The sequence below is a fragment of the Balearica regulorum genome, chromosome Z (genome assembly GCF_011004875.1).
Source record: "Balearica regulorum gibbericeps isolate bBalReg1 chromosome Z, bBalReg1.pri, whole genome shotgun sequence".
Classification (NCBI taxonomy): Eukaryota; Metazoa; Chordata; class Aves; order Gruiformes; family Gruidae; genus Balearica; species Balearica regulorum.
In genome coordinates, this window is record NC_046220.1 from 34157849 (window position 1) to 34229243 (window position 71395).

General features: G+C 43.1%; 3 protein-coding genes across 4 annotated transcripts; 1 reads left to right on the top strand and 2 right to left on the bottom strand.

Annotated features, from left to right (window-relative positions):
* Positions 1-12364: 12364 nt before the first annotated feature.
* On the top strand, positions 12365-59014 carry IDUA (alpha-L-iduronidase). Of its 2 annotated transcripts, none has more exons than XM_075739950.1 (14): positions 12365-12522; positions 16823-16963; positions 45078-45160; positions 45768-45875; positions 46519-46614; positions 47176-47378; positions 47823-48002; positions 49583-49799; positions 50391-50606; positions 51201-51322; positions 52639-52764; positions 53368-53444; positions 54014-54114; positions 56246-59014. In XM_075739950.1, exons 1-14 carry the CDS (start codon positions 12401-12403, stop codon positions 56344-56346), a joined length of 1893 nt encoding a protein of 630 aa, XP_075596065.1. In that variant the 5' UTR covers positions 12365-12400; the 3' UTR covers positions 56347-59014. The 2 variants fall into 2 exon arrangements, with proteins under 2 accessions (XP_075596065.1, XP_075596066.1); XM_075739951.1 differs by having other exon boundaries at positions 16841-16963.
* On the bottom strand, positions 20070-32519 carry SLC26A1 (solute carrier family 26 member 1). Its single transcript, XM_010300063.2, is given in 4 exon segments — positions 20070-24801; positions 26169-26819; positions 32380-32405; positions 32408-32519. Coding segments are annotated over 4 exon segments (2259 nt in total). The 5' UTR covers positions 32469-32519; the 3' UTR covers positions 20070-23280.
* A 4932-nt stretch (positions 59015-63946) lies between the features above and the next one.
* On the bottom strand, positions 63947-69172 carry LOC104640930 (purpurin). Its single transcript, XM_010309454.2, has 4 exons — positions 68941-69172; positions 67346-67482; positions 65736-65848; positions 63947-64831 (listed from the first exon to the last, which is right to left on the bottom strand). Exons 1-4 carry the CDS (start codon positions 69055-69057, stop codon positions 64605-64607), a joined length of 594 nt encoding a protein of 197 aa, XP_010307756.2. The 5' UTR covers positions 69058-69172; the 3' UTR covers positions 63947-64604.
* Positions 69173-71395: the final 2223 nt, after the last annotated feature.

A 71395-nucleotide genomic window follows, 5' to 3' on the forward strand; every position in this document is an offset into this window, starting at 1 on the left:
CCTTGGCCACGTCTATGACCAGTTGAAATTTTTCAAGTATCCTTTGTTTTTCAAAGTGATTTCTCTTGAAAAGAAAATAATTAATTTTAGGAGGGGAAAAAAATTTAAAATTTAAAGCCAGTCAGATGAACACCTCTAGATTTTACTGCCTTGGTAGCCTGCACCCACAGAATACTTTGTTATTTGTCACATAAAAAGCTACTAAAGAGATTACCAAATTCTATTTTGTTTCTGTAATTTCTAGAATTTGTTTCATCCTTACCCCTTTAACCCTAAAATTCCAATGACTCTGAAGAAATTCTTATCAGTATGGCTGAAGTCTGCAAAATACAAGCCAAAGAAGAGGATATGGCTTGGAAAGTGGAGATTCCAGTGCTGCTGCTTTGCACCCCCTTTCCCCCCCCAAAAAAAGCATCCTTTTTCACTCACTTGGTCAGATAGAAACTGTGAGGAGTAAAATGGAAATCTGGGAGCAGTAAAATATGCCCCATGAAGAAAAATGAAGCCATCATGTAGAAAAATGGTAATACAGGATGTCATTAGTCCAAGGAGACCCATTTGCAGACAGCAGCCTCTGACTGACAGCAATTGAGAGCTGACTCCCCTGACAAGGGGAATATGTATCTGTGTGTTTGTGTGTGTGCATGCATATAAATTTTTACTAATCATATTGATAGGTTGGGAAGGCTGTAAGAGTGCAAGGCATACTTGAAACTGATGCACTGTGCTAATCTAAACCCTTTGATGATCCTGTTCTGTCCAGATTAGGCTGCTTCACAGCATGTAATGGTACCGAAGCATACGCCCATAAAATCCCAAATGACAGCAACACTCATGTCTGTTGAGCTGCTAAAGCTACTTTGGACTTTGGAGGAAAGCACTTGTGCTCCAGTTCAAGGGGTTTACCAGTTCATTTTCAGAAAGTGGTAAAACTGAGAAGTCTAACTGGCCAAAGAATTCACAAGGTCTATTTAGGAAACATCTGCAAACCCCTGAAGTTGGATGACCTTGTGTTCTGTTTAAATATATTGTTTGAACTTCAAAAACTGCCAGTTTTAACATGTATTAAGAGTTTTGTTCCTTGAAAATGAGTACTCAGTTAACTTTCCATTCCACCACTGTGCAAATGGAAAAATCTTGCCTGAGAAGTGTTCCCATGAATTATCTACCCAGAAGTATAACCTTCTGCTTGGACTGAAACCTGTGGGCAAGCACAGCAACAATCTTTCAAGCAACGCAACAAATCCATCTTGCTTTAGGCTGGGTATCACTACGCACACATGGTTTTCAGGACTTGTTTCATTCTGTATCAGGCTAAGCATGAATACAAGTCTGAGGTGCAAATCCCAAGCTTTTATTTTCACATGAGTGCACTCTGTGTTTTAGCAGGCTCCTCCTGCCATTACAAAAAGCCTCTAGAGAGCACTGTATAAAATGGTGGAGCAGCTGGCAAGAGGCTGTTGCCCTGGGACTGGTCAGCCCTGGAGGGGTAGGGGCACAGACTTGTTCCCCTTTTCAATGCAATGCACCTGCAGATCTGCCCAGTGCTGGGGTTGTTGACATCTCTTCCCTTCTCTCTTGCTGTTGTCCTACCAGATGATGCCCAAATGCTTGGAGAGTGCCAAAAGGCTTTTACCAGCCTTCCATAGTGCACTGTCAAACCCACACTAAGACAGCACAGGTGTTTGTCATTCCCCACTCAGCTTCAGAGAAGTGACAGTTAGTGATACTACTTAGTCGGGAGAACTGTGTCAACCCATGATACAAAAAGTATTGCAAATCCTGCATTGCTGAGGAGATGTCTCTGAAGTACAGCTCCTCTTCTAATGCACTAGCATTAAGCTGTTGCTAAACAATGTGTCCTGGTTTCGACTGGGATAGACTTAAATTTTCTTACTAGCACCTGGTATAGTGCTATGGTTTGGATTTAGGATGAGAATAATGTTGGTAACACACTGATGTTTTTAGTTGTTGCCAAGAAGTCAAGGACTTTTCAGCTTCTCATACTGCCCTGCCAATGAGAAAGTGGGGGGCGCCCAAGAAGTTGGGAGGGAACACAGCCAGGACAGCTGGCTCAAACTGGCCAAAGGGATATTCCATACCATATGACATCATGGTCCGTATATAACTGAGGAAGTTGGCCGGGAGGCATGCGGCTCAGGAACTAGCTGAGCATCAGGTCTGGGTGGTGAGCAATTGTGCTGTGCATCACTTGTTTTGTATATTCTTCATCACCATCATCATCATCATCTTCCTTTTCTGTCCTATAAAACCGTCTTTATCTCAACCCACGAGTTTTACCTTTTTCTTTTTGATTCTCTCCCCCGTCCCACTGGTGAGGAATAGTAAGCAAACAGCTGTGTGGTTGTTTTAGCTGCCTGCTGGGTTAAACCATGACACAAAGTAAAACAAATTAATAAATCATTAGACAAAGTATTTCCAGTGGCTGTTCTGAACTTTATTTCTTCAGTTCCTAAGTATCACTTAGTGGCCTGTTACTTTGCTCTGTTTTGCAGTTCATGACTAAAATAGAAAGGCTGCAAAGCTGCAGGGAAGATACTGATGGACAGCTCTGCAAATTGTTCCAACTGAACCATAAAACTGTCAAACAAATAATACATGTTAGTTGTGATGGCCCTATGCCTCCCAGAAATAAAGTGAATCCCTAATGGAAGACTTTGGTAAGGAATTAAACATTAATTAGGGCTTATACAAGATGGATATAAAATGGATTAGAGACAAACTATAGGTTTGTTGTAGCAATCGTAGAATGAAAGCCAGAGCATTTATTTTTGAATTTTGGTTTCTGCACTGATTATGAGCAATACGGACCTACAGCTTAGATTATATGGCAGAGGAAAACATTATTCCTTGTTTTGAAAAGCATAGTGGCCTAATGCCCCTAGTTTTCTTTACCTGCTTCACAAGCACAGTGCTGTGAGAGTACCTATGTATGTTCTCAATTATTGACATGGTTCCTAATTGGAAGAGCTTCTAATGGGTTGCTTCATGAGCTCATGTGATGGCCACAGGAGGTCTAATATGGAATTTAGGTTATACTTGGTGTAAAAGTGGCAAATTGCTTTGTAATGGAGATATAATTTTAATTGAATACAGCTGGGTTGACTTATTTAGACAAAATGAGCCAATGGAGGCTTTCCAAAGGACTCAAAGAGCAGCCATTCTGATTTTTCCAGAGGACTTGTGATTTGTTATTATTTTTATCTCTGCCTCTCCACAGCCCACACAAAATGTCAGTTACAGTCCATGTCCAGTGCAACAAACAAGTGAGAATGTGTAAATCCTGTGCCTTTCCATTTTTGGGGTAGGCTTCCAAATCTATATTAATTAATATGTTGACTGGCATCTAAACTGAACTTGAAGTTCAAACCATATGCCATCATTGATAATAATGCAACCAGCATCACAGATTTCCAAAACTTGCAGTCAGACTGAATACAGACAATTTTAGTTCTAATTGACAAAAAAAAAAAAAAAGTGTCTGTTGGATTTTGTTTGCCAAGCATTATGACAAGTGGTAAGTTAACTGACCCATTAAGAACTGATAAATAAATAATAAATATTCCCTCCTGCATCAGCTGCAAAACAGAAGCTGACAAAGATCTTGTGGCAACTGGGAGCACCTGGAAACTGTAACCGTAATTCAAGAATTTGCTCTTGCCCAGCTACAAGTAACTGGACTCAATCTCCACTTGTTTAGTACCATGAAGTGCAATTCAATGCTGTGAAAGGTCCACTGGTTAACTTTCTTTGAATGGCAGCATGCAGTACTACCACTGTTGGACCATAGAATTTGAACGTTTCCCTTCTGATCTTTAGCAATTCTCACTCATGCAGAAGAAAGGTGCTGAAAGAGGATAAAACAGATTCACAACCCCTTCCTGTTCAGACCCAGTATACATAAGGAATCAGAGAGTTTCAGTGTGGTTTCCTCCTACAATGAGACCCAAAACTTCTGATGGGCACTTCTGAGTCCATGCAGCATCACCTTCTGCTGCACTGCTATCAAAATTACCCTGTTCCCCAGCACAAGGTCTCCAAAGAAAGCTAACTCAGCGGGGTTCACACCACTCAGGGTGGTCCTTACACAGTCACAAATCCTTTCTCTTCTATCCTGGCTGGCACATTTTCCTCCCCATATTCAGAAGCAAGCTCCTGACAGTTGTGCTCTCATGAAGCCACATGGCCCTCTATCTGCTTTTGGACATTCACATTTTTGCCCATCCAAAGGCATAGGTGATGGTGACAAAGAGTTGGTTTTTTTTGTTACTCTGCAACAACATTACAAAGGCTGTGTGCATAACTACAGAGTAAGCTTTGCTGAGCAGAGAAGAAAAATGAAGTAAAAAGAATGGGCCAGAGCCCTGCTTTCAGCTGCAGCTTTGTGTCACCCAGCAAAGGCAGTTTCAAAAAAGACCACGTTGCCCAGAAGGCCTCCCTGGAAATTTTCACGTCTGACCTGTGAGGGAACCATCTGCACTTGTTCACAAGCTGCCTAAGATGTGCTAGACCATCACAAACTTGAGGGAAAACCTTGTAGCTGCTCAAGGACAGCATGAGCAATAAACAGGAGCTGACACTAAATGTGCTCTTCTAAGGAAGCCCTGTAAATAGAGATTGCATAAAAATTGCATAAATAAAATCTTTTACCTTTGCATGAGACTTTGAGAAGTTCGCTAAACAAATCTTCCAATGTTCCTGCTCTTTTTGTATGCTCTTGGCAGAGCAAGGTGTGGAAATCAACTCCCCACCCCCAGTCCACCCTGTGCGCTGATGCCAGTTCTAGGACCAATGATAGTACCATAGACTGGCTGAGGTTTGAGGGATAAATCTGGTCTTTCCTCCACACTCAGCCTCCCTTCCTCAAAGCAAGAGGTGGAACATGCTCTGACAATAGGTAAATACATGCAAACCCTCATTCCACCAGAGGACCTAAAGCAGTTGAAAGAGAACTGACTGATTTGGGGTGCCACACAAATAAATGGTAATTTTTGCCCTGAGGAGCTGATGCAGCCAAAGAGGAAAGTGAGGAGATAAGGTGGCTTGTGAGAAGAATGCAAGGTAGGAAGGATGTGTATCATTCTCAGCCAGCCAACATAGTGCTCTGTCTCCTATACATGACCACAGTTGCAATAGATGTAGAGAAGGTAACTGCTATCTAACATCAACGCCATTCTTTCTGGTACCTGTGCACCACTCTCCCTACATTATAAACCAAATTTTGCTATGGACAAAAGGGAACAGAGATTATATTCAGAGCTCAGAATTTATTGTTAGTCTAATTAAGGTCTTCACAGTCTAACTAAAATACAGGAGATCACTATTGTTAGTTCAGTTATAGTAATACCAACATCCTGAATATAAGACTAAGACTGATATACATAAAATTCCTAGTATTTATCCCTTTTCTCTGCCCTTGTACTTAGCCCACCATTGTCCTACTGAGCCCTAAGACTCAAGGAGGACATAAGCTCTCCCTCAGCAGAAAGTGGATATCACACGGAGTCCTTGGTATGCCAATTTCTTCACCAAAGGTAGGTGAGTGGTGATCATAGGGTAGCTACTTGAGCCCTGCTTGGGGTTATTTTTGTATGTTTTCTTAATAAAATCTGCTTTGTTTTCATTAATTTCCAGCTAAACTTTGACACTTGGACACAGGGTAGCTCTTTGCTCAGGGACAGTGAAGTAAACCCACAACTTTACAACCAGCAGTAAAATCTTTTGGATTTATTTCCCTCACAAGTTAAGTGCAGAGGGAGCACTCATAAGCATCAAGCCCAGCACCACAATACTCCTGAGGAAGAAGTACATAACCCAGGACAGGAGGAACATTTCACCTTCACAGTAGTCCTCTCCAACAAAACATAAGAGTTGCCACTGTTTGCAACACAATCTTCCTCAACTTCATTTAACATAAGGAACTAAGTAATGACTGTCTGTATTGACAGACGTTTATTCAGGGCCTGAGTGCACTAACAGGCCTCCATGGCCCTGACCAGCCTCCCCTGAGGCCCCCACCTACAGCCTCTGCCCATGGGCCAGCAGTGCCATTTCACTCAGCTTGGGGCCTTCAGCCTCCGCCCCAGCTATCTTGTACAAGTGCTGTCTCAGCACTGCCTACATCTGGCCATGGACCTTGTTGATCTGGACTCTGATCTGTAGACTGACTTCCCAGCTTGACCTCAGAGCTGTCCTGTCACCATGAATTTGCCTGGTCCAGATTTGACAGTCTGGACTCCGGGTTGACCACATCTGCCTCTTCAGTGCCTGCCTGGCTCCTCAATTCAGGGGCTGTGGATGGGGCTGGTGAGGCCCCTGCCAGCCCTGTTAGCCCCTTCAGCTCCCTGCGCCTCAGGGAGCAGCTGGCCTTTGCTATGCCCTGACACATTTTACCCTCGATGGTACTTACGAAGCTAAGCTGAAAAAATTTAGGTAACGGTCGCTTGACCACCAATCAATCATTACCACTGCTAAAACAAGCTCAGGCCAAGACAACACACTGTTGGGTTAATGTAAAGCCCTTGGCCTAATACTTGTAGTGACAGAATTGTATGTACCACGTTACATCTGAAGACAAAAATAGATGTAAACTGCTGAATTGCAGCAAAGAAACCCCCTTGCACCATGTTGAATCAAGGTGGATTAGGAGGTGACATCTGGATGACAAGGTCCACATCCCTGGAAAAATGAGAAAGCATTTATTGAGCAACCCTAGGCTATATACACTTGGGTGAAAGCCAGGGTAGCATGTCAGGTATCACCAGTGCAACGAGATGTCAAATCCTGTCCTTCAACGTATCCAGCTTTGGGATATTTAGAGATGTGCACATGGATGATATTTAGAATTGCAAGCATAATACTTGTTAAATTTGCTGTATTCTGCAGAGGTGATAACAAGACCTTTTGATCACATCATAGGTAAACTAAGTAATGAGAAGGAACGCACTTGTGAAGGGCTGAGAAGTATTCTCTTCATTCTGAGTCTGGCCGTTTGCATCTACCCAGACGATGCTGTATACCAGCAATTGATCTCCTCAGAGTGCAGAGGACCTGCACCTTAGTGCTGACGTCTAGAAAGTCCACTGCAAAAGGCATAAAACACTTCCAAATTGTGTCAGAATTTCATTTCTAGACCAAAAGTAGGAGTCAGGAAAAAAATGATGGTGCGGCACCAGGAAAGAAGCAGACACTGAAAAATCTGTGGGATTTTTCAGTGTCTGCTGGGAGGAAACGGCACATTCCACCCTACAGAGGGGTATAAAGCACCCTGTTCTCTCCTACCCAACAGATCAACCCTTGCTAATCCCAAAGTGGTGACCACGCAACTCTAGGATGATATGTCTCAGGCACTTTCAGGCTTTTAAGCACCTCTCAGGAGAGCGTCAGTGTACCTGCACCACATCCCACTTCTAGCTGGGGCTGATCACTGCCACTTTGGAGAAAAGCAAGTGCCACCAAAGGCAATCACCACCAGGATATGTCTGTCTGCAACCAGGTACTGCAGGTTTTGAAGCAGCGTAAGACTGTCCCATTGAGAGGAAAGGCAACAGATAGCTGCAGGCCACATCCAGTTCAGGTACTCATCCCAAGGGCTGGTATCAATCAATGAAGAAGAGGAAGGAAATCCCAGGGCTCAGAAAGCCCACCAGGTCCTGGAGGAAAGCTGTAACATTATCTTAAGCTGAGCTTTAAAAACAAGCCCTCCATAAGAAAAGCAGCACTAAGATCCATGCTGTGTTGCTGATAAGACTCCTGATGTGAAATATATGTCTGATCAACAGATACCTTTGTTACAGGCAATTACGAGCACAGCTGCAAGTTGGTGGTGGAGATGGGTGTATACAGCTTGCTGGACTTCTGCAGGGAACAGAATCACTTCAGACTTAGCTTTTTACAGAGGCTGCCCTTGCTATGGAAGCTATGGAGATGCACGAGTCAGAGCACAATTTCATCCTGTGCCTTGTCCAGCCTAACAGCAGGCAGCTGACTCAAGGCTGGTGTCCTTCTCTCCCACCTCTATCCCCACGCTTCCTCTGTTGCAGACTACCAAGTGCCACGTCTCTGCAGCTTGCCAGTCCTCAAGAAAACAAACTGACCCAACAAAGGAGTTGCTTCCCACCCAGTCAGCCAGCTGAATTATCTTCTCTTCAGCTGCCTTGCTGTCAGACTTGACACACGGGAAACAGCAGGAGCAGGCAAGCAGCGGCAGGGAAGAAGAGCAGGACCAGCCTTTTTGGCAGGAGCCCTAGACTGGATTAGATGTGACATGACATTCAAGACTGTTCAGCTGAGTCCATCTGCCCACAGACCAGCTGCTACCATGTAGGCATGTGAAGTTATCCAAAAAGCAAAGGTTGTCTTAGATCTGGAATGCCTCACCATTATTAGTTTTTAGTTATTACTAAAAATACCCAAATATCTGTCTGTCATTTCCTCTCAGGGCCAAGAGCAGAACTCATGCTCTGGATGATTTTCCAGGTTTTAGGTTCCATATGTTATAGCAAAATTCTTGTTCCTGCCATGTGGCATGATTAGATGGCTATGTTGCCAAGGATGCTCTTTGAGGCCATGGTTACAATTCAATTAAGCGCTGAAGGAGCTGGAAGCATCTGAACACAAAAGGTCCCCCCAAAAATTTGCTGTACACTGGTTTTCTTTGTATTGTGCAGGCACCTCCTGACAGAGAAAGAAAGTGCAGCAGGAAGAGCTTCCTGCTCCCTGATACACCTGAAGTAGCCTGCTATGCCTCCGTTCCCTAAACATCTGCAGGGATGCTGCAGAAAGAGCAGCTGGGGCCAAATGATTTGCGCAGCCTTTCTGTGAGGAGTGACTCAACTCAAGAGTAACAGGTTTTACATCTCTCATCTGCCCTGCTTGACACACTGGAGCATTTTACACTGGCCAGGGAGCTGTCGCTCAGGGTGGGAAGGGTCAGCCTCAGCATACTGGAAAAGGCCATTGCACAGTGCTGCTACCTCCCTTCCATTCTCCCACCATTTCCTCTGCCGTGTGCCTCCTCAGGAATGCCTCAGGACAGGAGGAGGCTGCTGTAAAATCCCTAGTGTCCTTTGGCTGGGAGTGTCAGCGGTGGGAAACCTCCCCGATAAAACGCTCCATGGAAAAACTCCTTCTGGGCACTTCCGAGCCCTTGCATGAGCAGAAAGTCAAAGGCAAGAGGGGAGCTTCCCCTTGGCTAGGGTCTTTATCAGGGCTCTGCCTGACAGTATCTAGAACAATGCTGATAGCAAGCTGGACATAGGTGTTCAGCTCTGAATCAAACTTTTACACCTGGGAAACTGCTTGCTGGAGGTCATCTGTGGTAATCCTGGCATTTGCCCTGCCCCTTGAAGAGGCATGGGACAGTTGCAGAGCACGAAACTGGGTTTCACTGGTGTAGCCTGGCATTTGGCCTGCAAATGCTTCCAGGAACACATTGGTCCAGTTGGCTATCTTGGTTGGGGAAAAGCAAACCATTCGGCCCTGCCTGCTCTCCCCAGATGTTTTGGGAACAGAGGCATATCAGGCTCCTTCGCAGGGAGCAGGTAACTCTTTCTGAAGCATTTTCTTTCTCTGGCAGGAGGCACCAGGGCAGCTGTGGTGAGCAGGAAAGTCCCTCTGCTGGGAATTGCTGTTCTTCAGGAGAAGTACCTTGAAAAATCTTGTTAGCTGCTTTCTCAAACACAGGAAGAGAAACCTGGGGGTGATGCCTCCGGTTCTCCATCTCTCCTCTGACAGGTGTTTTGTCTTATCTTCTGTCTCCCAACTTTTGGTCTGATGTGGTTGATGTGCTAGATGTAGCACTTCCCTATGCTCTGGGGAAAGTTGTAGACAACACAGGAGAGTCTTTTTAGCCTCTACCCCAATCTCTGAGAAGGACCTTCTTCAAAATGCTTGGAGATCATAGTCTTGTCAGACTCCTGGGGAAGAGTCTTTCCCTGAAGCTCTGACAGACACTTCTTTAAAATGCCAACAGAACGCTGTCTGTATCCATGGCTCTACTATGTTTCAAGACTTTCTATAACACGCCCAATATCGTGTCTGAGAAGGGCCAAGGTTTCTTGGCCAAATGGACATAGAATTGGTTTGACACCTTGCCTTCCAGATGTGACTTTGCAATCAGCCAAGCTGAAATGCAACAGCTCTATTTTGGCAGTCTCTGAGGGAAAGTCAGGGTGATCTCCAGGCTCAAGCCTTCCTGATGCCAATGGGAACAGTCTATGGTAGGAAACCATGGGGTTCATGGGGTTTCTCCCCTGTAAATATATTTTTGCTGAAATTTGCTGGTAGGTCTTTGGTTGGAGGCTGAGCTTTTGGCTTCTCTGCAAGGGATAACTTCCACACCCACTGCCGCTAGGTGCTAAAGGTGCTGGTATCTGTGCCTGCACTGCAATGAACCCTCCACACTTAAGGGCAGCGAGGTGCAGGGTTGCTGTTAATAAGCAATGAACTACAGCATGACATCTGGTAGTCAGATGTTCATCTCCTCCCACCTGTCCCTCTGGAGGGGAAGCCAACAAAAGAGGCAGTGTCAGTGAGGTCCTTCCCCCCGTGCACCATCTCCTTTCCAGCTGGCAAAATGTTTGCAGCCCTCACCGAAGCCTAGGCAGCAGCGCTCACCCCAAAGGCAGCTGTTGCCCCAGCTCAGGGTGCAGCTAGCAGCAAAGGGCTGGACTTCCTTGCCTGGCCCCCAGGTTGTCAGATCCCACTTGAGTTTGCACTTCTACTGCCTAACACCCTCCTCAGGTCTTCTCAGAAAACAGAGTCTGAAGGAGACAATTATCCCCCTACAGAAGCTCTGGCTGCCAAATTGGCATTTCCTGTAAGGATAAAGGCGATCTCTTAAATATCCTGCATAGAAACCTCACTAGAGCTCAGCTTGGGCCTTGCTGCTCTTCCAAGGCATTGGAGTACTGCAGCTGAGCCACAGCATGAGCAGACCTGGGGAATTTAGGGAAATCCCCCTTGCCAGAGTCAAGTCACAATGTCTCACCTGAGTGTCTGGGATGTAATGCCTGATTTTGGCTGTGAACCTAGGAAGCTCACATGAAGTTCCACAGGGACTGAGGGCCTCAAGAGGCAGATGAAGCTGCAAACAGACAGAGTACCAGCAATCAGAACCAAGCCACTTTGCAGTTTCTTAGAGATGGGTCCCAGTTTGTTACTCCTTTGAGACAGGGAACCTCCTGGCTTAAGCAGGATTACACATGGTATAAACTTACTCATGCAGAGTCTACTCCTAGTTGCAATATTCTTGAGCTGAGGAGTAAATGTCTGTCCAACTTCCCCTCAGCTAGCTCTAGCACAACTGCTTCAGGGAGAGCTCTGGTGAAGGAGGCTGAAATACCAGACCTTTTGGGGTGGCAAATTTTGGTTGCTCCACTAGGACTGATAACCTTGATTTCCATGGACACAGTTGTCACTTTGTTCTCTTGTTGGAGATCATCTGCAGCCCAGCTCTTTGCCTTGGCAGCTCTCCGCAGGTTCCCTGGAGCAGGCACCATGACAGGGGCCCATGATGTCCCCAACTAAATCCAAAGCCTCTATTAGAAATCAGACTGGAGTACCCCATCCACCTAATTCATCAGAACTAATGAACACAAAATGAGATGCTACTGTGGTATTTGGGGATGTACAGGGGAAACCCAATTCCCCACATTTTTCTCCTAGCTGGCAAAGCTTGACAAGATTCCCAAAGGCAGTACAATACGTAGAAGAGAGGGATCCCAAGGAAAAGGGTCCCATCCCCATGGAAAACCCAGTCTCCAGATACATCATAAAAAATAAGCATTCAGAAAGTCAATCTATAGACTCTTTATTATGAAGTGCATTTAAAGCTCTTTGCCATTCTGAGATCATTAAATAGGTTTAGACCGAAAAAAAGGACATAGTTTCAATTCTGCTAATATGTTCCTCCAGGGAAGGCTGTTTTCATCACCTGCACTACTACATAATACTCCTCTTTTTTACAGATTTCTCAACACACAGCACAAGGATGCAACAATAGCACAAGAGAATACTTCCCTCATGTGGTAAGATACGCAACAGCAATAACTGCATGCCGTGCAGCAACTTCAGCGAAGTAACTCCTGGTCACTACCTACGTCAGAACAACAACAAAAAAGTACAAGACGCCTGGCCTTCAGACGGACACGTTACTACCGGAATTATCCAAAGCGAATTAAACACGCTCAGCACAAGGCCTGCCACAGCCGCTGAGGGCGGGAGCCGCCACCCCCGTCGCCTCGTGGGCGGGCGCCTGGCGTCGCGTTCGTGATGCGTCGGTAGCGGGCGCCGGCTCGGCTCGGCTCGGCTCGGCTCGGCTCGGCTCGGCTCGGCTCGGCTCGGCTCGGCTCGGCTCGGCTCGGCTCCTCGTAGCGCCATGGGGCTGCTGCTCTGGCTGGTGGTGCAGCTGGGCGCGGGCTCCGCGGCGTACGTGGTGAACGTGGATGTCCGGCGAGCCGAGCGGCCCCTGGAGCACTTTTGGAGGAGCACTGGCTTCTGGTAAGCGCGCACAGCCCTGCGGCCGGCAGTAGGCCACGCACCACTGGCGAGAAGCGGCCGGGGTGAGAGCCGGCTGCCTCTAGCCCGCTCAAGCAAAGGATCCCCAGGGTGTGAGGACGTGGCCTTTCTGAAGCAACCCAGGTTTTTTCGGGCCTGCTGCTGTGGGATCGGAGGGCCCAGCACCTTGCTGACCTTTGCTGCTTAGCCTGTTGTGTGTTACCTGCCTGGCCAGTTAATGCAAACAAAGCAGATCGCAAGATAGGGCCAGTCAACATCCCCTCTCTGGCTTGCTCCCTTGCCTCCAGGGCCCTTGAACACGTGAAGTCCTTCCTCTTCCCCAGAACAGCACATATGTTGATACTCAGAGCTCATTCCCTTTCCTTTTCATTGTCACAGCCCCTAAACAGGTCCAGGCAAAGCTTCCCTGGCTGTTCATTCCAGGGTTTTGTTCTTCTTTCAAGGCACTGCCAACATGCACCATGTTCTTGATGTGGCCAGTGAGTCTGGCTGATCTGAGTCAGGGGGATGGGTGGGAGCATGCATAAATCCCAGCTCCACCACTTCATATCCTGTTAGTGCTTTGCTTCTCGGAGAAAGCCCAGTCTTGCTGAGCTGACTGGGGTTGAACAGCCTTCAAGTTTTGGGAGATGTGTGACGGCTTCTAGCAGGCTCAAAAGCAAGAGGCAGTATGTTCCTCAGCCATGTTCGTATCTTACTCTAAACTGATTATTACCTCCTTCATTTAAGCATACAGTGGATTAAATAATGGTTGTAGGAAAAAGTGTTGCAACACTCAGTCAGTCTCACCTCCGTGCCTCGCAAGATTATGGAGCAGGCCCTCCTGGAGACTATGCTCAGGCACATGGAAAATAAGGAGGTGATTGGTAATGGCCAGCATGGCTTCACTAAGGGCAAATCATGCCTGACAAATTTGATGGCCACCTACAATTGGTTACAGCATTGGTGGACAAAGGAAGAGTAACTGATGTCATCTACTTAGACTACCATTTGACACTGTCCCGCACAACATCCATGTCTCTAAATTGAAGAGACATGGATTCGATGGATGGACCACTTGGTGGGTAAGGAATTGGCTGGATGGTCGCACTCAAAGAGTTGTGGTCAACGGCTCAATGTCCAAGTGGAGAATGGTGACGAGTGGCGTTCCTCAGGGGTCGGTACTGGGACCAGCACTGTTCAATATCTTTGTCGGCGACATGGACAGTGGGATCGAGTGCACCCTCAGCAAGTTTGCCGATGACATCAGGCTGCGTGGTGTAGTCAACATGCTGGAGGGAAGGGATGCCATCCAGAGGGACCTTGACAGGGTGGAAAGATGGGCCTGTGCGAACCACATGAAGTTCAACAAGGCCAAGCGCAAGGTCCTGCACATGGGTCGGCGCAATCCCAAGCACGACTATAGGCTGGGCGAGGAATGGATTGAAAGCAGCCCTGAGGAGAAGGACATGGGGGTGTTGATTGATGAGAAGCTCAACATGAGCCGGCGGTGTGCGCTTGCAGCCCAGAAAGCCAACCGTGTCCTGGGCTGCATCAAAAGAGGTGTGACCAGCAGGTCGAGGGAGGTGATCCTGCCCCTCTAGTCCACTCTTGTGAGACCCCACCTGGAGTACTGTGTTCAGCTCTGGCAGCCCCAGTGCAGGAGAGACATGGAGCTGTTGGAGCAAGTCCAGAGGAGGGCCACGAAGCTGATCAGAGGGCTGGAGCACCTCTCCTGTGAGGACAGGCTGAGAGATAGTTGGGATTGTTCAGCCTGGAGAAAAGGCGGCTCCACGAAGACCTACCTAATTGTGGCTTTCCAGTACCTGAAGGGGGCCTACAGGAGAGATGGTGAGGGACTGTTTGTCAGGGAGTGTAGTGACAGGACAAGGGGTAATGGGTTTAAGCTGAAGGAGGGTCGATTTAGATTAGATGTTAGGAAGAAATTCTTTACTGTGAGGCTGGTGAGGCCCTGGAACAGGTTGCCCAGAGAGGTTGTGGATCCCCCCCTCCCTGGAAGTGTTTAAGACCAGGTTGGATGGGGCTTCGGGCAACGTGGTCTAGTGGAGGGTGTCCCTGCCCATGGCAGGGGGTTGGAACTAGATGATCTTTGAGATGCCTTCCAACCCAAACCATTCTATGATTCTATGATTCTATGAACAGGGATGGAATCAGCAGCATGTGCTTTGGATGAAAAGGAATTTGTGCACTTTTTTTTATATAATGCATAAAAGTAGTCTAAGACAAAACTTTAAAAATTTTCCATGTTGGTGGGAAAACAGAACAGGACGTAAAGTACATTCTGATGAAGAGAAATGTTTGGGCTTTCTGGATTTTCTTTTTCATTTATAGTTTTAATTTTTGCTTGCAATGTTAGGAAACACTAATAAAAAACTGCCTTAAAACCAGTGTGTTTTGCCCATTTAAATTGCAGCCCAAGAAACCCCATGATTTTAACTGTGTGAAGGAAACTTTGGAAAGCTGCAAACATGAAAAGCACTTTCCACTCAGAACAGGAAGGGGCAGATACTGATATTACCACTAACAAAACCTGCTGTTTTCCCAGCTTTCTTTTGTATCTTGTCATGGTTTCTTCTATGTTTCTCTCTAGAAAAATGTAAATTTCAGAGTGTTTATTCAGTGTGCACTAAGCAAAAATATGTGAATGCTTGCTTTATGCTTTGACTTCCATCTTTGCCACTGCTTGAATGGAAGCAGTACACTGGTGCAAGTTTGAATCTCAGAGCAGTAGTAAAGCACTCCTTCAAAAAGCAACAGTTAACATTGTCCTCATCCACTGGAACAATTAAAAAGACTCAAGTGGCTGGTACATTTTTAGTAAAAGTGGGATTGGTAACTTCTCAGTCTCACTTGTATGACTTGAAGCAATTTCAGGGAGATGATTTTTAAGTGGCTTTATGCTGATAAAGTTGCCAGAGGGGCTCACATGTGCAGGTTGATTTGTATGAAGCACTACAGGGATGTAATCTGTGTTGAGACTTGCAGTTTCAGATAAGGATGCAGGAGATGAGGTAATAAATAGGCAGTGTCTTAGCTAGGACAAAAGTTGCAACAGGTTCTTGTCCAGGTGGGGTCAGGTTTTCCCATCTTTGGGCACAGATGGTTCTACAGTAGCAGGTTCATTCAGTGAGGTCCTTTGAGGCGGGATGAACTTGTGGAGGAAAACAGAGGAGGAGGGAATGACAATATGACTCTTCCCAGCATAGTTACAGTCAGCCCAGAGCTGATTTGCCCATCAGAGGAGACAGATCACAGTAGGCAAAGCATAAACTGTATTACTTCTTCACTTACTCAGTTAATATACAGTCTGTAGTTAGAGCACAAGTCATCTCTCTTTGCAATGTGAAGACACGTGGGAGTATTTTACCAAACCTTGGGAACAGTGTTGTTTTATCTTTCTTGAAATGCAAATGCTTTAGCATTCAGAATTTGCACATTACCAGGAGGCTTAATGAGGATCTCTAAGGATGCCCAAACCCAGTGAACTGGGCAGCGTTCTAAGTTTCTGACTTGTGGAGGGTGGGGGTGACATCTCCCTCCATCTAGCAGCATCTGTGGAAACAGAGGCAGCAGAAATCTGCCCCACTGTTATGTTAATTTCAGTGGAATAAGTAGACATCAAAATCATGTTAACATGATCAGTGCTGTACAGCCGTGAGCAGGTTAAACTGCTTGCGGCATCAAACATAGAAACCTTGAGCCACAATACTCCTGTACTTCCTTATGCTTAGGGGTGAGTAGAACATGGCCAAAGAATGTGGAGGCTCTGAGGGTCTAATTCTGCTTCTAACAACCATAGCTTCCACAGCAGAGCAAGAGTTGATGTCATTGCATGAACTTCAGCAGAAGGATCAAGCCCATATTTGTCTTACTGCAGACCTGAGCAAGTCTGGCTTCCACTCCAAAGCCTAAAAGACTCTGAGCTCCATTTATCATCAATTACTCAGAGACAAGATGACTGCCATTGTATGGCTTCTTCAAGACACTGCTGCCTGAGGTTGCTACCTGTGCAGCAATGACTGCTTGTAATACTTTCCTTCGAGCGTGCCAGTGAGATGCACCCGAGTTGTGTTCTGCTTTTCCAAACTAAATGTGTAGCCAGTTAGCCCCAGGTAACTTGCAACTCCATTTTGCTTAAATTTCATGTTAGGCAGTGCTCCTCATGCCATGGAGGGTCTTGCGGGTGGTGTAGAGATTTAGCATAGGGATCTTTGGATACCCAGTGGAGCTGCTAGTTAATGTTGCAATGTGTTGTTTCTTTTCTGTCCCTGCTTTCCTGAAGCCCTCCTTTACCTCACAGCCGTGCTGACCTGTTTGACCTGAGCAAAGACCAAGAGATGAACCTTGCCTACATCTCTTCTGTTCCGCATGGCGGCATTGAACAAGTCCGAATTCACTGGTTACTGGAATTAGTTGCTCTCAGGTAAGCAAACACCTCAGGTCAAAATCCAGAAAAAATGTGACACATTAAAGTATCTGACAGGTCCTCACTTTGATATTTGTCTTAGTATAATTGTAAGCTGGGCTTTGCTTCCTTGGAAGTCAGCTAAGTGCCAGGGGAGGGGAATCAATTTGGGGGTGTATGAGATTAAGAAAGAGAGAGCTTGTATGGAGAAAGATGAGGCTAACATGCATGCATTACATCCTTACAACAGATTAAGGAGCAGTTTAAGGTTTGCTTTCATCTGAAGAGTCTTGTGGGTGTGCTGGTCAAGTTGTACCAGGACCATGTCAGTTCATATGCTACAGTCATTCCATGTGTCCTCTGCTGCTATGTCCATGCCTCAGCATCTTAATTTCCAGTTGTACCATGACCTCCAGAGAGGTGTCGGGCCAGCAGAAATGGATTTCCTGGACCATTGCATGTACAAGGTTCTAGTGCAGCTTTTTTTCACTGGGTGCATCCTTTCTAAAATACTGCTTGGCACAACTTTGAAAAGAGAGCTCTAGAGGCATCTCCAATGTTTTCTTAAGCAAGGAAGAGTTCTGTTTTGCAGTCAGGGCATCTACACCCAGTGTTATGGAGAGACCTCTCAGCTGGATTCCTGGCAATGGTCATTTGGACTGTTTTCAAGACTCATACTGGGCGTTATCACTGCTGTTCCTTCAAGTCCAGCAGGGTTTGGTCTTAGTGCAGTAACAGTAGCAACTACCCAATACTGAGATGAACTGGTGACGCCAGAGTTCAGTTCCTGGCCACATCCTGGCTGTGCACGCATGCTGAGAGCTCCCCCTGGCTGGTTTTAATAGTCAGGGCAGTGTTACGCTCCCTTTCTAGGTAGATGGATCTTTGGCGAAAGCTAGGAATGGGATGGAATTCCTTGCATTTCAGGTGGCAATACTGTCCCAAACAAGACTTCTCACCCATCCTGTTACGTGTTTTGCTAACCATTACCCATTCTAAGAGCAGTGCTGAGGGACTAGAAATGTGGCTTACTTTTCTGTCATTTAGTTTAGGAGACATGATACCGCACAAAACGTTCCATGAAGATTATAACAAGCCCAACTAACTGAGAGGTTCAAATGAAAGCTGCCACTATTCTATCACTACTTCTGTCTTCCTTCCACTTGAGTCCATCAGTGCACTATATCAAGTGACAGGCAGTGACAACTAAAACAGGGTGACTTTAGTTAATACCAGTTAATACCTTCTTCCAAAAAGATTCATATACATAATAACATTTCTAGTTCTAGGGAAATACATGTCAGACTTTAGGAGGACAACATTGGAATTCCTTGCCTTTCAGGTCCCATTTAACTCAGCTTAAACATACTCATACCAATATGTCCAGTAGAAAGAGCCAAATACAGATACCTAGAACAGGAGTGGTTGGTCTGTGAGGAAAGACAAACAATAAAAACCTCGTCAAAAGTTGTAATAGCTCTGCCTGGCTTAAGCTGGTGCTGAGCTGACCATATTTACAGTCCACATCATTACTGCATCTGCTATCCCAGACACAGGAAGATGTGAATTTACCAGTTGTAAGTCTGGAGAAGCAACAAGAGGAAGGAAGGCTCAGACTCTGGTACTGGAATTTAAGGAGTAATGGGTTTCAGAGTGTTTCAGAGTGTACATTAGGAACAGGAGAGGTTTTCTTCCTAGAGTGTGCTTGTGTATGTAGGTTTGTTTGGGAAGGTGTTTGGAGGTCCTGCACACAGATGAGTATTGCATCTGTACCCCAGAGGTACCTCTGCATGTTAGTCCATCTGTGAATATAGCAGGTAACACAGCTCCTACCCCCCATCTTTCCCTGTGGAAGTTTCCAAGTAAATACCCTTTCTTGTGCTGTGTCTCCCTTTCCTACTGGGCTATGGGTTTTATACTTACTCTTGCAGTGACCCAGCTTCAGCAGGGGCAAGGACAACTGTCACTGCTCACCACTGCTGGAATCATTGTCTTAGATCTCAGAGGTTTCTGCTGAGAGATGGCTTGGGTCTTTCAGGTTTCTGTAACCAATTGACTTACAGAAAAACCAGTGAGTACCTTTGAAAAGAAAGCCACATCTACACTCCGAAGCCAAAACTCCTCCTGGCAGCCTGTCTCAGCTGTGGTATGTCTTTGATTGGGCTTTCCAAATGACTGAGGGAAACGAATGCGTCTGTTATGGATTCTGCTCAGCCTTTGTAGGGAGTGAGGCACTGAGTCCTTCAAAGTGGGACTTCCTTGACACAATCAAAATTCTAGGAGCATGGAAATAGCAGTCAAGCAGGAAGCCCCAGACCTCAAGGGTAGGGTTCTAACGCACCAGCCTCAATATTTAGCCCAGCTTTGACATGTAAGAATTAGAAACTTCACTACTGTTTAGAACCAAGCTAAAACTGCTCATTTTGCAAAAATGTACATTTGTCAAAGACAAGAAGACACTTAAGTTGTGGAAAGACAACCAGTGAACTGGGCAGCAGCAATGGTTTGGAAGGGGAGAGAGCATGGAGCCTGCAGACAAACATTGGGATTCAAAGAAGGAACAGGGGCAAGAATGCAAATCTGAAAAGGAGGAGTTCAGTCCTGATGCTAAATTCTGTGCATGTGTAGTTCTCTTCCTGAACCAGTGATTTCCAGAAGGATGTAAAGAGGTTTTGAGTGAGAACCCTGTAACAAGAAAACGGTGTTATGTCATGGGGTCGGTGAGTAGAGAAGACTTCTTGGAAGGTGATGGTAGGTACTTGACTGAAGAAGAGCACTTACAGAAAACAGAGGACTAGGGGGGACCACCACTGTGGAAGGCTAACATACAGGCGTTGCTTTTCTTCACAGTTCTTCACATCTGTAAAAAGGTGTCATAAATCTTCCTCCCAAGAAGCAGATGTGCTTACACAGAAGACTGCCGCCTTTCCCTTCTCACTTCTATAATGTTCTTTCTCATTATGTCTTCTAATCCTCCAATGCTGAGTGCATCCCTGTATTTTAACCCTTTCCTAGGACAGCAAACCCACCTCTTACCTTTTTCTTTATTGAAATTATTGTTATTTTACTACCCGTGAAAGGATACCACAAGGTAAACTGTTTTCAAAGAACTGCTAGTTTTTATTTTCCAACCAAAAGCACACATTTGTCTCTAGGTCATATGATACAGGAATATTCATGGTTACGGGGGAACCCAAGGCATCTTTCATGGACTGGACAGCTCCCAGGTTGTTAGTTAGCAGTGCCAGTAAATACAGCCATTTTGACACTTAAACCACACATTCTGGTCACGCTGCACTAGTCAGCAGGAGAGTTTGAGGTGACGACTCCCAACTCTTTGCCCAGCTTCATGGGAGCCACACAGTCCACAAGTTAAGAACCCTTTTCTATTCTTATGTAGCAGTACTAAAGTTTGTTGGATACGTGATTTATACAAGGCACCACAGTGAACAAAAATATAGTCAATCTACACAATGGATATAACATTTCCTAAAAGGCATATAATTATTTTATTTCAACATTAGTATTAACCTAGTTGGAATTACAAGCCCATCCCCAGCTCCTCTCCAAGTCATGGTACCTAATTCCTGGTAGAATAGGAGAGAAGAGAATCAGCAGTTTTTAGCGTTTTCAGTCATCATAACATTAATCTTGGTATAATGCAGTATAGCAAACATAAATGTGCCAGAAAAAGGCTTGCTTTTTTAGCTACCTTTTACATACTCCTTAGAAAAAATTTAAAGTCTGCCAGCATCCCTACATCATAGCACTGTAAGCTGTTTCCCTGCTGTGTTTGACGTTGTTCAACACAACAACTTGATTGTGAGCCAGCTCTGCCAATGAAACTGAAACAGATAACTGTTCTTACGGTTTCTTCTGGTCAATAGTTTCTTCCTAGTATAAGTCTTAAAGCTTAACACCCCTCATGCATAGCCAAGTTTCTTTGCTTAGGTATCCTTTGGTGCCATTCTTAAAAATAATATGATGAAAAAAAGACTTCTGATTCTGAGTTGGTCTAGAGTTAAGGGTATTTTTGCATTTTTTCCTTTGTGTTCTAGGCTGGTAGCTTGACTCATGAAAATAAAAGTTGTCTAGATTGCTAGGCTCTGTGTTCTTTTGTACCGAAACAATATTATTTGACTTCCAATGACAGCTTGCTTTGGCACAACAGCCTAAGAGTGCCTGTATTGATATTGTCTGGCAGTAACTCATGTAAACCCACTTCCTCGTGCTAGGCCCTGGCAGGACCTTAACAGTGGTATTCTCTGATCAAAGAATGATTACAAACAAAAGCAGAAACAAAGCAATACTTTGTCCTTGGGCTCTGCTCATTTGCTTTTATGACATGAATAAGCTAGTCATACCAAGTCAGCAATTTAAAGAATAATGTAATTAAATTGGTTTATGGCAGGAAAATGCTGCCAATGGTCAGTCCTTTAATCTCTTGAGAGATGTTTCTGTCAGGTTTTACTGCTCTGGCAGTACTAACGTGTGCAGCTGATACGCTTTTCTATAATGAGTCCATGAAAATGTCAGCATTGAATCACTTATCTAGTATTGTGCTATTCTCAATCCTTTTTTATTTTGTCTTTTGGGAATGTATTGCTTTTCCTTTAACAAAATATTTGTTCTTGAGAGCCAGACAGGCTCTGGGGCACCTGAAGAACCTCGAGTGTTCTTTTATTCAGTGACCTGAAAAGTTGAAATAAGCAAGTCACACATGTGTTGACCTGATTTTTAATTTTTTTTTAATGGCACAGCAGAGAAATGGCTGCTGCACACATGGAACTTGTATCTAGAGTCTGCTAATTGTAAGAGGTGCAGCTGTGACAGAATTTCCTTCCATGCATGGTGCCATGTGTGAACCAGCCATGATTAAAGAGAGAAAGATAGGGCAGCTGTCTTACCTTTAGTGCAGGTATTTATAAGCTTGAATATGAGGGAGGATATTCTGCCAATGCCACGGGCCAGAACACTGAGTACTATCTGTGTTACAATCAAAATCTAGATCTATGCTTAAAGAGAGAACATGCATATTTAACAACACAACTGATTCTAGGGGTATCATTTGACACAGCAGTTAATGCTAATTATTATAGAAAGTAACCCAGCCCTGGAAAACATGGTTTAGTGGACCTCAAGTAAAAGAATAACATGATAGGAGAAAAAAAACCCTATGTACAAACAGGGGTGGAATTTTTCCAGCACGTGGGGATACACAACTTTGCTCCCTTTACTTGGCCCAGGTATGCTGCTGTAAAGTTTCATTAGCACTGCATCAGAGAAGACTAGCCGGGCAGTTCTGACTGACCCATCAGTCCCTTTCTAGGCAGATCACAGATTTATCTTCCCACTGTACCCTCTTTTCTCCTGTTTTTCTTTGTACCCAGGCAGGCAGTTGTACATGCTGTGCTGTATCACAGTTCTGAGGTTTTATGTTTGATGGTCCTGAATTGGAGTTGCATCTGCCCACCAGAGGCAACTTATTTTTACAGGATAGTACAACTACCTGGGTAACTGTGTGACTACCAGTTAAAGCCATTAATTTTTCTTTATCCTGTTTATCCTCTTACTAGTTACAAAATTGTGCATTAGAATCATATTTCTTCCAACATCTTTAATGGTATCACAGGCTTCAGTAACTAATTACCACAGATTTAAGCCAGTAATACATGTGACTCCAGCAGTAATTTTTGGAAATTTTGAGAGGAACCTGAGATGGATCTCAGTTTCTTCTCCCGTGGCAGGTTGTGTCATTAAGCCTATGTAATCAAGATGGAGAGGTATGCTATTTTCCACAATATTTTATCCCTTTTATTTGTATGCAAATAGCAGGAGTTGTTTAGGAGCACACCTAGAATGATGGAAGGGTCAGGGCCTTGCAAGCCAGAATTTAAACCTTTGTGTCCGAGATGCTAGACTGGTTGCATTTTCATGGAGACAGCTTAGCCCTCTTAGCACAAACCAGCTGTTTAACCACTGGGAGAGTGAGCTGACACTGGGCAGACCTTCCAGCACGAGTCTCATGATGTATTTGTTGGGTCACACATGATCATGGCACAAGGGGAAGTCAATCCCAAACCGCACTATTGCACATCACCTGCATTTTAAAGTGAAGGTGCGGGTAGTAATCCAACCTGTTCCATCCTGGTCCTGGACTGTGTCCTCAGTGGCTATTCTATGTGGCATCTGACAAAGAGCAGAGCTCTTCAGGGGAGAATGGCTTGTAGGCCCATTGCTGTACACAGCTAACAGTGTGTCTGATAATTTAATTATTGCAAACTGCCCCTCCCCATTTGTCACTTTTGTAGTGAATTGTCAAGGAAGACAGAGGATTAAACTGAGCAATCTGCTGAAAGCTTTTGGTCTTTTGCAAACTGCACAGCATTATGTATACTGTAGAACAACATTTCCTGCATATTTCCAAAATCTTTCCCGAAGTAACCTCCTCTTTTCAGAGAGTCTATCACTGAGGGATTGCAGCAAGCCAGGAGAACAGAAATGTTTAAGTCCCTGTAGTCTTTCAGGATTTCCTTTAGAGTGTTAACTCCAGTGGTGTCCAAAAATGAGATGGAAGAGCAATCTACAACAAGGGTTTGGAAATCAATTTGCTTAGGAACTAATTGCAGAGTGTTTTCTCCAGTGCCCAGTCCATTAGCAGTTGTGTGATTCCCTTTTTTCAGATGCTGCTTTTCCTTCTTCTCATATTTTTTCCTTCGAGCAGCTTCTAGATTAGGATCTAAGTTAGTCAATCTGTACAGAGACTTTAGGAAGTAGTTTCTATTTGCATAGTAAAGTGGGGCCTCAAAACGGAATATTTTGACCTTTGGAACAGAAGAGAGATTTTCATATTCTAAGTCATCCTCATAAAAGCTGGTGTCTTGGATCTGACCGAGCAGGGCTGTGCGTGGCCTCTGTGTCCGAACAATGATGCATAACATGGAGAAAACAATACCAACCAACAGCCCTATTTCTGTGCTGATCAAGGCAGAGGCAGACATGGTAATAACCCAAACAAGTGTGTCCACCTTATTTACATGGTACCGTGCTGGCACATCTCGAAACTTCCTCAGGGCTCCCCGGAGGCTGACAATGATGATACAAGCCAGGACACACTTCTGCAAGGAGTAAAAGAGAGGTGCCAGGAAGAGCAGCACCAGCAAAACCACCATTGCACTAATTACTCCAGAGACCTGAGTCTGGCAACCTGTAGATGTTTTGACGAGTGTTTTTGCCAGAGCTGCACTGGTAGCAAAAGAGTGGAAGAAAGAAGGAATGATGTTGCAGAACCCCACAGCAAACATTTCCTGATTGGCTCGGATGGTGTAAGCATATTTCTTTGCACACATTTCAGAAAGGGATACAGTGAAGACAAAGCTGACTATGGCAAGAGGCAAAGCATCTACAGCTACTCGGAGCATTAAGTTGAAATGTGGTACCTTGGGGGGAATAAATCCTGTTGGAATAGCTCCAGAAACACTGGATGCATACACTTCATTTAACTTACCATAGTGGGACACCAGTGTTGCCACTACAATAACTACCAGCTCCGTGGGAAGAGGAAATTTCAGCTTATGCTTATACCGATCTCCCAGTTCCTTAGCAGTGACCAGCACCACGATACAGATGGCACTTGTGATGACATCACAAAGGTTAGCATGAGTAATGTTCCGGAAAATGTTAATCCAGGTAATAACCAGCATCCCATGCCCTTGGCTACGTGGGATTTTTATTCCAATCAGATACTTCACTTGAGCTGTTAAAATGGTTAGGGAAGCACCAGTTGCAAAGCCATCTAGTACAGACTCAGATAGGTACATAGATACGAAACCCAGACGAAAGATTCCCATTAGAACCTGAGGAGACACACAAAAAAAGAAAGAAAAAAATAATGAGCCTTAAATGGTGCTGCAAATAATTAAGTACAGATGGGAGAGAACTAGCTAGAGGCAGATAGCATTTGGCTGTTTGAATCTAAAATAGAAATTATCGTTTGATTTTTCCAGTCTGCTTTTAAAGCATGATTCCTTTTACTGTTGTGGGATACTACAAACCCAAGAGATGAATGAGGAGTTTGAGACAGGGTCAATCAAACATTAGTCTGAAGTGACTCCACTGCAGTGGCTTGTCTGAATTTTATTTCCCATGCAAAAGAACAGTGGATCCAAAAATGCTTCTGTTATACCAAAGCCAATTTTCTTTTTTCCTGGCTTAAAGTGAATAAAGTTAAAACTTACAGCCATTGCTTTGTAAATAGAACTTGAATGACAACAGCTGAGATCCCTATTTTATTGGCACTATTATATTAAACAGCTTTTCATTTTAGCCCTGTGAACAGAAGGGAGACTGAAGCACAGATAGCCTATGTGGCATGCCTGTCAGAAGTGGCAGAAGAGCTCACAAACTTTCCCAGATCCCAGGATGCTGTCCTTAACCAGTTGCTTCTCCTTCCTTTAATGGCTTTGGAAAATATAGCTTCACAAGGGCACTCTGTTGTTCATAAATATGACCTGAAATTTCTTAGTAATAGCTAGCTCTTTCCTAATGCATATATATATATACACACACACACACACACACAATTAATAGGTAAGTATGGTCATCATGCTTCCTTCTGTGTTCTCTTGATATCCTGGTGACGTGCAGCACATTGGTAAGTCTCAGAGTCCAGCACAGCTGTTGTCTGAAAATGAGGTTAGTCAATCTATTTCCCCTCTTGTCCTTTCTGCTTCTGAATTATCTTTGGACAGCAGTTTGGTGGAACATAGTACCCACTAGCAAAACACTGAGCAGCACATTCTAAACCTGTGTAGAAGTAGGTGAGTGGGTCTGCACCTTTATTAAAGTATCTAGGGAAACAGACTTATTTATTCATTGTTCAACTACACAGCTACCTGGGAATTTCCCTCATGGTAAGATCTATATTGCATTCATGGTCCCATGAAAGCAGCAAGGCCAAGAGGCAGTAGACTATCAAAACAATGTTAACAATCTTGCAGAAGACTCTTGTTTTACCTGTGCTTGCTAGTAGCTAAGAAAACTACCTACCTCATCCTTTCTCTGAGTTGCCTACAGTTAGGCTTCCTGGAGAAGGAAGGTCCAAGGTCATTTAATTGAACTGATGCTGTATCCCTCATTGGAAGAGAGTCAAACCAAAGCTTAGGTCATGCAAAGAAGCTTTAGGAACTTCATGCCTTGCCTCTGGATGTCAGTAACCACTTACCTGATACACTCCAGCCACAAATGTCAAGGCTGTAGCAATGCCAATAGCGTAGCATTCTTTCCCACACTCAGCATTCATCCCCGCAATTGTAAGGTTGAAGGCAGTTGTGTTGGACTGACTGTCATTCTGCAGAGAGCTGTCACCCAAGCCTGGTGGGGCATCATCATTCAAGTCAAACCCAGCCAAGAGAAGTTCTCGGTCCACAACTTGTCCTACCATTAAGCTTATCAAGCTGAAAATGCCAACTGAGACGTGACGGGATGTGCCCATTAAGAAATAGATTATGTTGGCAAAGAATGATGTGTAAAGACTGTAAATGGGCTTCAGACCTGCCAGCAGTGAGTATGCGATTGCTTGGGGCACCAAAATGATCCCAATCACTAACCCAGACATAACATCCCCCCAAATGTACTCTTTGCACTGGTACTTGGGAAGCCATCGTAAAACAGGAAGGAAGTCCATGACAAAGTTCTTCAGCTTCTTTGGGGTGCAGGAGCACCTCTTCCTCAGCTTAGCTAGCATGACTTCTTTCCTATTAATTTTGACATGAGTCTTTCTTTCCATGAGAAAGGAGGAAGAGGTGCTGTTTTCCATCCTGGTAGCCTCAAGTGGTCTTTCCATTGTCCCAGTGTTTACTTCATGTATGTGTTCCTGCAATGTGAAGAAAACGGCTGTTAGGTTGCAATTTATGAAGTTTTTTTAACACAGATGCTTAACACTAAAAGTGCATCAGCTAATTGTCTTTCCTCTGCCAGTATGTAGAGACAGAAGCCATACACATTGGTTTCCTAAAACTTGAAGTATGCTCACTGGCACAGTGTTCTGTTTGTGTATTTTAATGATTTTAACAGTTAATACTAAGTTTATGCTGTAGTGACAGAAGTCATCATTCTCTGTGTAAATTTCATGTTTGGTTTTTTTGTTAAGAAGAGTATTTTGCTTTGCTAATGTTTGGTTACACCCAGTTAAAGTGTAGAATTTCAAGCTGAGAAGAAACAAAGGGTTTATGAGTCCAACTTGAAGTATAATTGATAAGCAAAAGAATAGATTACCAACAGCCTCTATGCTTTTGATTCGTAGCACTCCAAATAGGGAGTGGCTTATTATAAAGTCTTCTGTCAATCCTGCTTAGAAATTTTTTTTCAAGATTTTAACAAATATCTTTTGCCAGCAAATTGAAAACAATAAGAAGATATGTATCTGTAACTAGTGCAGAAGTCTTTAACAAGTTCCCAGGTATTATTTTAAATGATACAGTGTGATTTCTAAGGCCATGCAAAGTTTAACCACAATTTGAAACAGGATGTTTAACTGTTACAGGTACATAATTTGGTAAAAGGCAGAAAAGAGATTCTTGTTAGAGATGTGTGGACTGATTGTCCAATTTGAAAATGACCTGCATAGTAGTTTAAATACATTTTAAAAAATCAGTAGATTTCTATCCATCCCAATTACCTTAAATAGTTTTATAGCTCCCATTGTACAAGTTTCTTCATGTTTGTGAGTAAGGTTTATTTCCATCATAAGGGAAAACTAATTGCAATTTAATGTAGTTATTTAGAAATATTGATGGCTATTTTTTATCAGTGATGCCGAATTTACTTTAGACTGTAATATACTGCGTGCTTATGCTAGGCAAGATCTGCTTGGAGAGGAAATAGGTTGGATCTAGTCTTTGTTAGAACGCAAATGTGAGAGAAAAGATAAAAGAAGTTACTTAAAAGCACATGATTAAAGTTTACCAAATACAGAATGCTAGCAACTGTAATAAGGACACTCATTTTTAAGATGCAAAAAAAACCCCACTTCCTGTCTTACCCAGATTACTTTGGAGAATGAGAAGCTTGTGCATAAGGACAGCAAGTCCTGTTTGAATGCTACCCACTTCTTACAGCCAAGTGAATTCAGACAGCCAAGAAATAAATACAGTGCCCTTGTTCTACATACTTAAAAGCTAGTGGGCAGTTCAATATCCAATGAGTGCTTCTGATAGGCTACATAAGAAATACTGCATCAAGCTCTGTACACTAGGCTCATATATTTAATTGCACAGTTGCTGTCTGCCTCTCTCTAAACTCACACAATTTACTTGCAAGTAAATTTATATTTATTAAAAAAACATTAAAACTCACACATATGCATTGCTTATGCAGCTTCTTGAAGGATGATAATAGTTTATAAGATTATTGGACTGTAATTTATCTAGAAATTTGTTAAGAGATCTTCTGTATGAATGATAATTTAGTAATATATCTTGGCTGTACTGCCCCACTGGATAATCAGAATAGTAGCTTTTTGTAAAAGCCAACAACAACAAAAAAAGCTAGTATGATAAAGCATATATCTTTTCAGCAATTTTGATGCATTTTCAACAAAGGTCAAAAGAACCTTCATGGTTGAATAAATAAATTCAAGCTAAAACACAGCCAAATGCTGACAGGTGGTAATTTTCTTCAGTTCTTTTTTCTTCTGAAAATAAGGGTTTCCTTCCTGTAAATAACCATTTGTCCTGCTAGATATATTTTCAAAATCCATGTCAAATGAACATGCTAGCTGTAAAACATTCAGCTCTAAATCAAGATGTTACTGGTTTTCAGAAACTGTTAATGTTTAGAATTTAATTGTTGTTTTTAGAACATAGTAAAGCCATAGCCAATAGTGGAAGGGATGTTGTTACCAGCAAGACATTTTTTGACTGTGTAACCCTCAGGTTCTGAGACTGTGATGCTTGTAGCTCAGTAATAACTTAGTAGCTTCACTTGGAGAAAATGAAATTCCACCATGGCTGTGTGCTAATCCATGTACACTTGTGCAGCCTAGCAGAGAGCTGGGAGCTTCCAATGCTCTTGCCATCTCCGAAAGACATGAGGGTGGAGAGCAGATCTGTCTACTACTGTGCACATGAGTAGACTCCAGCCTTCTGATTCTGTCACTGAGATACAACACTGCGCTTCCACAGTGGTAATATTTGAACAATATTCAGGAGCCCTAGGGGTGTCAGTAACTAGATTACTGGTTCACCAAACAGACGCATTTTCAGCTCAACCCATGCGAAGTGGTTTATAAGAAAAGGGACAACCCCTATTTCAGGCTCCCTCTCACCCCTCAGAGCTTCACAGAACATAAAATTTGAATTTTATTCAAGTGAAGGCTTCCCATCACTTGCTGAAAGAGCTGTTCTTAGCAAGGATGCACAGATGAAGCAGCATATAGCATATAACATGTCTATCCATTGCATTTGACTTTGGTATCGGAACATTGTCAACTGTTTAATACAAGTGAAAGTTGCATGCACATTCGTGTACGTATGTATCATCCATATCATTACAACGAAAAGTAGTCTTAGTTATTTTTAATTCTGTTTTGATGTTTGGAATCTTCACAGTTAAGTTTTTTCAAGTTGCCCTTGACTGTATGAGCAAAAGCAAAAAGCTTTCTTTTTTTTTTTTTTTTCTTGCTTCAGCAGTGACCTGAACCACTCATTCTTTCAGGTTAAATGCAGTGACTCAGTTCATGTTGTGAAAAAGAGAAACAAAGCGAAGAACCATTCAAGCCAAACAAACTGCCGACTTTCCAATTGGCCTTAGTCCCACCTTTCTTCCTGTCTTTTCACCATGCCACTGACCCGACAAAATCTCTGCAGGAGAAGAAACATTCATCACAATATATTCAGTGGGATTTCTCTTTGAAGATTCCTTGGCAAGCAGTTTCTGCTGGTACACATATAACCATTCTGGCTGGATGAGTTGCTCTTTGTGAAACAGCACAACCCAAGAAAACTTTATTCTAATGCATCCTTTTGTCTCCTCATCCTGATTGTCTACCAGAAGATCTGAAGCTCTATCTCTAGAAAGCCCAAGAGGGAGTAGGCAGGGTGAGCCTGCCCCTCTATGCTAAGGAGATCTCTTAAATGCTGTATTTGGGACAGAAGTGAGACAGTGTATCACAACTCTATACTAGAATCACTCACTCTTGCTGAAAGATTGCAAGTTAAGTTAGGATAGAGCCCTTTATATAGTTTGAGCCAAGTGATGCAGTTTTCTCTTTGTTCAAACTATGAAAAATCAACTAAAAACTAATGTGAGTAGAGCAAGTTTTTTATTTATCATCTGAACTTTGCTTGTATTTTTGTTGCATAAATCACAGAAAAACATGAGACATCAGTTTAGCTAAGCATTTGATTTAAAACACTTGTAGGTGTTGAGTTAAACTGTTCATGTTACTCATCTTTCATATCAGCAACCTCTTCTGCCTGTAAGAAACCTTTCTCAGTCTCTAATGGCTATGACTACATTACTGTTCTGGTTTTGAGCATTAACACAGTTTTGAAAAAAATCTCTGGTTAGCCTCATTTATGGTGCATACAGAGGCGTGTTATGCTTGCAAACTAGATTTTTTTCAGAGGAAAGTACCCAGAAGCTCTGCCCCAGTGCACTTTGACACTTTATGGTGGCATAAAAACTCAAGACAGTTAATTGGTTCTTTGAAGAGATTTGAGAAGATGTGGTGAGGACATTTAGTCTGTGGGACCTGACTAGTCTGTAATACAATCCCCTGAAATGCATATAATACAATGCAATGCGATGCGATGCAATGCAATACAATACAATACAGTACAATACTATATAGTACAGCTTCAGCACCTGCTGCTTTGATTTATTAGTCTGCTTTTGTTGTGCAGAATTACTTAGAAATGTTGACATAACCTATGACTTTTAGAAAGGATCAAGTGACAGAACAAGTGAAATGAATGTTTCTCTCTGTGTTGCATAAGCTATTGTATTTTCAACTTTAGAGCACCAGGACCTAGACGTACTTGGAAGCAGACTTAAGGAAGGTGCCGTCAACCAAAACCATTTATTTAAACACTGACCGAGCAAGCTTTCAGGCTCTAGGCAAAGAACATTGCAGTGTTTTTTGGAAAATCATGTGAAACTTGATGGGCTCAGTTAGTTTTTTACTGTATATGGGCAAAATACTGTGGCTTCAAAGCATTTTCTTGTTGAGTTTCAACATTATGCTAATCCAAAAGTGAAGAGGGAGAAATATTACAGTGTGTTGGTCTCTGTGAATCAGAAAAGGCAGAACATTAGTCTAAGTCCTCTGCACATAAACACTGCTGTACTATTCTGAGAGTCAAGCAATCTTACAGATTTGTATATTTCTAATTAAAATCTCCAATTCACAACTTCCACTTCCAGCTATAAATTGATCTAGTATTTCCAAGGCAAATTAGGCTCCTTTTCAAATGCCTGCATTCATGAGCAGCTGTGATTCAATTAATATTTTCCCAAGGATTCTCAGTCCAGTATCTCAGTGGGTAAGATGACAGCCACTGACATGTAACAATCACAGAGGTGATGAGCAGGCTACAGTAGAACTCACAGAGTGAGCCAGCAGCTGTTGTTACGGCTGTCCCATCAGATCATCCTTAGGAATGATCAGATCTTGAAAATAAATGATCAAGTTGTTTCACGAGTTCTCCAGGGACTGGTTTTGTTCAGTGGTTCCAGAATGTGCTGGTCAAAATTTTGGCACACTAGGGCATGACCACTAAAAAGACATTTTCTATGGGGTCAGAGAACATTCCTAAAAATCAGACCTCTTCCTTTTGGAAAAGTAGGTGTCCAAAGTGAAAGTCTGTTTTTTAAAAAAATCTTTCAAGACAGCTTTCCAAGACCTTAGTCATCAGTCACAAAGCTAAACACTAAGCTCTGTTTTCTGCCCTGTGGTTTTGCTGGACTTTGTTTAGTCACATTAAGCTGTTGTAAAGAAAAACAAACTGATACCCAATTCTCATGTTTTTTTCCCAGTATCTTGGGTTTACTACACACAATAAGGACAATATTTTGGAAACCATCTTTCATATTTAATCACTAAGAAAGTACTCAGTTTTAATAATAATTTGATAAGCTTCATAAGCTTTTCTTAAGTACAAATAAAACCAAGCCAAATGGCTGGTCTTGCACTCTTAGACCAGGGTTTGCAGGAAAGATTACTTCCATACCAATTGCAGATGACTACATGCTTTACAAACCTTTGCCCCAGTATCTACAAGCAATATTTATGAAGAACAGAATAATGACAAAAATTAAAAAGCAACACCAGTGTGCAAACTAACTGAAAACAGGCAGTTTTGCACCTTTGAAAACAGGCCAAGAACAAATAAAACCTGAGTTCAGAGGTGTGAGAGGGGAGGCAAATCTCTTACCTGGATAGCTTTTTGACAGGAATGTTCAGGTCTGTTTTTGCACGTTGGAATGAATGAAAGTCTTCAGTCAGGCATTGCTCTATTTGCATAAAGGATAATTATTAGCTAAATATTCCTCAAGGGAAGAATGGGTAGTTATGGAATCTTAAGCTTGCTGCTTCATAGTGTGTTGTCACTTGTACCACTCTGAAAACTTGGATATATATGCAGCAGTCGCTGAGGATTTGAGTTTAAATAATGTGTGAGATTATTAATTAACTAAAGCTGATCCAAAAATTATGCTGAACTCAGGCTAGCACATCTCTGACCTTTGAAGCTGCTTGTCATCTGAGATTTGATCTGGTTTATGCATCCTCATATAGCATTAGCTTTTGATTTTGCATATTGAAGGTATAAGAACTGCAGCCTTGCCTGAGATTTGTGCATGTTGCACGCTGGCATAAGTACTGTTCTGCTCAACACATAGGATGGGACTGCTGGAGGTCAGAGTTCCATTCCTACATGTCAGCGCATTCAGATCACAAGATCTTTGTTGCTTCTGTGTAAAATGAAGACTGTAAAATGTAGGCAGATCAGCAGGACAAAGACTGACTTTCTGTTCATTCTTTGCGAGGTGTTTAATGAGCAAGTCTCCCCTCTGTTACTTTAGCTCTTTGGACAGGTGCAGACCTATCCAACTGACAAATAATCATCCATTCCCTCCTCCCAACAAAGGTGATTGATAATGTTTAATGGTTACTAAGCAGTGTCGATTAACAAATTGGGCACAGGGACAGGACTCAACAGGAACTGCATTCAGATGGCCTACAAGCTAAGAGATGAGAAGTGTATGATTCTCAGCCAAGGAAGAACACAAACATGCATGCAATAAGAGTCTGAGATGGGAGGTATGAGGCCTGAAAAACGCTCTGTTTCTGGATAGACAGAGATGGTTGGTTCCTCCTTCCCTGCCAGCAGGACTGCTTGCAGGGAGGTGCAGTGCACAAGCATGTCTACAGAAGGACAGGTTCCAACTTTGTCTTTTATCCCAGTGCAAAAAGTTGTTTGCTGCTCTTTAAAATGAAAAGAAAACATGAAAATTATGGAAATGAAAATTCAAAACACCAACAAGAGAGTGGAACAGGAATTGAAACACATCTCACCTCTGTGATGCTAAACTAGTCATGGATTCTTAAAAGTACTGGCTGTTACCAAGAACTCAGTGACAATAGTTGTGACATTCTAATCTCAAAAACTAAAGAAGGTAATGTCCATCTTGCCCCTTCCCTGTAGACGGTCTTGTCAAGCATTCTTGTCCCTTTGCCATTCCCAGGGTAGCTCTGAGACTAAAAAGGAAGCAGTAGTGCATTTAATCTGCGTAATTAATTTTGCACACTGGTGGCAGTAAAATAGTGTGTCTCTTTGGTCTTGTGCACCACAGAATTGAAAATGGCTTTATTGCTTCTGTTAATTTCTTTTCAGGCCTGCAGTATTTCTTTCCTGAAGATAAAGTGACTTAAATTCAGTCTCTCAGATTTGTCCTTTCATCCATTTTACTACCTAATTCTTAGAACCAACAGTCATATTCTCCAATGACCTCTTAAAATGTGCATGCCATTTACTTCAGGACCCAAGTAAGCTTGCCTACTCTGTTCTTCTTTACAGCATGTTTCCAATATGTGGAAACTCTGCAACTTCTAGTATTTGCAGTCCTGAAATTTGCAGAATAATTGGGGTTTGCCCCACTTCACCTTTTTTTTTTTGAAAGAGACTTCTCTGCATTTCTCTCCAACAGCACTTTTCCAAATATCAGGCACCTAAGAGTACTACAGGATATTCACGTTATCACTTGACCCCTACCATATAGAATCTATTGTAAATTTGTTTTTCCTCAAGCTAGCCTAAAAATAACACCTTCTGAAATTTTAAAAGAAAGGCATTTCAAATTATGATTTTTAAGTATGTGAACACTATTTAGGCACAGAACCATTCAAGTAAGGCTAAACTTCTCTGGACAGGATAGTTCCATGTGATGGAAAAAGTGACAAAATTAAGCAGTCTTTTATTCTCTTCCTAGGAGTTGTGAAAATAATCTAGTTTTGAAGAAACTACATTTTATGATGAACAAGCTTTACTTAACATACAGAAGTACTGACAGCAGAAGCTTCATCAGAGCTTTAATTATGGAGATGCTAGTTCACACTCCATAGCATGAAGCCATTCATCAAGGCTTCAGTTGAACAATAATTTCTGAGTGGGCAGCTCCTGGCATCCTGGATGAATTCCACTGACACTAACAAAGCAGGACTAAGTTCTACAAGAACTGTCTTTCCATGTAAAATGCTCAATTGTGTATTTAAGAAACAATAGTAATTGGCCAAAGTAACCAAAAGACATACTGCAATTAAACACCTATCTTTAAGTGTAGAAACTACATTTTAAAAAAAGACAACCATTGACGAGTAATTCAGTTTACAGTTGATTTTCCTTTGTGTGACTTACTATTTATGAACAAATGCCCAATATTAACTGGATTAAGAACTCTGAAAGGTTAAAAGCAAAATCTACCTGAGGGTTGTTATGAAATAAAACTTGTACAGAGAGAATATATTTGGCTTTGTTGACTCATTTACTTGAGGACTTCAGAAGATTTCAGAAAAACTCATGGCATTACTACGTACAATTCATTTCTGGTGACCCAGTTATATACTTAAAAATAATGCTAAATTAGACATACAGGAAAGATTAAAAGTTTTTTTACTGGGCTACAATCAATAACATCAAGTCTTCAAAAGTACATAGGGCAAATGTAATAGCCTTGTTCTGCCTTCTGTGCAAGTGTTTGAAGTTAATAAATTCAGTGAATTATAAAAACACTTAAACCTAATGTCTGTGTTACTTAGAACACCCACAAGCCTCTTTTAGTCTATAATTTACCTTTATACCATAGCGACCAGGTGATGTGCCGAAAAAGCACACATTTCATTGCTATTTAATAGGAAAGATAGGGGCAGTACTAATAAGCATCCACTCCATTAAAAGCCCCTAAGTGCTACACCTAACATGCCTTCTCTAGTTGTGGCAAGTGTCCAGTGCAGCTGAAAATGGTGTGTCTATGGGAAGGGAGAGACATTATGTTATTAATTAGGTTTTTTATTAAAAAAATAATCTTTTGTAGTCCCTGCTGCAGGAGAAACTCTGAGATCTGCAAAGTTCAGCGCACATCTATATATTTGAAACTAAGACCTTTACTATGCATCCTTCCTTCTGTTTCCCACTACAAACATAGAACGAATTGATTAGCACTTACCAAAGGCAGAAAGTAGCTGCAGTAGTTCCACAACAGATTTCTTATCAGTACACAGTAGCACAGTTCCGCAGGAGCGCAGCTTTCTACAAGAGTAGATTAGAAATTCTGTTGTGATATAGTTTGGGTCTGTCCAATGATATTACTCCATTGGTGTTTAGAGTGAGATAACATAAATAAATAGTAGCCCTTGGAAAAATCTTTGTCCTGTAGAGTGTAATCACAGGTAGAAGATAAGCTTAAAATCATTACATTATAGGGGCTCGTAATCTCTGCCTTCTTACTCATCCCTGCTATTCTGTTTTAATAGAGCCAGCTGCACTATGTGGAGATCAAATAGAAGTGCTGTCCTGACTTAGCTTTAGCAGTTTCAGGGTGTTTGTGTACTTACTTCAATTAGACAAAAAAAATACTGTGATGTGTTAAATGGGATTAGGATAGGCAATGTGTGGAACAGTCCTTACACACAGTGTTGAGCTGTCCATGGTCATTCATGAAGTTGCGTCCTTTGAAAAAGGATTTTTCTTAAAATACATCATGGAGGCGGCTTGGCTAATAAAACGTCTATGAAGACTTTATATATCTTCAGCTGCAATTGAGTGTAACATGTCTGAGCTTGTCCGCCTCGTAAACAAAACTGCCTGTTTTTTTCAGGAACAGCCTGAACAGCCAGAACTGTGGAACCAAAGCCTGCTTATTGATTGGTTTAGGATGAATGTTACTACTGATATCTGTAAATCTTAGAGGCGAATTTACTGTAGCAGGGATAGTCTTCTGGGAATGCTGAAGCTTCTTCACCCATTCCTTGCATTCATGTCTTAATCTTAACTGGATATTCAAACCCCATTTCTGTGTGCAAAAAACCCAGAGAATTTCTTAACTGCATTGTGAGGTAAATTTTGATGTTTCATAAGCACAGAATATAATGCACTTTATGGTGAAAAGAGAGGTATTTTTCATATTAGTGGAAGTTGTTTTGGGATGGAGGAAAAAAGAAGAAAAAGAGTTATACATGAACATGAAGACCATGGAGTGGAAGAGCTGTCACTGTCATATTTAATAACACATCACTAGCCTAAATTGTAATGCCAAAAGCAGGTTCAGAATAGAATTATCAGCTCTCAGTTTGAAGAGACATGTAAGTTTGCATCTCATTGAAAACTGTCTATAAATGCAATTGGTTAGTTTTACCTCCTTTATTGTAAGAGGTTTTGCTATATTATATATTCAGGAACCAAGAGCAGACATTGGGATGCCATTTAAAGAGCTGCTTTTTCCAGATTGGGTTATAGTGCTCATTTGTCAGTTTTGAAGTATTCAGAAACCACTCATCACAAAAATTCTGCAAGATTAAGAGCAATACATTGGATGACATACTCATTGTGCCTTTTCACCGTCTAAGTTATTAAACATCAAAATATTAGGAAATTAACATGGTATCATTTAGTGACAACCTCTTCTATTTTTTGTTTTGCAAATAAGTGATATATTCATGTTAGACATACAGTTGCCTGTGGGCGGGCAAGGATTGATATAGGAAGACACACCTGAAAGTACATCTGCCACGCAAATACATCCAGTAGCAGCTGTGCTTCGTTGGACGCCATGTGCTATCTGTACTTTAGACATTAGAGAAGTACATCAGCTGAGAAGTCTAGCTGCAAATGTTCACACCTTCAGTATTTAGCTCCATGTTTTTCTTTTCTTAGACTGTTTGTTAGTTGTGCCATTACGTACTCCTCAATACAGATCTCACCAAGTGGAAACAAGTTTTGAGAACCTAAAGATGGAAGAAGTTAAACACCTGATAAAAGTAGCACAATGTTCATTAATGCAAAATTTCAGGTCCAGTTAAAGCATCTGAGTGGAACCTACGAGTAACCTGAGTGCCAGCAAGTTGTACAGAGCAGACCAAATAGAACACTGTTGAATTTTGTTCTTGTTGCGTATTTGGCAGCAGGGAGGGCAATCATTCCAACTCCTTGTTGTGATATTACACAACAGTAAATAAGCTATGTCCTGTGCTATAGTTGGATTCACATACTTTTGGACTATATTTCCACATACAGCTAACAGACGAAAGTATAGAAGGAGCATAAACAGAAAATAAAGATGTGAAAATGAAGGAGTGGCAATAACAGTATGGTGAAATGAAACCAGTAAATCAAATACATACCATGGAGACTCATTACTGAAGGTACAGTATTAGACTGGGTGCTTGAATTAGAATGCTGGATGCATACAGAGAACAGTTCTGCTGCTTGGAAAGAAAAGTTTAGTAACAGCTTTCCCAGGCAGTGCCAAAAGGAGTTATGTGCTTGAAGCAAGCTAGTTTTAGCCCTTGGTCATCATTCCTCTTCCTTGTGCATCTAAAAAGTCACCCTTTAATCTTCATTAAGGATATAATCTCCCTACCCCTTCTTTCCAAAACTTTTGCTTATAGACGACATTATTTGGAGTTCCAGCATCAAGGGCAGTATAAACCCACAGTGAACAGTTTACTTGTAACCATATGTTATGCAGGAGGATATTACCTCCATACATCAAACTCAGAAAGAAAGATACCATCTCGCAGCCCAGCTCACAGATTGTGACTGAGCCTTTAAATTTGTAGTGAAGAATCAGTGAAAAAGCTTTTCCTGCTACTGGATTTGCCCTATCATTATTTGATTACCTCCCTTTGAAAATGAATGTAGACACAACAGATCTCAACAGGGGATCACAACAAGATCTCACAACAGTCTAAATTATCCATGCCTAATTGATCTGATTGGATATGTTCGCATGTCTGGAGAGGCCAGATACTAAAATACCTCATGCCTTATGCCTTTGCCTAAATTGCTGTGCTTTCATAGCCTGTTTCCCCTTTTACATCTTGAATTTGTTTTAAAAAGGGGAAAGTGGGGGGAGGAAGAGACACAACAGTCTAACAATATTTTCCTAGCAAGCTAACTCACCTCTGCACAGGAAGCTGTTGATGCTTTGTCTGCCTCTCTCTCTTCCCCCCACACACAGCACGCTCATTGCTGAAAGAAGGACTGAGACTGTGCTCACAAAAGCAGGCTGAGTAAGAAATGGAAAATCATAGGCCGTGATTAGCATCAGCTTGAAAGCATTCATTGTTTGCTTGCATTTCTGTGCATGTGAGTTTTAGCCAGATCACAACAAAGATTTTGTGAGTTGCTTTGCAAGGTATAGATCAAATAACGCTGATTTCAAAGAGGAAAGAAGCTAATGAAGATGTCGTATAAATCGCAGTCAATTCTATTTTTATGTATTTAAAAAAATAAAAAGATTCAGCTGAATCCACATCCTCCTGGCTGGCTTGTAGAAGAGGCAGTGATTTCCAATAAATAACAGATGTTGTATTTTGCATCTTTGAAGCCAATTTGTTCCTAAACCACAAAGATTCATACTCGTCCTTCTTTTTGTGCATGTATCATGCTGGTTGGCTGTGTGGATGGATTAACTGTGACAAGCTGTGACATCAGCAAGGGCTGGATGCTGCTTGGCTGTGTGGTTTTGTAATGCATCCTCCCAGTACTGCTGGGCTGGCTCATTCACGATATAGGGTGAGTGAATTCTGTATAGTATGGGCCCAGCATGGACTGAAGTCTTCCGCATTGTGCCTCTGTGCAGATGTTGTGCCATAATTCTAAAGCAAGCAGATTTTCAGTCCCTGCTTACAAAAATGGTACAGCTGAGAAGCAAATGCAGAGAAGTATTAAAGCTAATAAATAAACCTGGAAGTGATAAAATATGCCAGTTCTTCAGCATGGGCACAATAGTCTTCGGTCTTGCAACTTTAGAAAAGGCTCTGTTGAGGTTTTTGGTCTGCAAAGCATGTGTGAAAAGCACAGGCTGTGTTTTGCCTGGGGACTGCCGATGAGGAAAAATCAGTGTTAATGGACCTGCAAAAGGTCAAGTGATTGTGGTTATTTTGAGATATGGTGATTTCACAAAAGGGAGTCAATTTACTGTACCTGTAATGATCATAGCAAACAAGAGTGAGTGGAGCAAGAGCATGGTAGAAGCAGCTCTGATATGAATGAGTACGGTATTCCCAGTTTCCACTGAATTCAGAAGGGGGAAATGTTTATTAATAACACAGGAGCCTGCTGATTTCATAGGTACTCATTAATGATCTTGTGCTTAAACCTGAAGTACCAATCTAGTAGGGGTTTTTTCGTTGACATTGAGGAAACCTGGAGCAATAATTGCTGAGAAGGCAGCCTCTGGAAAGATGAATAGTAATGAGGGCTATTCTGCCCTTCATATACTCTCAGGTATCATTTCCATAGTGCTCACAGTCCCTTAGGACCTACTTTTAAGATCTGGAGGTTTTTAAAGTACTGAGCAGAACAAGAAGCTTATGTAGACAATTGGTGGGTTTGGAGCAAACAAGGTCTTTGTAACAGCCTGAACTTTAAACTGGCTTCACTTCATTCCTCATAGTTGCAAATGTAAGTAAAAACCAAGAAGGCAGGATCCTTTTGTGTTGTTAGAGGGACTTGGAGGGCAACAAGTCGCCCTGCTGGAAAAGCTGAAAGATCAACTTGCTGACATTTCCCATACAGAGCATTTGACCTTCATCTTCATGCTGTGCTCACAGTTTACATGCTTCACTGTCACGCCAATAGCCTGTTCTCCTGGCAGTTACTTCTGAAGACAGTTCTTTCTGCAGGACCTGGTAGCAGCAAGATTTTGAACTGGCATAGTTTATCGGTGTTTGTTCCTTCATCTTTCCAGTGAACATCTTGGCTTTGGATACTGAGCTCCTCTCCAGGTTAGACAGGCATTTGTATCTGTTCTGGAGTTTTATGATCTCTAAAATGGCATCATGGACTCTAGAAAGCAATTCTTTGGGACACTGTATCTAAGCATGCTCCTGATAGAAGTCACCTACTGTGACAACTGTTTACTCTTGATTTACTCTTGAAAGGGAGAATTTAATTATCATGCATATTTACACTTATCAGAACAACAGTGACTGTGTGCTATGTTAGCTTCTGATGTGCATGGTAACTGTGTCCACCAGAAATGCAAAGGGAGGCCACACCAACTGAGTGAGGACGTCAGGATGAGAAAGGCACTAGTCTAGTATATGGATATTTCCTGATCATATAAATCCTAGGCCAGACAAAGCTCTCTTCAATAGAATAACTCTGTTGGTGGTTACCCTACATGTTACCTTTGAGTTCCTAAACAGGCTGTGACCTACTGACAGGGGTCAGCCACAAGACTTCCTATCCCGGGAAAGTTTGTTTAGTACATTACAATAAAGTTTGATAAAGTTAGCTTGACGTGTTATCAGAGATTCAATACTTGACTGAAGATTACCCGGAATGGAAACACTCCCTGCCTGTGTTTTTCTTGCTGTCTTCTCTGTAGATAAGATATTTAGTCCAATGTCTGTGTGTGTAGTTGCTTTCCAGGGTGTGCAACTAAATCCCGGGACAGGATGAACCCAGGGCAGAAGAGAAGCAGCAGATGCTGGGCACAGGAGGCTGTGCACTAAGGAGCAGTATCCATAGCCGTGCCAACTGCAGCAGATCTGTATTATGATGATGCAGGGTGTTGACCACCAAAGCTAGCTTGCCCCTGCCCTCCCAAGAGATTTAAGCTCATGGATGGGAGTAGGCTGAGAGTGGCATGGATAAGAAAAGAAGCACAACATGAGTATCCTACAACAGTTTGGCAAGCTATCCAGTAGCTGCCTATGCATCTGAAAAGAATTTCCCTCCATAGTGGAAAAACCTTACTCCAGAAAAAGAGAGGCAGTGGAAAGCTGTTAACATGGGCCTGTAACCTTTGACTACAAGGATGGCCCACAAAGCAAGCCTTTCCAAGGAAGAGGGCAACAAGATTTGTCCACAGCCAGTGGACTCCCGTACTCATCACTACTCTTCATGTTCACAGCACAGTTGTTGCTCTTAAGAGGCAGAACATATACATGGGTCATGTATATGAGGCCATGACAGAGACTAGAAAGACACCTCACCAGCAGGCAGCAGCCTCTGGAGTAGAGCAGCCTCAAGCCTGGAGCTGATAAGGCCATTTGTGCCAGGACGCCAGTAAATGTGCTTTAGTGCAGTTGCTTGTTATGACTGAGGATGAGGAAGGCCTTATCTGGCAAGTCTCCCAGAAAAAGCCCAGTTGAGGAACATTTGAAAGCCAGGCACAGACAGGAGAGTGATCACTGCTCCACATCAGAAATACCCAACAGCAAATAATGAACAATCCCACTCTGGAAAGTACTCAGATGAAATGGCAAGGACATAGCCTTCTGCGTGTTCATAGATGAAGACAGTGGTGTCTAGAAACCATGACTTAAGGGCAGAGAGATCAGAAGAGGAGCAGGCGAAAAAGAAGACTGTAAAAGTTTGTGAGCTTGCTACCAAGGGCCAAATCATAGGTGCGCACCAGCAGGTCCTAGGTCAGATGTACAAAGCGGTTTTGAACAACTTTGACAAGTGAATTGATCCTGCGTCAGGGATTTACCTTGTCACATGCCTGTGACAGTTTTGATCTGGTCTTCAGTGTCGCAAAATTATATTTATAGCACTCCTGGTTTGGTTGAGCCAAACTTCCTCATGCACAATGTTTGTAAATAATACTGGCTTGTGAGGTTCCTGTTGTGCCTCATGTGTGGTAGTCAGCATGGTTTCTGGACACCACATGACAAGCGGTCATGCAACAGTGATGCTGTATAGGTTCTAAAAAAAAGCATCAATTTCAAATCTCAAAAGTAGTATGGGTAAGGATGAGATCAAGATCTGAGAAAGCAGCAATCCTGCCTGTCAAGTAATCATTTCATTAATAGGACCATACTGCCTAATCCATTTGGAAGCAAGAAAAGATTCTCATAAAGTGACAGATCAGCCAAAGGATGTAACAAGTGCCTCTACACCTCCACACATAACAGAGGATTTTATGTACCGTCATTTCAGTATAGGCTAACAATGGCATTCTGCTTTAAATGTTTTACTTAAGTGATACAGGAGGAAAAATGTGGATGTACTGGGATCTGAAGTATACATGGATCAGATAAAAGGCCTTATTTACCCATATGTTTTCATATAGGTCTGTGTAGACCTTAGACTGGAGTTGGGAAGACACTCATTCCTTTACTATTATCTAAATGGCATTATTAAGTTTTTACAAGACAGTAGAGTTAATCATTTTATGCTCACTGACTGTAAGTGTGCATGTAAGCAAATATTTCAATAGAACACAGGGTACAACTGGAAATAGTTAATGGATCTGAGGGAGCAGAGCTACCTTTTGCAATAAAATATTTGTCTTTGAACTTTGGAATAGGAGTGTCAGACTTTTTTTTCTTTTTAACCTCTGTCTAAGCCAAAAAAGCCCCCTAGTTCCAAATGGCCATTCTTTAGTTCAACAATAACTTTTAAAATGTTCTTATAAATACTAAAGCAAATAAATGTATTTCTGCTATTTGCTTGTTTCACAGCCACACCATTTGACTGGTAAGAACTGCAAGCCCACCAGTGGCTGCAGACATGACAATTTCTGTCATGGTGGTAGGGCATACTTTGAAAGAGAAAAGAGAGCTTCAGATCTTTGGTAAAAGAATGTAACCGTGCTGGGGCTAAGATTGTGTCATGGCTGGGGCTAAACCACGACATTGTATGCTTGGTTACATCCCAGGTGGAGGTGAATATGGGTTACATTTGTTTTGCCTGTCCTGTTTTCCTCTTTCTAGATCAGAGATGCTCATGGCATTTTGTCCTCTTCAGGTTACACAGTTCCCTTCTTTATTCACTAGGCAATTCTGTCGGCCTTTCTTAATTCTCTGAGAACTTCAGGATTGCTATTACAGGTTCTTCACTGAAACCTTCCCTGGCAAGAAAGCACAAAGGAAGAGCCTCCATCTAAGAGGCTCAGAAACACATAGGAAGGCACAGAAAGAAACAAGTTGTGAATCTCAGCACAGAGCCCAGCATTGATTTAAGAGATCTGCTGACTGCCCCATTCTCACTTTTTTATCCTGTGTGCCCAACATGCCTTGCTAGCACTGATCCGTTACAGGAACTGTAAGTGATTCTGTCTCTCCCCTTCCATCATACCTAGGACATTGCATCTGCAGTTCATTTGTACAGCTTTCCACCCAAGCAGAAGCAAGGTGCCTAGGAAAGAGTAGGCAAGACAGCAGAGGCAGAGCTCAGGCTGCACTGTACCAGAGAAATTAGGTGTAGTGCTCTGGCAAGGCTGGAGAAATCAGCTTTGAGAGTTGCTGGCAAGACCCTGATCAGCCCTCCTATATGGCCAGGGCTGGACTTACCTCAAGTGCTTACAAAGCCTTTTGCTCAGGGCACACTGAGGTCAGAATTTGGGCACCATGCCACGGCTGTGGCTTGGGCCAAACGACAGACACACTACCAGAATATTGTCAACAGAAGTTCATTTTTAATTCCTATTGGGCACTTCATACTGGCAAAACTTCTCCCACCCTGTCAGCTTTCAGTTAAATCAGGCCACAAGAAGTTATGGGAAGTCATACACCGACCCACATACTACGTTATATTTGTTTTCACTAGATAGCAGGCAAGAAAAGCCTTTCAGGAATTTAAAGCATATCTTCAAATGTGTCATAGATAAATTACAAATGCCAGTTTTTATCCCCTGAAAAGATGTAAAGGTAAAAGAACTCCAGTCTTGCCATGCAGGTGCATGCCCAAATTTTACTACTTGTGCTTCTGCAAGATTCACTGACACAAAGGGATGCACCATGGGGGTACTCCTAAGTCTTTGAACACATGTATTCAAAACTGGATAAAAAGATTGCAGCCTGAGATCCTGAGTGTACAGGAGAAATAGTAAGCAAATGCTAACAATGAAGTAAAAATTACAGACATTGTGTGCATAAATTCAGTATTCTTTGAAAGACACAAAGTTATTTCTCAGTTGGACCTAAATCCATAGAAAGCGCTACTAAGAAAGTGATATTTTATATTGCAAATTAAGAGAACATTAAAAAAGACTTCATATGAGACAAGGTGGAAACCAGCTGGCCTAGCAGTAGGTAATCAAATGGAAACTGAAAAAATGAGTTAGCCAAAAAAAAAGTCTTAGGTAAATTTCAATTTGACAACGAATTGGAAATCTTAATATCCTGTTAACTCAAAATCCAGCAAACAAGTTCATTATATTGCTTCTGTTGCTGCTGCTGGAATAGGAAAAGGGCATGGATTGGACAAGAAACATGACTTGCTTATGGTGAACACCCATTACTTTAGAGGAAGGAAGTTTGTATACAATTCCAAGAACCCTAGTTCCATGTAAATTTTGAGAGCCAAAAGAAGGCAGCCATCTGACCCATTATCTGCAACCAATTGCTACCTTTGCTGTAATCTTTACATTTGTACTTTTTATTACCTGTATTCTTCAGAGTGTTCAATGGGAAGCTTCACTACAATTTTACTGCCTTGGATAACCTTATGGATCGCCTGTGGGAAAATAAGCTAATTCCAGGTAAGGGCAGCTCCCTACCTGCACAGCTTGTTACATCTGTTTGCCCATAGTGTGCAATCATCAGAAAATTCTTAAGAGAGCTTTGCCAAAGCTGATTTTAATAAAATATAATTCTTTTCCTACTTGGTTTTACCTCATGTCCATGTAAATGTAAACAGTGTGACCAAAACACTATTATGGCGATTAAGACAACACAAATGGTTTTACATTGCTTTCAATAACAGTTTGAGATGTATCAATTGGGAAATGAGGTCTCTTGAAGAGGAGAAAGGAGAAAGTTCGTACCTGAAAGGGCCAGAGAAGCAGATACTCAATGTATAGCTTCCCTTGAATTTTTGCAAACATCCACTGTTTAAAGTTCCCTCCAAGCCCTGAATTTATGATGGTGAGCATTACTATGGATCACTATAGTCATTGACAACTAAGTGTGAGCAACCTCAAATCTGAAATATTCCTGGTGGGGCCATGTAGAAACAGGAAACAAAGCCCGTTTAATGATGCTTCTTCATTAACAAGTTTGTTTCAGATAATGCAATAACCCCTTTGTTAATCAAAAGGAGGATAGCATTCACAAAAAAAGGAGACCAATCTATTGTGTCTTTTTTAGGATTTGAATTGATGGGGAATCCATCAGGATATTTTTTAGATTTTGAAGATAAAGAACAAGTAGTAAGATGGAGAAACTTAATTACACTTCTGGCCAACAGATACATAGGTAAGTTAAAAAAAACCAAACGCCCTGTTGTTTATTCTGTTCTAATCCCTTATAACTACCTCAAAAAGTTCTGTGTATTGTTATCAATTTCAAGACCCTGGATTTCAGCACAGAACAGGAAAAAAACCCATGCAGGAACAGACAATGGGATAATAGCCCCTTTTTTGGCTGATCCATGACCAACATTCTGAATGAGTAGTGTGTTCTGGATGGTACATTAGGCCTGCCTCTGAGGACTGACTTTAACTTTGTTGTGTTATTGTGGTTGTAAACCACCAGCTTGCACTAGGACATGGTAACCTGAATACTTCCCACATGCCAGCTTCAAATATCTCTAATGAGACAGAAGCCTCAACCTGAATTACGGCTAGGTGAGTTCCCTAACCACAAGGCTGTAGCTCACATCACCTCCCTCTCCCCTTTCATCTTTTTGAAAGCATTCCATCAAAAATGAGAGATCATTTTGAAACTACCAAAATTACATTTCCCTCATAATTAAAAATAGGTAATATTTATATCCTGTTGTAGCTCTGGGTGCTGAACCTCACCAGCAGCCCTAATTGATAGGATTGTCTAGATCAGCGGCTAATTGATAGGATTGTCTGAATATGCAGCTCACTGATAAATGAGGCCTCTCCTACAGCTAGATATGGATTGGAGCATGTTGCTAAATGGAATTTTGAAACATGGAATGAACCAGACCACCACGACTTCGACAACATGTCTATGACAGTGAAAGGTAAGCACATTCTGGAGCACTTACTAGTGTAGTAAAGTGAGATGGGTGTGCAGGGTGGGTGGAGGGGTGACAGCAAGAAAGGAGAGATTCTGGCAAAGAAATAAGGTAGATAGGAGAGATAAGGAATGTGAAAGATATACCTAGTCTGTTTTCCTAAGGTCATGTTACTGACTGTGTTTTGTTCCCTGCTTAGACATCAGTATGAGTATATGGATAGCAGAAGGGGAAACAGAACAGGAGTTACATTAAGAAGACATAGTTCATTATTTGGATATAAAGTGAGGTTACTAGGGGCATGGGGATAAAGGGTGGAGTAAGAGGAAAACTCTTCATTGACAGATGCTTGCTTTGGGAACCTGTCCTCACAAGACCTTCGGAAAAACCTTGTGAATGCAGCTGAGGTTCTGACATTTTGTGTTGTCAGTGCATAGGAAAGAGTAACCCCAGTTTGTGAGGTCCTGCCAATAAATGCAATGATAGTTAGAACATGTCCCTGTAATTTTAGGTCAAGATTCTGTTTTGAGTTATCATCTTTGATGTATGCATCTATTTGGACTTCAGGGTTTCTCAACTATTATGATGCTTGCTCAGAAGGATTAAGAGCAGCCAGTCCCCTACTAAAATTTGGAGGGCCTGGGGATTCCTTCCACCCCTTACCCAAGTCACCCATATGCTGGAGTCTTCTGTGTCATTGCTACAATGGAACCAACTTCTTCACAGGGGAGACTGGTGTAAGGCTGGACTACATCTCTCTCCATAAGAAGGTCAGTCCAAGATTTCAGTTTAAGGCTATTTTTTTAATCAGTTCAATCCAAGTTACATTTTATTCTGATTTATGAAGTGGATTTCCAGATGAGTGGCCAGCCTATAGCAGGAAGCATGGCTACCTATTCTAATGAAAATTTGTTAGAACCAAAGAAACTTAAGATGTTCAGTTGCAAGACTTCAACTCAAAGCAAATTTGCCTTTGCCTAATTCCTAGGGGGAAACAACTCCTTTACCTCTTTTCCATTTTATATTCTAGGAGGAGCTCCTGCAAACAGCACATCCTGTAATGAATTAGGTAAAGATACTAATACTGTCTGGCCCGTAGCTCCCCAGGGACTCCAGGAACATGTTTTCAGAATATGTTTATGTCTATATGTTATGTCTGTGTGTTTACTACTGCTTGCTCACTTTCACTAGGCAGATATGAAATATCGTTGCAGGGAGGTGGGAGTTCTCTCTACATCTTGCAACAAGAAGTAGAAGCAGTGGAACAAATTCAGAAGCTGTTTCCAAATTTTGCTTCTGTTGCCATATACAACGATGAAGCAGATCCAATGGTTGGATGGTCCATTCCACAACTGTGGCGAGCTGATGTGACGTATGCAGCTATGGTTGTAAAGGTAACTCAGTTCATTGACAGTCTTATCACAGTAGAGTCTCCTGATGCCTTAATGCAGTTGCAAAAGTAGACTTACAGTCAGTTTTTAAGCAGCCACTCAGAATAATAGATCCAACAAAAGGAGAGCTCCTTATTGATACAGCTGGGGTTTCCCTGAATAGTCTGTTTCAGTAGCTTTATTTAGTTTGTATTCAAATTTTTGTCATGTTTCCTTTAAAAAACAACTCGATACTAGCCTTCCATGTGTTGGAGAATGCATCAGATATTGTATACAGTCCCCCAGTTAGATCCACCTGATAAGACTACACCCACACATCTCCACATAATACTACTGCTGTCATCTCACTACTGCTAGCTGTCACCTCACTTATGTGAGACGTTATTTCCCAGCTCCTTCATAAGTTTGTCTCATTAAGAGACATCAGATATAATTAAGAAGTCCCTTGAGCTCTCAGCATAAGCCCATTCTTTGATTTTGGATAATGACTGTACATGTGGTCTTTTTAATTACTGCTAGTAATTACTGCTGTTCATCAGAAAAGCAGAAGAATAGAATGCTCAGCATCCCTGCCCCTGCAGGAATTGTAGCCTGGCCTCAGAGCAAGCTCAGCTTTTGCCCCTACATAGCAATAGTTTGTGAGCCACTACCTTATACCGTATTCAGAGTCCAAGTGCTCCTGTGCAAAGTAGTAATTCCCCAACCTGGGAGCATGTATGTCACCCAGAAATAAGGTACATCTTATCAGCTGCTGCTATGGAGACAAAGGCTCCCAGCTCCTTTAGGCTGCATACAGAAGCAGTCTTCACCAAAGCAACAAGTCACTGACTGCATTGTAGGAAGTTTGTGAGAGCAAACAACAGTGTTTATAATAACATGGTGATAGGAAGGGAGAAAAAAAGACACATCCAATGGAAAATTAACACTTGGGTAGATAGAAGCTGGAGCCCTGTGCTCTTTCATGGACACAATTATGAGACTTTCTCAGTTGTCAGCCTTCTGAAGTTCTGTTTGATTCTGATACTTAGACACAATCTGGTAAACAGGGAGCTTGGGACCTCTGACACTTTGCAGGAAAGCAGCTCAACAACCAGTGAAATACCAGGAGAACTAATTCCATGTTGGCACCAAGTGGCTAAAATGGCTCATTGAGTAAGAGAATCTAGGACCACCTCCCAGACACTCGTGTAATGGGTACAAAGTAACTCCAGAATTGGAGAACCATTTAGATTCAATTCAGATTGTAAATCCAGATTACTAATTTAATATTCAAGGCAGAGAAATATCACTTGTAATACAGTAGCCAAGGAAATAAATTCATAATTTATGCATAGTACTAGTAATAGTTACTTCAGAGACTTTCTACTGGCAAGACTATGTGGATACTTCAAATTTTCCAGTGATTATCACCTAAAGAATATTTCTCCAAGAGTTGTGAGGAACAGTTTAGTTCTTCAAACTTTTCTAAATGGCACAGTGACAGCTCTTTTCAATATGCTGTAAAGATTTTTAAAAAATAGAGACATCGTTTGTTTGTTGGATTTTCTCCAGGGTGAAGTTCCATCTTCTTTCTGACTTTGCAGGTAATCATCCAGCATCAAAACCTGCTCATTTCCAAAGCCAACAACACCATCAACTACACACTGCTGAGTAATGACAATGCCTTCTTGAGCTACTACCCCCATTACTTCACACAGCGGACTCTGACAGCACGTTTTCAGATGAACAATACAAAGCCACCTCATGTCCAGATGGTGCGGAAACCAGTGCTGACTGTCATGGGCTTGCTGGCACTGCTAGGTATGATAACCACTGATTAAAGAGCACGTCAATAACCTCTTATACCTAGAAGCTTCCTGCCTAAGATTATTCCAACCATATCACCATTGATAAAAGCAGGATTTCTCCTGCCTTCTGTTTACCAGCTGTGTTAAAAAAATGAAACTTAATTTCCTCTGAGAAATTAATAGCTCAGGACATGTTCCTGACAGCCTGTTATCAATTGATTTAATTTACTGCTTGCTTTGTACCGTCCGTATGCCAACCACTCCTTTTTTGTTGTCTGGTACTTCCCTCTTGTGCCATCACATCAGGCTGTAAATGTCTGTAAGAAATCCCCACAGCTGGAAGACCTGTGCAGCACACTAAAGTAAGATCCTAATTCACTGCTAGATGCTTAGATGCTGCTAGCTGAACTGCTAAGCATAAGAACTGCTGTAGTATGTGCATGCTCTGCTGTTATAAAATAAGCCTGTCTGAATGATCTACCTGGTTAAATAAGCTAGAACATAGCTCAGCCTATAGATCCCCATATTTTGACCCTTCCTGTATCAGAAGCCAATACAGGACTGACTAGCGGTGATGCTTACAGAGTTGTCGCATTTTTTAAAGGAGAAAAGCAGATTTTCACAGAAGTGAACAGCAGTGAAGGTGAAAGCACTCAAAACAGCACAATTGGTGTCCTGGCATCTGTGCACACCCCTAGTGAGATGCAGCCCTCAGACAGTTGGCAAGTTACTCTACTGATGTATTCAAGTGTGGATAACAGGACGTCATCCAACATCACCACCGTCACAGTGAACACCACCCACGTCCCCAAACTTAGAGGTAAACAAACATCATGTAGGCAGCTCACATAAGGATCTTTGGGACAGAACATCTGCTGAAACACTTCTGCTGAGTTGCCTTTCATTGCAAGAATGAATTTCATTGGCTAACTTTCTCTGTCTCTCTTGGGCACTCTTAAGATTTTCTGAGAGAAAATGGCACTCTTCTAGGAAAGGTTCTTTCCTAATGCTTGCACTTGGACCCTGCTTTTAAAAGCAGCTGCAACTGCTGTCTTTTTGGAAAGCAGTTAATCTCAATGTCCTTGGCTGGATATTGCCAAGCCACAATTTCCTTACTGAGATGAGTCCAAGACAGCCAACATGGCCAAATGATTACACAGTTGATGCAATTGTCCAATAAATATGTGCAGCACCTGTGCAAAAAAATAAGAGGGTTTCAATTCTGGTTATGGAAGTAGTAGCTTGAAATTTAAACTTGGCAAATATAAATCATAGACTCTCCAATGGAAGCCGGGCTCTGAAGTGCTGAAAAAAATTTTTAGAAGGTAGACTTAAACACCTTCTGCTAAATTTATTCTTGTTAATCTTTAAATCCAAGTAAAGAGCTTACTCTTTTTCATTTGTGTTCTTAAAGAGCTGGTGTATGTGACATATTACCTGGATAACAACCAAACCAATCCCTACCTGAAGTGGAAAAAGCTAGGAAGCCCTGACTTTCCTTCCCCAGAACAGTTCCAGCAAATAAGGGATGCTGAGGTATGACCATGTGTTTGCTTGAAGTGTTGTATGGGTGAAGTGCTTGTGAACTGGTTAACTACAGCTAAAGAGACAAGTAATCAGCTTGGGTAGTCAAAATTTCCTTAGCCCACAATCATGCGCATCTTGTATATGTATGAAAATGCACTTGCAGTTACGCAGAGAAATGTAGCTGACATGCAACTGATACCTTTGCATTTATGTTATACAAGAGCCTAAATGTGAATGACCAACTTCTTTGCTACTGGCCTACCCTTAACTAAGGAAGCAGACTTGCGCCAGTGCAAGTTCTACCTTCTCTCTGAAACATCAATGAACTTTGAGACCCTTTCTGTTCTGTCTCCCCAGATAAGTCACATGGCCCTGTGTGCATTACAGAAGGGCCAGATTGCTGCATTAGAGAGTTGAAATGAGTCCCCCTCAATAACAGAAAACAAACCACTCCCTGAGGTGGGGACTAGCCAGTGCAAGTTCAGAAGACACTTGGCATCTCTCAGGGGCTCACAGAGGCCTGCGGTTTCCCCTTATCCTCACCAGTTCTGAATGCACCCCAGAGGGGACTGAGGAGTAAGTCCTCTCTGAGGATGCCTCTCCTCCCTACTGAGTAAAGACATGCCCAAATTACTGTATGTGAGAATATGTGAGCAGCCTGTCATGTTAGCTCCCTCTCCCATAGTTTCCCTATGCATTCAGACCCATGGGTTAAGAGACAGGAGGCCACCTTTATCCCCCTGCCTTGGAGCCCATAAACAGTAATTGCCTTCAAGCTTTGGTGTGCAGTACTATGTCTTCTCTTCCCAGTCACCACAACCCACTGTTGCTAAGGGTGGTGGGATACTATAGGAGCCATCAGATCTGCCCTCAACAGGGCAGCAGCAAGGTTTTAGATACTATTGGCCATCTGGTGAAACCTCATCCTCGGAGACCAGCTGAGTGGTTGTGGTGGCTAGCAGTAGCTTTCACTACACACTGGGAATCCATAGGTGAGGCACAGGTGTGTGGTTTGTAAAGACCACTAGCGTGAAAGGCATCCATGGGAGGTTAATAAAAGTGACAGACTGCACCTAAAGGGCATTTGTGATCAGGCCAGTTTGTGAGATAGACCAACCATCTGTTTCCAGAAGAGCTGGAAAACAGGCGAGAGAGAAAAGTCTCCGAGCTTGAAGAACTTTGATGGCTGTAAGGCACTTACCAGTACCAACTCTATTGGAAATTTACAATCCCAAAATAAATACACAGTCACTTTACAGTGATGCAACAGTTGGCCTTTAGATGCTGTAATGAAAGATTATTCACGCTTCTCTTTGGCTCCACAGGACCCAGTGGCAACAGGCCCATTCCCATTTCCTGAAGGTGGCATCCTGACACTGAAGCAAGACTTCCCCATTCCCTCAGTCTTTCTTATCCACATTTGTGCAAGACCCAGATCTGTTCCTGATCAAGTATGTGCTGTATTCTACTGTCAGACTCACGAAATTAGAAGCTGCTTCCTGCTTTAAGTCTTACTAAGAAGAGCTGGACTAGCATTTGGGCCTATTATTTGTTAGTAAATAAACAATTCTTCTATCCTTTGATGAGAAGGCTCTCCAAGGCATAATTCAGGATAAAACATTCCACAGCAAGTAATAGGAGCCATCACTGAGATAAATACAAGTTTATCCATGGTGGGAGAATAATTATACAGTACTGGATAGTGCAGTATCTTTTTTAAAATCACATCATGTGCTACCAGGCTTGACAACAGCTCTCCAGTTAATAATTGATAGCTAAAAATAAACTGGAATCATGGCTGTCATAGATTAGACATCTGTATCTGTTCATTCAGTCCCACCCATGTTCATAGTGGTGGCCAGAGCCTCTGAAAGTCCTCTGCAAGTTTGACAGGTTGGAGACATAGGCTGCAAAGCCATAGAGCCCGGAATTTTGTTTTTTCCCCCCAATCTCCATAGAAAGAATCAAAGCAAGTAAAGTAAGATGAACACAGAAATCTGACATAGCTGATGGGTTTGTATAGTTTTCTTACATGGGTGTATCTCTTTGGACAGGTGACTGGTGTTCGTTTGATTCCTCTCACAAAGGGGCAGGTCATTGTGTTGTGGGACGATAGCTGTGTAAATTCAAAGTAAGTAGCTTTTAAAATAAAATAGATATAACTGAGTTACCAGCACATTACTCCCCAAGTTGCCACCAATCCTGCAAAGTGAAATGAGTTCACAAATTAATGACTGCTTGCTCCTTGAGAGGTGCTGCAGAACATTTGTCTGACCAAATCACCTGTAGGACCTACATGCAGTAACTATTGAGAGCAACCCTGTCTAATTTGTGTTCTGAGCAAGAGAATCTGCCTGTTGCTTACCAGCATCCAGTGGCATTTTTGAGGGACTTGCCTTCAGCACAGCAGGCAGGAAGATCCATGATAAAAGTTACCCTGGTTTGGGAGTAAAAGATGCTTAGCAATTTGTGATGTTGCAAGTACCAAATATAGCAAGTCAGCCTGGGTGTTCTGTGGGCTGTTGGAGCCTTGGTTCTTCCTAATACTGACAATTCATGCCATCCCACATTTGGTAGGAATGAGTCAACTGAGTATTCCCTATTTTTGTCCTTCTTTGTTGAAATGGCCCTGAGATTAGGATTTGATTGCTCACTGCATTATCAGTTGTATTTACTGAGCTGTCTGGTTTTCTTTTCTAGATGTATAAAGACATTTGAAGTGGAGTTCTCACCAGATGGAAAAGCATACCGGCGGATTAATGCCAAAGACACAATATTCACTGTCTGGGTCTACAGTCCAGGTAAGGCAAGAATAGGCATATTACGTAATCTGTCATGTTAACAGTGCAACTCTTGAGTGTGTGAAACATCATTTAGTCATTACTGAAGGTACGTAGCTTGCTTCCATCATAAATAAAAGCACATCCTTTCCTTTAGGACTACGCTCTCAGTGAAAGGCTTATTCTCAAGGACAAGCACTAATTGACAAATAGTCATGAGGACATTATTAGGAGTATTGCCATGAGTAAATTCCTTGTCACAGAAACCAAAGTCACCCAGCTGCAGGCCTGGCAAGCTCCCTGAAAGGCAAAGCAACATGTTTGTCTCTATTTGTGGCTGACATAGAAGCATGCAAAAATGAGAACAAAAAAAGTTGCTCCACATGACCAGAGCTTGGTGTTGTGCTCTTCATAGTAGACTCATAGCAAGGCAAGTCTGAGGTTCGGGCTCAGTCTCACAGGTATTGGCCATGCCTTTGCCTAAATTTGTGCAGTGCTCTTGGGGTAGGGTAGCAGGACCAAACTGCCTTGGTCACACTTGGTTTGTACTGCTGAGTATAGAGGTGTTAGACTGCCTAAGGATATGGCATCAACACACAAATAAGTGGGAGGTCATGTCCACCTTTCATGGAGGGGTTGGCTGTCCTGTATTTGTCATGTTTTGAGCTGCTCCAGGGCAAGGTTGCAGTTCTCTTGTCATGGGTCACCTGTGCCTGTTCCCATACCCTTTTATGGCTTGGCAATCTTAAGCTATTGATGTGCTCCCTTGTAAGAACAGAAGAGGTCCTCCTGTAGGACAGTTTGTCCAGGCTATCTGAACACCTAGCCAAGGAAAGACCCCTCTGCTGTTTCCTAGAGCTTTCTCTTTAGCTCTGGCTAGCTGCCTAAGTTTTAGATGTTTCACATTAAAGGGCAGCGAGTTTTGTCTTTGTCAACAGGCAAAGCTTCTCCCAGAGCCTGTGGTCATTTCTCCTCAGCTACTGCCTAGATACTAAGAAACATACTCAGGTGAAAAACACTGAAAGAAGGTAGCGATGTTTTCTTTGGGTATTTTTTTTCGTGGTTTTGGGGCTTTTTTAACCAAATGTGGTATAATCTGCAATGTGACTGTTCAACAAGTACTACTAATGAGCGCTGACAAGAGCTGTGTGAAACATAGACAGACCTTGCTTCCAAATGATACTAATAAAGAGCAATTCAGAGAGGTTTTTGGCAGAACCACAATCTCATCTCAGCAGTGAGTACATAATAAAGTTCAGAGCTATTATTGCAATGTAAAGGGTACACAGGCAAGCAAACTCTGTAAATCATGGCTAAGGCAAATCTCTGAAATTAGGATTCATTATCATCTAGTACTGCACATCTGGGGAACCTACCAGATTTAATTGTTTGTTTCAAAAACAAAAAAGAAAAAACTGCTTGAAAAAAACTGGCATCTCAGCAGCCTTTATTGCTAGGTACTTCCTTCTCACTCATTATTTCTAGCATTCTTTTTCTTTTAGAAAAAAATACTAAACACACACAAAAATCAAGTGAATAGATGAGAAAAAAGAATTTATGTTGCATGTGAGGTTAAAGACTGCCAGTGAAGGCTGTGTTCTTTGAACTGGATCAAGGATAAAAACAAGCAGAGCCACAGAACATCAACTCACATACCTTTGGAGCAAGTGATGCTGCTTCCTGAGTTGACCAGAGAGTTTTCAGTCAGTCTGCATGCTTCTTGTTCTGCTTCTTTGTTGATCCTTTCCTCATGTAACCTGTTGCAACGGCACAATTCAGGCAGAAAAGTAAGTTAGAAAAAAGGAAATTACTAGTTGTGGATTGCAGAAGATGTCATAGTTTTCTTCCAAAGGGACTGCTGGGACAGCAGTCCTGTAGCTATACTTGTACTTGTAGCTGCAAATCCTAATGAGGAGAGAGGAGATCCTTGGTGCAACAAAGAAAAAGAGCCAGTACTTGGCCAGGAGCAATTTATAATATTTTTTAGCTAGACAGGCACAGGCACACTTACATAGGGTACAGAACTGATTTCACCACTTCCCCATCCCATCCCACAAACCTACGTTTTATAGGAGTAATGCCTGCTCCACATCCTCCAAGCACCACAGGTGTCAGTTTTTCACAGTGACCATTTCTAACCTTTCATTTGCAGGAAGCTCAGTCTCCGGCTTTTACAGAGTGCGTGCCATTGACTACTGGGGGAAGGCAGGCCTGTCCTCTCTTCCTGTGGAGTACGTTGAAGCTTTCAAGTGACTCTGAAGAGTGGTGCCTGGCTTGGTGACTGAGCGGTGTATGCTCCCTTCAAATGACAACTCCCCAGAAAAATAAGCTCCTCCCAGGCTGAGGAGGGAGTATCAAAATGACCTGATGAAGCAGGCTAGGAATGCAAGTTAGAAGCTACTGCCCCTGTTAACTCTTCAGAGCAAAAAAGGCAGCATTATCAAACAGCCACAACTGACAACCCAACTGGTACAATTGTAAGAGGCTGCTGTAGGGCTGGGATTCAGCTTGGTAACTAGGAATTATGGGAATAAATGTTTATTATTGCCTATTTTACACTGAGCTAATAGCCAGGATAACCAGAGCTTTATAGAGGTCACAAACTGCAGCAGAAACAGGAGCATCGCTTCACCTTATGAGTGAGGATGGCAGCAAAGGCACAAGGAGAACCTGTCAGAGAGTGAACTGCCTGCCTCAGCTGCCTGGCTGTCTTGACATAATGGTTTGATGGAAAAGTGCACAGCAACCAGATGCGTCTGGAGCTTCTCCACTGGTTAGTCACACGTGCTCCAGTGGGTTATTTCAGAGCACTTGCTATGTCTTCAGATATATGAAGTTCTTCACCCCATCGCAGAAGGGTTTCCACCCAGCTCTCTCTGCATTTGTGGCTATTTGGATGCCAGAGATGCTTCCCTCACATAGGCAGAGGAAGGGGTAGCAGCTCATCCTCAAGGGGGAAGAAGGCAAAGGAAGCTCTGGTCTCCAGACTTTCCTGCCTTTTCTGCTTTCTGCGTTTGCCCAAGTCACCTGTTTGCACTGTGGCCATCAGCCACTGCCTCTTTGTGGTGGAGGCTCTAACCCTGAAAGCCCCTCTTTCTCTCCATTCTGTCACCTAGCCTGGCCTTCTACAGCCCTTACAGCTAACATCTCTCCCCAGCATGCCACCCCTCCCAGCCTGTAAGTGACCTGAGGATTGGCGGCCAGGAGAAAGCTGAAATGCTAGTTAGAGCCTTTTGTGTTTTCATGTTACAGGAGAGCACGCTCTTGAATGTAACAGGACAGCTCTGCCAACCACTTAGGAAATTAATCAAGAACAGTTTGAGCTTCTGTGCTTTGCATAACATGTGCACAAGCGTGCGATAGCCCCAGATCATGGGCTGCAGAACACCTCTGGCTGCCCTTGCAGCTGCCGAACACTTTATGTAATGGCAAAGTTCCCTGAAATTGCAGGGGTGTTTTTTTACTCTCCCCTTTTCACAACTGGCACAGTTTGAACTGTGCCTTTAAAATGCTTGTAGAGGGAAGGATAATGCCAGTGAAAACAGCTGGAGTGTTTTCCATAAGAGGAGCAACTTTGTCGCACAAACAAATCCCCTACTGCGCTCTTTGCTGACATCAGCCACCTCACCAACATAACAACAAAGAATGCGTACTTGATGAAACATTCAGGTCTCAGACAAAAAAAACAAGTTTGCACAGTAGGAGAGAGCTGAACTACCTCAAATGGCCTCACTTTTACAGCACAGAAAAGAAACATATACAAAAAGTTAGTATATATGAAATGAGGCCTTGTATGTCCTTACCTTCTGGTCATTTATTCATGTACTTATCCTGAAAGTTAGCCTTAAAAGATTCATTTTGTCACAGAATTCAGATGAAATATTTCTTGCCTCACAGAAATTTGAATAAGGAGCACTTGTCACATCCTAATCTGCCAATTCATCACCCATAAAGGCTTGTGCAGAACAGAAAAGGGCCATTGGACCCTACTGAATTGATAACTTTCTCAGTTTCAAAAAAGTCAATGAGAAGCTCTACCTGGATGGAGATAGTAAGAATACATTTCAAAGTTGTTATAACTGCCGCTCCTATCTGTCACTAAGTCCCTCTTTTAGGGCTAAACGCCATCCAAAGTGTGGAAGGGACAGTGCTTTTTCAGGTATTTTCCTGTAAGTGGCAAATATGCATAGAAAGCAGAGCTGACTAAAAATGGTGCACTCTCTGTTCAGATCCAAGTTTTGAATATACAGCAAAAGTAGTTTCTTCTTCTTTTTTACTGCTTTGGTATAAACTTACTCCTTTAAGAAATTAGCAAGTCTCAACAATTGCAGCAGAGAAGAGAATTTGCTATTTCCAGGCTTGAATTTATTTCCAACAAAATATGGAAGTTTTGGGCTGCCTTTTTTTTTAATATAATTTAATGTCTACAGAAAAATGCTATTTAATACTTGAAACTTGAGTTTTCTGTAACCATCTGTCACTGGCTCTGTCTGATAGAACTTCCAAAATTGCATGTTTAACTCCACCATCTCCTCCATTATTGGGCAGTGATCAGCTCCCCCTCATTTTTTTTGTTTCAGTTTTCAGAAGTGCCAGATGTGAATAGCGCTAAGTGGGAGTAGCGGGTGCTCTGTAGTTCTGTAGCATCAGAACCAAAGCAAGCCTGCAGGGCACTCAGATATGTCTCTCGCTGGCCATAAATCCAAACAGGAATATCTAACTGCAACTGCAAGATGAGGTTCTTTGCCTACTATCCAACCAAAAGCTTCTGAGGCTAGGTAACAGTTTGGCAACTGTTAAAATAAATGCTAGGGAAAAACCTTTCAAAGGAGTGGTTTATATTGGCTAATTATGTCTACGCTGCATTTGTTACCATATTTTGTGCTACCCAGTAAAACCAGTTTTTAATCCTTCACATGAACCCTGTAAAAACAGGATCTGATCATTGTGTTCTGGAAACTGCTCAAAACTCTTGTGTCAACAACTTAATCTTGGAAAGTAAAGCCTGTTCTGCCCCTGCTCCTCTTCCTGTCACAGCAGTTACAAAGCATGGGACATGACATTCTCCTTATGGTCCAAAGTTGCACTTCATAAAATCATAGAATGGTTTGGGTTGGAAGGGATCTCAAAGATCATTTAGTTCCAACCTCCCTGCCATGGGCAGGGACACCCTCCACTAGACCATGTTGCCCAAAGCCCCATCCAACCTGGCCTTGAACACTTCCAGGGATGGGGCATCCACAGCCTCTCTGGGCAACCTGTTCCAGTGCCTCACCACTCTAACAGTGAAGAATTTCTTCCTAACATCTAATCTAAATCTGCCTTCTGTCAGCTTAAACCCATTACCCCTTGTCCTGTCACTACACTCCCTGATAAACCGTCCCTCACCATCTTTCCTGTAGGCCCCTTCAGGTGCTGGAAGGCCGCAATTAGATCTCCCCAGAGCCACCTTTTCTCGAGGCTGAACAACCCCTACTCCCTCAGCCTGTCCTCATAGGAGAGGTGCTCCAGCTCTCTGATCAATTTCATGGCCTCCTCGGGACTCGCTCCAACAGCTCCATGTCTTTCTTGTACTGGGGCCCCCAGATAGCTTGATTGGTGCGAGTTCCAACATCATAGAAAACTGCAGCATGAGGGAGTGTGACTATAACAAATTTCAAGGCTCAAATAGGCACTTAAATGCATAGATTGCCTCAGTTACCACAGCCCAGGGAAAACTGGTCTAACTCAACATGATATTGTAACGTCAGATCTCAGGACTTGCAGTGTCCTTGCTGGGAGGAGGTTCACTGACGTGTGAAGGACGATATCCTTGCAGGGTTCCTCCTGCTGTTGCACAGTCATAGCCTTTCTGCCAGCACTAATGGACTTTCTGAGGACAAAACAACAGTCCTTTTCATTTATAAACAGCTTTTTCTTTTCCCTTGTTAGTGGAAAGTTTGTGCAGGACAGAAATTATGACTTGGGACCTATACACACACTAAATACCAGGAATAATAGACTGGATTTCATCAGCCAGCTCAAAGAGCAGACAGAAGTGTGCCTGCCTCTAGACATACCCTAGATGTTTTATGTTGAACTCAATGAAATAACAAGAGAATTGTAAATCATATCAGCATACACTTGCAGCTGCCTGCCCTACCCTACCTTGTGTTTCACATTTCCTGCAGTAAATGGGCATGAGCTAACTCCCATCTGTTTATTAACTCACCAGATCATATGATGAGGGCCTGCATGTGGTCCTGATGGGAACGTGTTCCTTTAGTTCCCTGTAAGAACATGACACTTCCTGGGGCATGTGTAAGTCCATGGTGTATTCTCCCAGAATCACCAATATCTTCCTATGAACCTGGAGGCACAACCTTGTGTGGCTGAGAGGGGATTTCATTGCCTAACTCATCTGGACAGACTATACCAAGCACGGTAAGGATGCACTTGGTTCTGCATATAGATCGTTCTTGCTAGAACTCACATCTGCTCTGGTCATACAGTTATTATAACTGTAGACATTAAAAATCCCACTTCTCTAGGATGGTAGTATTGGTCTGAATGTCTTGGCCAAAGGCCAGGCTCCTTCAGCTAGGGGTTAGCGTTGTCTAATCACTGGTGATACAAGTCCTAAGTTCACAGATCTCCACCCCAATACTTCCTCATGGGAGAGGGGGCAAGTGGTGAACATTCAATCAATGCTCTGACCTTGCACTTAGTCCAGCACAAAAGGCTGATATTTTTTCAGCACTCAATAGTCTCTATCTATGTGGGGTTTTGTTTACATTTCTTGCTGCTACTTTTCTGTTTCTGCTTTAGATTGTAGTTCACCATCTTGTTCCCTGTCAGGGTAGCTTTCCCTAGATGAGAAGAGCAAGAAACACCTTTATTCAGTGCTGGCTGAGAGCCTTAGGAGTCCTTCCTGGAAATCCTGGAAAACGCAAGCTTGAGAGATTTCCCTGCATCCCTGCGATAATGTCTCTGGCCTTGGAGAAGAGACTTTAGTCAGTGGTTTTTATGCTCCTTTCAACAGATGCAGTAGATAATCATTGTATACTGTAGATAAGATTGTACAAGCATCTTGCAGAAGCTGTTTTATAGTGTAGCACTCTGAAGGTCTTCAGTATCAACCTTGTGCCACACACCTTTTGGAAGCCTTGGGACCAGAAGCTGTTCAGCTTCGTCTTCCCTCTATGCTTGGGAATCGTGACTTGGAAAAATCTGTGTTGCTGACAAACTGCAGGGTTCAGCAGGGTGCTGGGGATGTGCCAGACTGGTAGTTTTATTCATAGGAAACATTCAAAGTTAATGTAATTTTACTAAGAGCAGTGGGAGATACTGTTTGAGTGCACCCTCAGTCAGTTTGCAGATGACACCAAGTTGGGTTGGGAATGTTGATGTGCTGGAGGGTAGGCAGACTCTACAGAGAGGGACCTAGACAGGCTGGATTGATGGGCTGAGGCCAACTGTATGAGGTCCAACAAGGCTCAGTGCTGGGTCCTGCACTTGGGTCACAACAACCCCAAGCAGTGCTACAGGCTTGGGGAAGAGTGGCTGGAAAGCTGCCTGGTGGAAAAGGACCTGGGGGTGTTGGTCGACAGCTGGCTGAATATGATCCAGCAGTGTGCCCCGGTGGCCAAGAAGGCCAACAGCATCCTGGCTTGTATCAGAAGTAGTGTGGCCAGCAGGACTAGGGAAGACATTGTCCCCCTGTACTCGGCAGTGGTGAGGCCGCACCTTGAGTCCTGTGTTCAGTTTTGTGCCCCTCACTACAAGAAGGACATTGAGGTGCTGGAGCGTGTCCAGAGAAGGGCAACGAAGCTGGTGAAGGGTCTAGAGCACAAGTCTTATGAGGAGCAGCTGAGGGAAGTGGGGTTTAGCCTGGAGAAAAGGAGACTGAGGGGAGACCTTCTTGTTCTCTACAACTACCTCAAAGGAGGCTGTAGCCAGCTGGGTGTTGGTCTCTTCTCCCAAGTAACAAGTGATAGGGCAAGAGGGAATGGCCTCACATTGCACCAGGGGAGGTTTAGATTGGATATTAGGAAAAATTTCTTCACCAAAAGAGTTATCAAGCATTGGAACAGGCTGCCCAGGGAAGTGGTTGAGTCACCATCTCTGGAGGTATTTAAAAGATGTGTAGATATGGCACTTCGGGACATGGTTTAGTGGTGGACTTGGCAGTGCCAAGTTGGACTTGATGATCTTAAAAGTCTTTTTCAACCAGAATGATTCTATTTATTCTATTCTATTCCTTTTGGTTCCTTCTATCTATGAAATTCTTGGCCATAAAACCTGTCGGTTCTCTGTCTTTCACTTCTATACTTCTCAGATACTGGAGGCTGGATTGTAAAGGCAGTGGGGAGTAAATTACTGCCTACACCATTAGAAACGCAAGTAACTGCTCATTTAAAGCAATATTCCAGTGTTATTGAAAAGAACATCTGCTTTATTGCATTTGTGATTCAGGGGCTAATTAGAAATAGTCTGTGCAGACTTTTGAGTATTCAGATGTACCAGAAATAACTATAAGGTGTTACCAGCCAGCAAGCATCACACTGTCAGCCTCATCTCAGAGTTGTTGTTCCAGAGGATTTCTCAGCTTCAGAACTTAAATAGAAACATTGGTGGGAGAAGTACGTTGTGTACGCCAGGGCACTGCAGGCACCTGCAAACCTTCGTTGTTTGACGCAGCGTCACCTGGGACCTCCACCCGTGTACCCCTTGCCCCTGGTCCACAAACTCTCTTCAGCTCAGCCTTGAAGAGCCTTCCTGCAGGTAGCTCTGTCTCTGACCCAGTCTTGAGTCCTGTTTCTGGCTGGAGCCACCTGACAGGCATGCCTGTGCCCTGCCCTGTGCCTTGCTGCTCTCGCTCCCTGGCTGGACTTCCCAGGTGAACCTCAGGCCATGCATTTGTCGTGACCACCTCCCTACCTTGCTGCCCTGCTTGGTGCCAGGGAGGGATACTGCCTCAAACTGTGCTGGGGCCACCCCTGGCTGACATCTCACCTCCCTTAAGTGAGCAGCCCTGCTCTCCCTGCTACCTGAACAGGACAGCAGGTAGCAAAAAGCAGTTCCAGAGGTGTATTTTTTTAAAAACATTTATTGACCAATGCCACGTTAGGTATTCCCCTGAAAATTCAAATACGAGTACTGTATTGCACACAGTCTACAAAATCCCCAACATTTTCATGTGTTTTTCAGGAAAGACACACTAGTCCATACTATGATTTTCTTTTTTCATTAGCTGAGTGGCAACTTCAAGACCAAGAGGTCTGGTTTCTGTTCTTAAGGATAGGATCAGAAGTGTACTTTTAGCAGGCCCCTGGAAAGAAAGAAAAATATACTTTAGTCCTTGTAAGTGAATTTGCAAAGTGCTTTAACAGCTTTTTAGCCTTCAGTGAAGCTGTAGCTACAACCTTCCTAGGGCACTTCTGAATCACAGTTCAAGATTAGGATGGGAGGTTGCAGAAGTTGCCATTTGCATTGCTCTGCATCTGTTGGCATAGCACTTGTGCAGCCTTTGCGAGTCCCAGCTAGCCATGAGTTTTCGGGTTACATGAGCACATAGGCATGATCCCACAAGCCAGCTACTCTCCCTCTGCTAAAGTAAGCAATACGGAGGGGCAGGGGGCAGGGATGCCCCTAACAGTCCCATAACCTGCTCTGTAGTGGACAACAGGCTCACACAATGGTGTGCTGTTCGGAGGGTTTTAGCTGCTATTTCTTGTCCAGCAGTGCAGAACACGTGCGTTACTGTGGCAATCCCCCAGTCCAGGTCCTCAGGCCTCGCTTAGTAAAGGGCTGTTCTGCAAGCAAGGCATTGTGCCTGTGAATGTGTGGACACTTCGCTGCCAACTAAGAGGGATTTCTGCCTCCAGCGTAGCCCTAAAAAATTATCTGCCTATCTCATGGACAGCATATGAGCTAGAAGATCAGCTCCCATGCCTCCAGAAAAAATGTCTCAAAAATGGGCTTTAGACATGCTCTGTTTGCATGTATGTGGCACAACTGCTGACTCCCACTGCCAGCAGACACAGCTGGAACTGCTGCTCAGAGCCCCTTGTCTCTACTCCTCAGACTGCCCAAGACACAAATCATGGTGGAGCCAAGAAGAGTGAGAGTGCTCCTTCCTGGGGGCAGCTTCTCCTAGGATAGTGCACAGACCTATGGTAACATGCTGTTACCAGGTGGACAAGACAAGTGTTTCCAAGTCCAGAAACACCAGGTTGTTACACCCGTCCCTGTCCTATCTATTAGAGTGACGAAGCTGATCTTCCTTTGGTAGTGTGCCAGTTTCAGCACACAGGATTCCTATTAGGGCAAAATTAAGGCTGCGGAGCCACCCTGTAACAGCTTCTCTCTCCTGTGTAGACTTTGCAGCTATTTTCCTATTAGATACAGCATTAAAAAAAAAAGTTGCTAAAAGAGTACACCTTAGTTTGCTACAGTTCTGTCACATTTACAGCAAATACAACCAGCTACTCTGCAAGCTGCCAGCACAGTCATCTCTGTGACTTTGCTAATTAGCCCAAAGTACCTGACTGAAGCACAGGCTGGAACTGGCCAGACATGCAGATTTCTTCCTGCTTCTGACGCACAATGCGCTGAATGGCTGGGGGGAGGCCACGGGGATTGCGTGAGAAGATCAGGGAGTAGCCATCATCACAGGAGCCATCCTCCTTTAGGCTGCGGCAGGCATAGGTAATGGCATAGTTATCATAGTCGGTGTCAATCACCCAGTAGTTGTCCCCTGAAACATCAGAACACATGCGTTTGTCACGGTGGGCAAAACAGAGCAGAGGTGGACCTAGTCATCCCGCAGGGGGTTGCCTGACCCCAGCACATGGCAGGGATAGCATCCAAGAGGATCTAAAGTAATCTCCCACATCCAGCTTGTCTCCACACATGAAGTGAAGAACTGGGACACACAGGGGATCTTGAGACCGTGTTGCTTCCCGTGATGCTCAGTGCATTTTTACCTTTGGTTTCTTAAGCTAGAAGTATTAGGAAAACTAGGACTTTCTGGGTTTTCAATTACAAAAAAAGTCACTCTATGTTTCTCTCTCAAGCCTGGAGGTGTGGAGCATACTGATTAAATTTTGGCCATACAAAATTACATTACATTTCCTATACAAGAAGCCTCAGCAAAACATGCCTCCTGTTTTCCAGCCTTGCTTAACTAAGTGCATTTTGATGTGGCTTACCTGCCAGTATTAAGTGAATGTACTTCTTTCTTAATGCATTAGCAGGCCAAGTCCTGCCCAACTGCCACAGCTGGAGTCCCACAGCTATGGGAGACTCAGGCACAATGTACGGGGTGTGCAGGGTGCATAACTGACGTTCGGCATGAGCAGTTTCTGTAAGGGCACTTCATTTAACAGCTGTACAAAATCTGTGTGTGGCCCATTGCCTCTAAGCTGCATCCTCCCTGTTAATATATATGGTGCATAGGTGGGATGTCTGGGGAGTCTCTGGATCCCGCCCCTTCTGTGGAGATAAAAAGCACTGCTTGAATAAAGCGTCCTCCCAAAAAAGAACGCTTTGTCTCCACTTCGAGCAACCTGAGCTCAAGTGTTTTTCCTGCTCCTATACTGAAACACACAAATCTAGGCAGCTGTAAGCTATCCGCACTGGGCGGGCTGAAGTTCACTCACCACCGCTGGAGAGGTAGCTGGCCAGGCCCTGGTAGGTCATGTACATTTTTGCTGGAGTGGTTGGGTCGGGTACTGTATACTGAGCAGCCATGTCAGCACAGATCACCCAGAACCTGCAACGAGATCCATGAGACTGAAGGTAAGGCCCTGCAGCGTGTGAGCTTCAAATGTTTATCCCTCACCCAGGAAGCAGGCTATGCTTCAGCACAACTGCCTTGGGCATGGGCATGGCCTTTCTTAATGCAAAGTCACTGTCATTATGTAATGCAAATCTGTGACACGCACCCGCCCCATCACTGACAGCGCATTGCTGCTGTCTGGTCCCAGCCTCTGCTGTGCAACTACTCTGCGGCTGGGGCAGTGCTCCGGCTCCTTCAGCTCAGCAGGCTTTTTACCATCCATTTCTGTACAAGTGGACAGCCACCAAGCAAAAGGATGGATGCCTTTTCTTGGCTCCCTGCTAGCAGTTTGCAGAGTGAGCTGACCTGCATTTGGGCTCATTTGCTGTGTCCCCAGCTGGAGGCGTGGAGTTGGCTCTCCTCTCTCTAACCCTTCCTAGCTCTTTTGACACAGGGATGTCTGTTACAAGTACGGAAATAATTACAGCCCCTCTGCTGCCAAACTAGTTGAAAGCCTTCACACAGGCTGTGGGAACTCTGCAGGTGCCTGAATAGCCTATCTTTAACGTTGGCATCTGTGTCTTAGCACAGTTTGTCAGGCATTACCTAGATTTGTGAAACAGTGGAAGGGTCTCCATTCCCTTCCTTGTGTGGGCTGTGCTTCCCCTTTACCCTGCCACTGCAGAAATAAATTTCTGGCAGCCCTGAGACCCCACTCGATTCCTGAAGAGTCCTTTCAGGAATCTTCCCACCCACACTGAGTGACATGCCTGCAAAGCTTCATTTGCCCCATCCCAAAATATCCTGGAGTGCTGTGCTGTTAAGACTTGAAAGGTTCATGGCCACTTGCTCTACTCTACTATTCATGCAGTTAGACAGTTTTTGATAGTTTAGGCACAACAGAACTAGTGCTAGCCTACTGGAAGCCCCAGATTTTCTTTTCTACACCCAGAAAGCTAATCACTTTACATGCTGTAATTTCTTATATTGCCATGTCCAACAGGCAAAACTCTTAAGCTTACTGCCATCTGTCTATTCAGGCATCACAATGGCATCCAACAGTTATCCACGTGTTTTCCTCAGAAGTCCATCCAATGCTGTGTTGAAAGATCTGTGAGAGTCGTTGCTCACTTACACTCCTCTCCTTCCCCTGAACCTCTGAGTGAAATGAGATCTGTCCTGCCGTCGCAGCCCCACAGGCTTCATGAGCTCCTCTCTCTTGGTTGCAATTCATTTACATAACCACTCCATCATTCAAGACTTCATTTTATAATTGACTTTTGTAATGGACCCAGACCAGAGCCAGGCTGAGAAGTAACCCAGGGCTCAAAAGTATCTAACCTCTGGCTTCTAATATATTACCTTGATTTAACTTCCCCTTTTGATGAAGAAAACCCAGTCGTGTTGTGTGCTCAGGATAGATCACCATCCGCGTCCCACTTCTCTAGTACCTCACGGCAGCAGCTAGAGCTGAAAATCAAGAGAGCTCACCCAAAAAGCTTCACTCGGCCTTTGGAAGACGCTGTCATTGTGCCATCTTCCTCCACGGTGTACTCAGCAGAGATGTTGTCCTGAAGGAAAAGTCCTTCTGGATCCTTCTTGGCCAGGGCATACCATTTTCCTGCATACTAACATGAAACACTATTAATATCTGGATTAATCACCATGGCAAGATTAGCACAAAAGTGTTTTTGTAAACACAGTGCCCTTCTAAGTACCCATTGCCTGGCCTATGGAGAAAGTCTGAGTTTGGGTGGGTGTGTAGCACACAGGTCCTGCTGTGCTGTCGGACGAGGAGGAGTGGTTCTAGCAGCTCTGCACTTCTGTGTGCCTGTACTGGTGGTCACCTGAGACATTCCTGTCACAGAGACCCCACACTGAAAGCTTCTTCCATCCCAAGATGCCTGCTGGGAGTCAGGCTGGTTCTTCCCTGTTCCCGTTAAGGCCCCTGCTTCTCTGTGGAAGATGCCATCAGCAATACCAAATTGCAGCCACAAAGACCTCAGAAAGCTGGCTGGAAACACTCTTGTGGCTGCCGGAGGCCACACTGATCTCTGATGGTGAAAAGGTTCTACCCAGCAAAGCAGAAAGTGATGGCCCTCTGCACTATGAAGAGGAAAGGATGTGTCGGGGAGGCTAGCAGCAGGGGAAAATGAAATGAGATTAAGGGGAAGAAAATTTCCAGGAAAAAATGGGTCTCTGAAAATGTACAAGCAGTTTTCAGTAAAATGGAAACAAGATTTAAACAGGTCCTGACAGACAGGAAGGCCCTGAAAAGTTAACATTTTCAGTACAAATATTGAAAAACGCAGAACTTAGCTGTGTTAAATTTGATTCTTCAGTGAAGCTATTGAGATCTGGTTTGCAAGTTACATGCTTAAGCCTGAAACAGACTCCATAATTCCCAGATACAGAAGCCTGAGAAAAAAGTTTGACTTTTTAAAACTGGGATGTTCCCCAAGCTCTCCCCAGACATGGGTTTGTTTCCAGCAAAACCAATCTTGTATAGAGGAACTGCTGGCCCCAACCCCAGCTATGGCTGGAAGTGATGTTTGCTGGGGAACACTCAAAATAGGTACTGGCACACCTGTCTGGACCTTTCCAACACCAAGTTAGCCCTGATTTCCTTCTCAGAGGCAGGCAGACTAAATGCCGTGTTTAAACAAGAGTCAGTCTGTGTTTAGGATACCCAACTAGATAATTTTTCAGCTTGCTATGACTCCCAAGAGTGGCTGGTGGGGGATGCAAGTCCCAGGGCATGTGTTTGGGCTTTCTTGCTGATGAGGATCTAAATTGTTTCATTCATGTTTCACACAAAGCTGAGAACTGTACGAAGCTTTGTGCTAACAGAAGATGACATCTAACAGAATAACTTCCTTGACTTTCAAGGCTGGTTTTACCATAATGCTCAGAAGCTTAAACAGTAGTGAGAAAGGCAAACTACGGGAACAGTGTCTGAGAGACAGCATACAAAAGAAGTTAACTTCTTGGTGAGGAACCCCTTTAGATTAACACAACCTATAACCTGGAAAAACAGTTTATATATGAAGCTTCTTCAGATATACTGTTGAAGTAACCATAATTACCCTTTTTGGATCAAAATTGTCTTTCACAGAGAAAGACTCCACTGCACAGGTCTGAGCTAGGCTATATTCAACAGTGGAGAAGATCGAGGCCAGGAAAACATACTGTGCGTATTTCATTCTGCAAGACAAAAGCAAATGTGGAGTTTTATTTCATGCATGTGGGTAGCTAGTGCTGTGCCTACAGATACATTCCCCTCATTTTAAAACTAGTTTCTTTCCATGCTGAGTAGAGCACCAGCTCCTCCACTGAGAAACCACTGGGTCATTGTGGTGCCTAAATCCAGCCAAAACTGAGCATCAATGGCAATTACTTTGCAAGAGTGTTTTGCTTGTCAGTAGAAGTATTGTGGTTCATGATATTTTTACATTATAAATCAAGCCAGACTCTGGATAAGGTTGGTAAGAATTGATAAAAATAATTTGATTTTAAAAAAAAATTTGTTTTCACAAGAAGAATAATGTTCTGGTGAGCTCTCGTAAAGCACTGTAGGTTTTAAGGATGTTGTTTCTAATTATTTGATGGTGGGTGACCACTTTGCTTTCAAGCCAGCAAAGCTGTGTTCTTTGTGACCAGTTCTCATCATCGAAACAGGCTCTTCCTAGCTGCCTACTCTAATGGCAAAATACATCTCAATATGGTCTGCCCTCAGACCATTCCCTCTACAAACATGACAGATAATACTCAGTTTCTAGAGGCTTGATCTGCCATTGCAGCACAGCTACAAGGTGGCCATGGCTTTATTTGTCTCCTTGGGTATCCAGGCTAATCTGTATCCCAGCATATTTGTTTCTCACCCTTGGGAAGAGAGCACCTGCATATACATTCTTGCAGAGTATTTGACCTTGAATACCTGTTCTGATGCCAAGATAAAACAGTTGCCTGAAACATGCCTGCAGCATCCAAGCTGAGCTACCAACCCAGGACTTCCACACACCCAAGCAGCTACTCTGTTCCCAGCTGCTGCCATGCAAGCTGCACTTCCCTGCTGCAAGAGATGCTAATCTGGCCCGCCTCTGCTGAAGAGAAACCTACCTGCTGGGGTAGAGATGTTGGAGATCCCTGAGACTATTCTGCTTCAGTCTTTGGGCTGCAGTCAGCAGGAGAGTTTTGTGTCAGTTGCCCTCCAGCTGCCTTTAAATAATGAATCTGCAAAGTCACTAATTGGTTATTTTTGCTCGTGTGCCTGAATAAAACGCTTAATCTTGGATAATCCATTATGTAAAAACCAACTGTAATCCTCATGCTGGTGGGTCTGACTGCTATACTAATACAAACACAGCTTTTACATAATGGAAAAAAGCTGCCCAGAAAGCTAATAAGTCTGCTGATGTGATTGTACCACACCTTTGTCTCATTGAAGTCTTTCTGTTTCTAACACGTGTTAGGAGAATAAGCACAGAGCATTAACTATAGAAACTCATGGACTATACATACTCATCTGCATAGGCACGTGTTCATATTTGATTACTTGCATGGGGTAGATATATAATTAGGTCTTCCAGTATCTGCATCATTAAATTAAGGTGATCCTTGCAAGAGTAGAAAGATGTTATGCGTTATCTACTGGGGGTGGGGGGGGGTGGAGAAGTGCAAAAATAAAGATTTTGCCTTCATGTTCACATCAAAATCTTGGAGTCGTCAGTTCTCCTGTGCACTGAAATATCTTTCTACACATTCTTTCCAGTTCATCTTGTCAACATTTCCAGTTACACAAATACTATAGCTCTCTCCTTCCCAAGATGTTCTTCCTAGAAGCCTCCCATGGGGATGCAATAAAGCACAAAAAGATGAGAATGCAGAAATGGCTAGAAAAACATTTTGGTAGGAAACTCTGTGCCTGCCATTCTTACAATTTCCCCAAGTGCCCAAGGAATTTCCCCAACTACAAAGGCTGCCCATGTACTCTTTCTACCCAGGCTCACCTGGGAGATCGAAGACTTCAGACCCTCATTTAGGAGTTGCCAGCACTGGCAGTTACCTCTCCCACTGGGTGCTGGGAAGCCTTGGACATACCCACTAGGGATGACTATAGTTCCTATGGAGTAAGCGCAGGGAGTCCTGAATCTCCTGGTACTGATCCACCCAATCTGGACATTCAGAGTAAGGCTAAAGCCTTCTGGATATGTTGGGTTTGCAGCAGAGATCACTTACAGCCGCTTGCCCAGGCTCGCCCCATAGCTTGCAACCTCACCCCGTAGCTAGTGTGAACTGTGTTGCTTTCCAGGCAGTTTGTTTAGGGTTGCCCGTTACGTGGGAAAGACAGTTCTTTCTCGCTGCCAGAGGAAACTCTGCTTTGGCCTCTGTGCATCTTCCACTTATGTGGAGGGAGGCAATGATGCTTTGCATGCACACATCTGGCAGAGGGCCTGAGCATATCTTTTTCACACCATTTGCATGGCTTCAGAGGTAGCCTGGGCAAGTTGAACTGGGACAGAAAGGTGGGAGCATCCATCC

Bases quoted from the DNA above. Each gene is read 5' to 3' on its own strand.
- IDUA (XM_075739950.1), top strand. From the start codon at position 12,401: ATGGGGCTGCTGCTCTGGCTGGTGGTGCAGCTGGGCGCGGGCTCCGCG. The intron at 46,615-47,175 runs GTAAGCACATTC...TTTGGACTTCAG, and splicing joins CATGTCTATGACAGTGAAAG to GGTTTCTCAACTATTATGAT. The intron at 51,323-52,638 runs GTATGACCATGT...TTGGCTCCACAG, and splicing joins AGCAAATAAGGGATGCTGAG to GACCCAGTGGCAACAGGCCC.
- LOC104640930 (XM_010309454.2), bottom strand. From the start codon at position 69,057: ATGAAATACGCACAGTATGTTTTCCTGGCCTCGATCTTCTCCACTGTT. The intron at 67,483-68,940 runs GTAATTATGGTT...GTTTCATGTTAG, and splicing joins ACAATTTTGATCCAAAAAGG to TATGCAGGAAAATGGTATGC. The intron at 65,849-67,345 runs GTGAGCTCTCTT...ATCTCGTTGCAG, and splicing joins GGCCGAGTGAAGCTTTTTGG to GTTCTGGGTGATCTGTGCTG.